The sequence below is a fragment of the Corythoichthys intestinalis genome, chromosome 13 (assembly GCF_030265065.1).
Source record: "Corythoichthys intestinalis isolate RoL2023-P3 chromosome 13, ASM3026506v1, whole genome shotgun sequence".
Taxonomy (NCBI): domain Eukaryota; kingdom Metazoa; phylum Chordata; class Actinopteri; order Syngnathiformes; family Syngnathidae; genus Corythoichthys; species Corythoichthys intestinalis.
Window position 1 is genome coordinate 48,832,754 of NC_080407.1, and position 60,948 is coordinate 48,893,701.

The window sequence follows — 60,948 nt, forward strand, 5'->3', positions numbered from 1 at the left end:
CCGCCGTCTCACCTAAGCTTCATTAGTCTGCCCCGATCACGCATCTCAATAAGGCCTCGCGTGTCGGTTTTCGTGCACGCACCACCTCTGCTCGGATGAAAGCGCGATACACCTCCGGGAAAAATAAATCTCGTATTGTTGACGCTAAGCTCGTGTCAAACACCGAGGCTCCCACGTCAAATAGGCTCCTCCCGTTTCAGCTTTGCATTTCAATGCGGCGCTCGGATGAAGCAGTCATTTCTAATGACAAGAGATACGAGGACATGTACGGTTTTACGAGTTGACGCTTGGGAGCAAGTGAAAGTTTCTAGGGTGCAAGTTTATTCCAGATTTACCGAGGGTCAATCAAAAAAAAAAAACGAGCAGTTTCGCCGCCAGCGAAGTTTAATCCAGGACTAAATGAACAAATCGCTTGGCCTGTGGCACCAAAGTGTGCATGAGCAGATTAGCGAAAAGTCAATGAGGCATTATGTGCTATTAGGCGCCGCAATGTGCTGCGTTTCGCATTGAAACAGTTTAAGAAGTAATTACAAGCGGCCGACAGTTTCACTACCGGTGAGGTGAAATTGAGCTTCCAGTGTTATTTTAACTTACAAGCGAGAACTGTAGATAAAAAAACAGTATGACTGTTTTTAGAAATTTGTTGAAGGTACAAGACTATTGATTAAAGTGCGTATGACACCAAAAACCATGTTTATTTCATATTTCACGTGGTGTTTTATGCCCTGAATGAAATGGACCGCTTGGATGTGTGTGGAAGCGATCGTTTTATACAGTGGGGCGCACCAATTGAAAATATTAGAGAGGCCTGGAATTGTCAACATGGGTAAACCTCAACCATGAGAGACAGAATGTGGAGAAAAACAAAAAACAAAATCACATTGTTTGATTTAAAAAATTTATTTCCAAATTAGAGTGGAAAATAAGTATTTGGTCACCTACAAACAAGCAAGATTTCTGGCTGTCAAAGCGGTCTAACTTCTAACGAGGTCTAACGAGGCTCCTGTTTTAACTCATTATCGGTATAAAAGACACCTGTCCACAACCTCAGTCAGTCACACTCCAAAAGATGTCCAATCTATTTGTACTGGGAGCGGCTAGCAACTGTCGACTGCTAAAAATGAGGGGCTGTCAGTAAAAGTGTGAATAAGTTAACTCACTTTGACGCCGTCAATTTTTTAAACTAAACCTTTTTGTGATCAGAATTACACTCAAACACCTAGGTGAAAAAACCCCAATTGAAGAGGGTCCAACAAAAAAGATGCACTAATGAGCTGTGCAGCCACGCCCTTATTCAAAATCAAAATTAATCGTCTAATTGGGCCAATTTGACCAAAGTCCGTGGCTCTATGAACTGCCTAAGTCCCTGAAGGAATCTCCTTTTATCTCATTTGCTCCCCAAAACGTATAGATACGTTCTATTTTTAATTGTTTCATTCTCCCAAAGACGTACAGTGGGGCAAATAAATATTTAGTCAACCACCAATTGTGCAAGTTCTCCTACTTGAAAAGATTAGAGAGGCCTGTAATTGTCAACATGGGTAAACCTCAACCATGAGAGACAGAATGTGGAAAAAAAAAACAACAGAAAATCGCATTGTTTGATTTTTAAAGAATTTATTTCCAAATTAGAGTGGAAAATAAGTATTTGGTCACCTACAAACAAGCAAGATTTCTGGTTGTCAAAGAGGTCTAACTTCTTCTAACGAGGTCTAACGTGGCTCCACTTGTTACCTGTATTAATGGCACCTGTTTTAACTCATTATCGGTATAAAAGACACCTGTCCACAACCTCAGTCAGTCACACTCCAAACTCCACTATGGCCAAGACCAAAGAGCTGTCGAAGGACACCAGAGACAAAATTGTAGACCTGCACCAGGCTGGGAAGACGGAATCTGCGATAGGTAAAACGCTTGGTGTAAAGAAATCAACTGTGGGAGCAATTATTAGAAAATGGAAGACATTCAAGAACACTGATAATCTCCCTCGATCTGGGGCTTCATACAAGATCTCACCCCGTGGCGTCAAAATGATAAGAACGGTGAGCAAAAATCCCAGAACCACACGGGGGGACCAAGTGAATGACCTACAGAGAGCTAGGACCACAGTAACAAAGGCTACTATCAGTAACACAATGCGCCGCCAGGGACTCAAATCCTGCACTGCCAGACGTGTCCCCCTGCTGAAGAAAGTACACGTCCAGGCCCGTCTGCGGTTCGCTAGAGAGCATTTGGATGATCCAGAAGAAGACTGGGAGAATGTGTTATGGTCAGATGGAAGCAAAACTTTATGGTTAAAACACAGGTTCTTGTGTTTGGAGGAGAAAGAATACTGAATTGCATCCGAAGAACACCATACCCACTGCGAAGCATGGGGGTGGAAACATCATGCTTTTGGGCTGTTTTTCTTCAAAGGGACCAGGACGACTGATCTGTGTAAAGGAAAGAATGAATGGGGCCATGTATCGAGAGATTTTGAGAGAAAATCTCCTTCCATCAGCAAGGGCATTGAAGATGAGACGTGGCTGGGTCTTTCAGCCTGACAATGATCCCAAACACACAGCCAAGGCAACAAAGGAGTGGTTTCTTAAGAAGCATTTCAAGGTCCTGGAGTGGCCTAGCCAGTCTCCAGATCTCAACCCCATAGAAAATCTGTGGAGAGAGTTGAACGTCCGTGTTGCCTAACGACAGCCCCAAAATATCACTGCTCTAGAGGAGCTCTGCAAGGAGGAATGGGCCAAAATACCAGCACCAGTGTGTGAAAAGCTTGTGAAGATTTTCCATCATTATTTTCCACCATAATTTGCAAATAAATTCTTTAGAAATCAAACAATGTGATTTTCTGGGGGAGTTTTCCACATTCTGTCTCTCATGGTTGAGGTTTCCCCATGTTGACAATTACAGGCCTCTCTAATATTTTCAAGTGGGAGAACTTGCACAATTAGTGGTTGACTAAATACTTATTTGCCCCACTGTCTATACTTCTAAACTAAATTACCAATGCGTAAAAAAAAAAACTCAAACAAAAACTTACCTTATGTTGGTTTTAACAAGGAGCAGCTGGATTCAGCCATGTTATATGGGTTATTTCATAATCCCTGTTGCCACTAGAGGGCCGTGTATCCACCCAAATCAAATAAACAATGCAAACACTTTCAAAACAAACCATTACAATGCCACTCTAATTAAACAAAGCAGCAAAATTTGATTCTAATCGAATTACTTGAGTTAATCAATTAATTGTTGCAGCACTAGTATATACAGAAATACTATATGGCTCTTGTGGAATCACATTTTAAAATATGCGGGGTATTTTGGCTCTCTCGGTCAAAAAAATTCTCGACCCCTACTAGAGAAGGTAAGAAAAAGGGCTTGATACAACCCCTAGCAAAAAGTATGGAATGAATCACCAGTCTCGGACGAGCACTCACTCAGACATTTTCTCATGTAGGACAAACTCAGATAAAAAGCATGAAAAAATAATGAATTAGTTCAAAAGTGCATTATTAACATTCCGTTAAAGCGACCCATGGATAGAATGACTTGTAGTTCTTAAAAGATAAATCTTAGTACAAGTTATAGAAATTTTATATCAAAACCCCTCTTAATGTTTTCGTTTTAATAAAATTTGTAACATTTTCAATCAAAAAATAAACTCGTAGCCCGCCATTGATGATGTCGATAATTACTTACACAATGCTCATGGGTGCTGAAGCCTATAAAGTCAGTCGCACCCAAGCGCCAGCAGAGGGCAGCAAAACTCCATAAAACACAATTAACAAGTGGGCATTTACTGTACTGTCATTTAAATCTATCTGAGCGGGGCATGTGCATTAATTGCGTCAAATATTTTAACGTGATTAATCAAAAAAATTAATTACCGCCCGTTAACGCGATAATTTTGACAGCCCTAATATATATATAATATATAATTTTCTAATTGTATTTAACGTTACAGACAAGATGTCTTACATTCATCCAGTCTTTAGTTTTGGCTTAAAGTAGGGCTATCAAATTTATCGCGTAAACGGCGGTAATAAATTTTAAAAAATTAATCACGTTGAAATATTTAATGCAATTAACGCATGCGCTGCACGATCCACTCACGCATTGTTGCGTTCAATCTATAATGGCGCCGTTTTACCTATATATAGAGCTAACAAGCAGCGTAAAATGAGTAGAGAGAATTTTGGAAGTCTTTGGAGCCTCTTTTTAATTGGCTAAAACCTTACAATCCCTCTCTCAATAATTAGAAATATCGTGGGAAGCAATGTGGGGAAGAACGGTAGTGGTTGATCTTTTCCTTGACACCCTATGCTACTTCCCAATGCAGAGAAGATATATCAGTTGATGCCACTACGCACAGTCATGGTTGCACTTCCCATCATGCATTTGGGCAGAACAGTTAAATGGCTACAGTATCATTTACTGAAAGCTCAACAAATACACTAGATGGCAATATTTAGTCACAATATACAAAGTCACATTTATCCTTTAAGAATTACTATTCTTTCTATCTTTCTATCCCTCTCACAGAAGGAATGTTAATAATATAAATGCCATCTTGAGGATTTATTGTCATAATAAACAAATACAGTACTTATGTACTGTATGTTGAATGTATGTATTCGTCCGAGTTTTATTCGTTTTTTTCTTAATGCATTGCCAAAATGTATATGATCGGGAAAAATTATCGGAAATGATTGGAATTGAATCGGGAGCAAAAAAAAAAGCAATCGGATCGGGAAATATCGGGATCAGCAGATACTCAAACTAAAACGATTGGGATCAGATCGGGAGCAAAAAAAAATGATCGGAACAACCCTAATATTTTCAATTGAAGGGAAAAGAAAGCTGTCTAAAAATTCAATATATTGTGCATTTATTGAAGATTTAACCACAGCCATCTCCCCAATGCCTGTGCCTGACACGCAACCCCATATCATCAAGGACTGAGGAAATTTTGATGTCTTCTTCAGGCAGTCATATTTGTAAATCTCACTGGAACAGCACCAAACAAAAGTTCCAGCATCATCTCCTCGTCAGGAGTCAAGAATCTGCATTCGACAAGGTGATGATGCGGGAACTTTTGTTTGGTGCTGTTCCAGTGAGATTTACAAAGATGAAAAAAAAAAAAAAATTACTGACCACCACAATGTTTTCATTCATATCATTCCGTGTTTCTGAATGCTAAAGAGTTGCACTTTTGAGCTAATTCATTATTTTTTCAAGCTTTATATCAGAGTTTGTTCTACATGATAAAATGTCTGAGTGCTCGTCCGAGACTGGGGATTCCGTACTTTTTGCTAGGGGTTGTAGTAAAAGTATCAGAATCGGCAAAAAAATATCGGACATGCCTTTTTTTAATATATATATTTTTTTTAATTAAATCGTTTTCTAATTGTATTTAACGTTACAGACATAATATGTTACACTCATCCAGAGTCTTTAGTTTTGGCTTAAGGTAGGGTGATCAAATTCATCACGATAATGGCGGTATTTAATTTTTAAAAAAATATATCACGTTAACGCAATTAATGCATGCGCTGCATGACCCACTCACACATTGTCGCGCTCAATCTGTCATGGCGCCGTTTTACCTATATAGAGAGCTAAAAGGCAGCCTAAAATGAGTAGAGTGAATTTTGGAAGCCTTAGGAGCCTTTTTTTAATTGGCTAAAGCCTTACAATCCCTCTCCCTACGATTAGAAATATCGTGGGAAGCAATGTGGGGAAGCAAGGTCGTAATTGATCTTTTTCTTAACACCCCTATGTTATTTCCCAACGCAGAGAAGATATATCAATTGGTAGCACTACGCACAGTCATGGTTGCACTTTCCATCATGCATTTGGGCATGGCTACAGTATCATTTACTGAAAGCTCAACAAATACACTAGATGGTAATATTTAATCACTATATACAAAGTCACATTTGTCCTTTAAGAATTACAAGTCTTTCTATCCGTGGATCCCTCTCACAGAAAGAATGTTAATCATGTAAATGCCATCTTGACGATTTATTGTCATAATAAACAAATACAGTACTTAAGTACTGTATGTTGAATATATATATTCGTCCGAGTTTTATTCATTTTTTTCTTAATGCATTGCCAAAATGTATATGATTGGGGAAAATTATCGGGAATGATTGGAATTGAATCGGGAGAAAAAAAAAAACAATCGGATCGGGAAATATCGGGATCGGCAGATACTCAAACTAAAACGATCGGGATCGGATCGGGAGCAAAAAAACATGATCGGAACAACCCTAGTATATACAGTAGTATATTTTACATTTAGTTACCTGGGATATGCTTCAGCACCTCCCCGTGACTCTAGTGACCTTTGACCTCATTACCCCCAAATTTAATGTTTTTCTATTTAATATTAAAATCATATCCTGCAAATTTGATGAGAATTCCTTGATTCGTTCTTTTTTAATTCATTCGTATTAAAAAAAAAAACAAAAAAAAAAAACCTTGAACTTTTACCTCATTCCTCCAGAGTTGAAGTCTTTCAAAGCCATTAACAATTAGACTCATTCTTACTGTGAAATGAGGCAAGTTTATAGCTAGCAGACGTCCAAATCCATTTGAAACTTCATATGGATTGGAAGTCGATCACCGATTTGGACAATTTTCAGGTCTCTCAACAATTGAAAAGCGACATCAGCCTGAGCTCTGCTAGCTTCTTCCGTTGTGATTTTCTAAATGAGCGGCACCACACAATAGATGATATAAATGATCCCAATTTTCTTTTTTTGTATTACCCCCGCACGTTCGCGCCATTCCGCTCCAACGCTAACGCGAGCGTATGAACGCTCGACCGCGCTCATTACGCTCCCTTTAAAGACGACGAGAGAGAACGCCGGCGCTATGCTGTCCGGAGCAATTAGCCCTGCGCGCATTCAATGTCGGCGGCATGCGCGCGTATGAATAAATGAGACGGCTTGTCACATGGAAAAGCCACCTTGTTCATTGCTCATTCCTTTTGAGTTGCCGGCAGCCGGAAGAGAACACGAAGAACACACGCGCTGTATACTGTAACACCTAATTAAAGTTAAAGGCTCGTATTCATGAGGAATTTCAAAAGGCTTCTTTATTGCTTCACATGTACGGGCTTAAAGTGCCTATGACACCATGTTTATTTCATATTTCACACCCTATTTTATGCTCCTGAATGAAATGGACCGCTTGGATATGTGTGAAAGCGATCGTTTTATTTCTTCAATTTTTTGAAACCCGCGCCATGAAAATGAATAACTTCCTGTTTTATGGAGGAATGCAAAGGTGACGTCACCCAGGTCAGCGTCTCACAATACAGCATTGCTTTATAGCATGCAGATGGACTGCGGATTCAGCCGATTTTGCAGATTAATTCATTTATTTTTCGAATCACGCCAGCCAAATGTGCTGCAGAAAATTGTTGCTGCACCAGGGAGAGGCGTGGGAGCCTTTTTGGGTTTCAAAAGGTTCCCATTGACCGCAGGTATTAGCCAAAACAAGCCCTACAACTGTGAGATCATCGGACTTATGAGGGAGTCAACATCGTATTTTGTACTATAAACTACAATTTCTGGAGAAATTACTTTGCTGTGTGGCGATACATATCTTAGCCCCGGCCAGGTTGGTTTGGGGACATTTCGGGGACAATATCAGGTTGATTTGGGGAAATTTCAGGGACATGTCCAGGTCATATCAGGTCATTTGGGGACATTTGGGGGGCGTGTCCTGGTCACATCAGGTAATTTGGGGGGCCTGTCCTAGTCATATCAGGTCATTTGGGGGCGTGTCCTGGTCATATCAGGTCATTTAGGGACATTTGGGGGGCGTGTCCTGGTCATATCAGGTCAGTTGGGGACATTTGGGGGCGTGTCCTGGTCATATCAGGTCATTTGGGGACCTTTGGAGGGCGTGTCATGGTCATATCAAGTCATATTTGGACATTTGGGGGCCGTGTCATGGTCATATCAGGTCATATTTGGACATTTGGGGGCCGTGTCCTGGTCATATCAGGTCATTTGGGGACATTTGGGGGGCGTGTCCTGGTCATATCAGGTCATTTGTGGATATTTGGGGGGCGTGTCCTGGTCATATCAGGTCATTTGGGGACATTTGGGGGGCGTGTCCTGGTCATATCAGGTCATTTGTGGACATTTGGGGGGCGTGTCCTGGTCATATCAGGTCATTTGTGGATATTTGGGGGGCGTGTCCTGGTCATATCAGGTCATTTGGGGACATTTGGGGGGCGTGTCCTGGTCATATCAGGTCATTTGTGGACATTTGGGGGGCGTGTCCTGGTCATATCAGGTCATTTGGGGACCTTTGGGGGTGTGTCCTGGTCATATCAAGTCATTTGGGGAGATCTGGGGGAGTGTCCTGGTCATATCAGGTCATTTGTGGATATTTGGGGGGCGTGTCCTGGTCACATCAGGTCATTTAGGGGGCGTGTCCTTTTCATATCAGGTCATTTGGGGACCTTTGGGGGGCGTGTCCTGGTCATATCAAGTCATTTGGGGACATTTGGGGGTGTGTCCTGGTCATATCAGGTCATTTGAGGACATTTGGGGGGCGTGTCCTGGTCATATCTGGTCATTTGGGGACATTTGGGGGCGTGTACTGGTCATATCTGGTCATTTCCTGTTGATTTGGAGACATTTGTTTTTTTGCCATTGAAAATGAATGGGATATTTGGACGTCCATGGCCGTCAATGGCATCGACTTAGATTTGCGTCAGTGGAATCCAAGTAAATTGGCATCAATAGAATAAACAAACATGGCCGTCAATGGCATTAAATAAAGGAAATGCCATTGAAAATGAACGGGAAATTTGGACATCCATGGCGGTCAATGGCATCGACAGCCATATGCGTCAATGGACTCGAAGAATATTGGCATCAATAGAATTGATATACATGGCTTTCAAGAGCATCTGTCTAAATTGGCTTCAATGCAAAGTAAATGCCATTGGAAATGAATGGGAAATTTGGACGCCCATGAACAATCGTTAACTTTCAAATGCCGTGATTTAAAAAAAAAAAAAGGCTTCTTGCTTTTCCTGTTGCACCGAACCATGACTTGTGTATGACATTACACCCCTCGGATGTCATCGATCGTGTCGCGTATCCTCGCCTGAATCACACATGATGATTTCCTCGCATCCTTCTAGCTCAGTATTCAATACTTATTTCCTCCCCCTTTAAAAGCCTTCCACGTATGTATTCCTCCCTGGATAGCGACTGCATATATATGGATCCAAATGAGGCTAGGGCGGCAGTTGGAGCCTCTTTATGATGTATTAATATTTAGGCTTCTGCCAGCTGAGATAATGATAACTTTGAATTTAGTTTTTGCAAATTAATAAGCGGCAGCTGCAACTCTCGGGATTTGGCGGGAGAGATAAGGAGGGAAATGAGGGAGGACGGCGCCGAATTGAAATGACGGAATCAATCGGGACTGAAGCGTTAATGCAAAATGAAGTCGGAAATTTCATATTGTGTGACAGACAATTGAATGAGAATAATCAAAGGAGATATTTCATGTTGCGCTACGTTGAAAAAACCTTAAAAAGAGGCCTTTTTGAAAAGTTCAAGGGGGCGCCACTGAGCAAAACGTTGCAAAATAATCGAAATTTACACAAAGTGTATGTGCAAATTTATTTTGTGAAAATTTGAGTTTTCGAGCATGTAAAGGCTTCAAATTCTGCTGCCACTAGTTGGCGCTACAGAGTTAAAGCAAATGACCACTACAGGACTCTTCAGGGTAAGACTCTCACCAAGTATGGGAAGTTTGGAGCAGATATCTTGTTTAACTGCTAATTTATGACTCTTCAAAATGCAATCTCGATGCAATTGTTCCAGAACGTAAACATTCTTTTGACCTCATGACCCTTAAAAAATGAACTCTTTTGACACCATTGGCGATGACAGACGTCTGATTATGTTCCCCCTTTTCATCCGTCTGGTGTGAATAATGAATGCATTTGTCACTAGTATATGTCCAATCTGTTTGAAGTGGGAGGTCTGGCGGCGAACGAACGAAGGTTGAATATTTTGCTGTCGTACGCTCTTCGGTGTGTGTCTTTTTTTGGCGTCTGAGATAAGGCAACGTGTCAAAGCGCGCTTCTGCTCTCTCAGCCGAGTGGGAAAATTGACTAGGATTGTGTGTGGCAGTCCTTTCTGGCTGTGGCCCGTGATGCTTAAAGTGCTGCGCTAATTAGTTTTTCTCCATGACACACACACACACTGCTTTTGTGCTGCCTTGCTGTTTGCCATATCCCTTTTCTTACATAATACAAAGTATGCGAGCACCTGCTGTACGCGTCTCTGATTGTAGGCCTGGCTGATAAAGCCGTTCTCTGAAGTAATTTGAGTTTTTTATGCTGCTTTTTTGTCAAAAAGGAAACTAGCGACCAATTATCCAATAGAATGAGAATGAGAAATAGTTATTATTATGTATTTGGGGCTAACAGCACAAATCGGAGGATATGAAAAGATATTTGAAGGTAGCTTTGAATGTAATGCAAATAATAATATTCAACCCCCCCCCCATAACCATTTGACCCACCGACTCGTGCACAAAAGTTATACACAGTATTTGTTGAAAATTCAATGCTTGGCAAAAATTTGCCCATTCATTTCTAATGGGCAAAATTTCCTATTCATTTTCAATGGCATTATTTGCCGTTCATTTCAATAGCACAAAAACTTCCATTCACTCCTATGGGTTTCCAACCCAAGTGACCGGGTATCAACAAGAAGTGACCCCGAAATGGCCCCATATCAACAGGAAGTGACCCAATATGTAAAGGAAGTGAGCCCGAAATGCCCTAAAATTAACAGAAAGTGGCCTAGGAATGCCTCAAAATAACAGTAAGTGGCCCAATATGTACAGGAAGTGGACCTGAAATGCTCCCAAATCAACAGGAAGTAATCCTATATGAGCAGGAAGGCACCCCAAAAACCCCCAAACAAAAAGGAAGTGACCAGAGATGCCTCAAAATCAACAGAAAGTGACCCTGGAATGCCTCCAAATGAATAGGAAGTGACCCCGAAATGGCCTCCAATCAACAGGAAGTGCCCAATATGTACAGGAAGTCCAAAGTGCCTAAAAATCAACATGAAATGACCCGGAAATTACTTCAAATCAACAGAAAGTGACCTTGGAATGCCTTAAAAATCAACAGGAAGTGACCCGAAAAGTTCAGGGAGGGAAACCGAAATGCCCCCGGATGAACAGGTCGTGACCCTGGCATGCCTCAAAATCATTAGGAAGTCACCCAATATGTACAGAAACTGAACCCCGAATGCCCCAAAATCAACAGGAAGTGACCCAAACGTACAGGAAAATAACCCGATCTGCCTAAAAATCAACAGGAAGTGACCCTGGAATACCTCCAAAAGAGTAACCCGAAAATACCCCCATATCAACAGGAAGTGACCCAATATGTACAGGAAGTCTGAGATGCCTAAAAATCAACAGGAAATGACCTCAAATCAACAGGAAGTGGCCCTGGAACGCCTGAAAATCAACAGGAAGTCAACCCGAAATGCCCTCGGATGAACGAGTCGTGACCTAGGCATGCCTCAAAACCAATAGGAAGTCACCAAATATGTACAGAAACTGAACCCCGAATGCCCCAAAATCAACAGGAAGTGACCCGATATCTACAGGAAGTCCGAGATACCTCAAAAAAAATCAAAAGGACACTACCCTGAAATGCTAACTAATCAACAGGATGTGACCCCGAAATGCCATCAAATCAACAGAAGTGACCCTGTACTGCCCTAAAATCAACAGGAAGTGACCAAATAGGTACAGGAAGTGAACCTGAAATCCCTCCAAATCAATAGGAATTGACCCAAAATGTACAGGAACTGAACCCAGAAAGCCTCAAAATCAACAGAAAGTATCCTGGAAAGCCTCAAAATCAACAGGAAGTGACCCAATATCTACAGGAAGTTCGAGATGCCTCAGAATTAACAGGACGTGACCTTGAAACGCTACCAGATCAACAGGAAGTGACCCTGGAACGCCTCAAAGTCAACAGGAAAGCCTCAAATCAACAGGAAGTGACCCAATATCTACAGGAAGTGGCCCTGGAACGCCTCAAAATCAACAGGAATTGAACCTGTAATGCCCCAAAAGATACAGGAAGTGACCCAGAAAGGTCTCAAAATCAACAGGAAGTGACCCAATATCTACAGGAAGTTGCCCTGGAACGCCTCAAAATCAATAGGAAGTGACCCAATATGTGCAGAAACTGAACCCTGAATGCCCCATAATCAACAGGAAGTGATCCGATATCTACAGGAAGTCTGAGATGCCTCAAAATTAACAGGAAGTACCCTTGAAACGCGACCAGATCAACAGGAAGTGACCCTGGAACGCCTCAATATCAACAGGAAGTATCCTGGAAAGCCTCAAAATCAACAGGAAGTGACCCTGGAATGTCTCAAAATCAACAGGAAGTGATACAATATCTACAGGAAGTGGCCCTGGAACGCCTCAAAATCAACAGGAAGTGAACCTGTAATGCCCCAAAAGATACAGGAAGTGACCCAGAAATGCCTCAAAATCAATAGGAAGTGACCCAATATGTACAGAAACTGAACCCCGAATGCCCCAAAATCAACAGGAAGTGACCCGATATCTACGGGAAGTCTGACATGCCTCAAAATTAACAGGAAGTGACAGCGAAATGCTACCAAATCAACAGGAAGTGACCCTGGAACGCCTCAAAATCAACAGGAAGTGACCCAATTGCACAGGAAGTGACCCTGGAATGCCTCAAATTCAACAGAAAGTGAACCTGTAATGCCCCCAAATCAACAGGAAGTGACCCAGAAATGCCCCCAAATCAACAGGAAGTGACCCAAAAACACGGTCCAGCCACGGTCGGCTGGGTTTAACAACACCAAGAGCGCTCGATTTGTTTGCGAGCGCCGTTAAACAGACGTCTCCGGAGAAGACCGATTAGCATAGATTATTTATGGCGAGCTGCTGCTTCTGCCTTTTTTGACTGTTGATTCTCCATCAGCTCCCGCGTTTGGATTTTTAAAGCCTACCCGGGCTCGCTAACAGCACGCGCGCGACGGCGTTTCTACTCGTAAACATCTCCGCGGCACTTTAAAAAGAATTGCGCTCTCGTAAAATGTAGCCGCCTAGAGACAAAGCTACAGGTTGGGGTTATCGCATGTGATTACGGTTTCATTTCATTGGCCGCTATAGCTGTACAATCCATTTCCATTAGGAGGCGCTAGAAACGAGCAACCTTAAGATTCACTTCCTGTTGATTTTCGGTTACTGGGGCATTTCCACGACATTTCCTGTTGATTTTCAGTCACTTCCTTTTCCTTTTGGGGCATTTACGGGTCACTTCCTGTTGATTTTGGGGCATTGATCCTGTTGATTTTGGGTTACTGGGGCATTCCACGTGATTTCCTGGTGATTTTTGGACACTTCCTAGATGTACAATCCATTTCCACTGGGAGGCGTTAGAAACGAGTAACCTTAAGATTCACTTCCCATTGATTTTAGGGCATTTGCGGGTCACTTCCTGTTGATTTTGGGGCATTTAGGGGTTACTTCGTGTTGATTTTGGATTACTGGGGCATTTCACGTCATTTCCTGGATATTTTTGGTCACTTCCTTTTTTCTTTTGGTGCATTTACGTGTCACTTTCTGTTGTTTATGGGTTATTTATCTGTCACTTCCTGTCGATTTTGGGTTACTGGGGCATTTCACGTCATTTCCTGTTGATTTTCGGTCACTTCCTTTTCCTTTCGGGCCATTTACGGGTCACTTCTTGTTGATTTTGGGACATTTACGGGTCACTTCCTGTTGATTTTGGGGCAATTACGGGTGACTTCCTGGAGATTTGGGGGTATTCACAGGTTTCTTCCTGTTGATTTCGGGTTACTGAAGACCTTCCTGTTGATTTTTGGTGACTTCCTTTTCCTTTTGAGGCATTTACAGGTCACTTCCTGTTGATTTGGGGGCATTTACAGATCACTTCCTGTTGATTTTGGGTCACTGGGGCATTTAAAGTCATTTCTTAGTTGATTTTCATGTCACTTCCTGTTGATTTTGGGGCATTTATGGGTCACTTCCTGTTGATTTTGGGGCATTTATGGGTCACTTCCTGCTGATTTTGGGTTACTGAAGAATTTCACGTCATTTCCTGTTGATTTTTGGCCACTTTTCCTTTTGAGGCATTTACGGGTCACTTCCTGCTGATTTAGGGGCGTTTACAGGCCACTTCCTGTTGATTTTGGGTCATTCCAGGGTCACTTCCTGTTGATTTTGGGTTACTGGGGAATTTTCACGTCATTTCCAGTTGATTTTCGGTCACTTCCTTTTCCTTTCGGGGTATTTATGGGTCACTTCCTGTTGATATTGGGTTACTGGGGCATTTCATGTCATTTCCTGCTGATTTTGAGTCACTTCCTTTTCCTTTTGGGGCATTTATGGGTCACTTCCTGTTGATTTCGGGACATTTCCAGGTCACTTCCTGCTGATTTTGGGTAAGTGACTCAAGAATATATGAAATGACGTGAAATGCCCCTAAATGAACTAGCACTGGATGTCACTGACGGCCATAGACGTCCAATCCGCTTGAAGTGGGAGGGTGGCAGCCATCCCACCTACTTTAAGCGGATTGGACGTCTACTCAGTGGTGCGGGAAGTGGGGTGCTGCAGCACCCCTTGGTGTTGGGGAGGGAAAAAAGTATTTTGGAAGATTTTTTTGAGGGGGGGGGTTAAAAATAAATAATTAAATAAAACATTGAAACAATAGAGTAACGATGGGCATGAACGATATTGGTTTATTTTTTACAATTTTTCTATCAATAACATGGTCACCATCGCTTGCTACTGCGTTACGTTGAACAAGGCTACTGGAAAGTTAACTCTTGACAGAGATGGCGTTAACATGGCACAAAAACAAATTAATCATTTTTGTCTTTACAAAAACAACAGAAAATGAAGATGATTATGATGATCATAGTTAGCGTTGAATGACGACATATCAGACGTCTACAGCCGTCAATGAGTTCATTCATACTTAAACCTTAAAGTTCATTTAACAGTATGAAGATTTTTCTTCCATTTGGTTCGAGCTCATCTTGAAAGCAACTATCACAATTTCCACTGACGAATCGAGACCAAAACTCCAAATGGAAAGTGATCGTGCAGCACAATCAAGCAAAGCGCGGCTGACGCTGACCAAACGTTGCAAAAGTGCAAACTCAGGGAAGAACCTCGTGGCGACGTGGACTTTTTACTCTCATTTGCTAATTGAAGAGATAATGTAAATCATCGCCGGTGGAAGAAAATAGCACTTTAAAAATCAATGAGCCGCTCAGGTTTGAATCCCGCACAGAGAGACAGCGAGAACCAAAAGTTGTATTTGCCATGTGGAAAAACGGATTTTTACATGTGGCATTTTTTCTTTTCCATGTGGCATTTTTTTTGCTATGTGGCATTTTTTTCTTTGCCATGTGGCATTTTTTTGTCATGTGGCATTTTTTTGCCATGTGGCAAAATGGATTTTGCCATGTGGTATTTTTTTATCCATGTGGCAAAATGGATTTTGCCATGTGGCATTTTTTTGCCATGTGGAAAACGCATTTTGCCATGTGGCATTTTTTTTTTGCCATGTGGCAAAATGGATTTTGCCATGTGGTATGGTTTTTTTTTTTTTGCCACGTAGCTTTTTTTGCCATGTGGCAAAATGGATTTTACCATGTGGCATTTTTTCTTTTCCATGTGGCATTTTTTTTGCTATGTGGCATTTTTTTCTTTGCCATGTGGCATTTTTTTGTCATGTGGCAATTTTTTTGCCATGTGGCAAAATGGATTTTGCCATGTGGTATTTTTTTATCCATGTGGCAAAATGGATTTTGCAATGTGGTATTTTTTTCCCATGTGGAATTTTTTCTTTGCCATGTGTCAAAATTGATTTTGCCATGTGGCATTGTTTTGCCATGTGGCAAAATGGATTTTACCATGTGGCATTTTTTTGCCGTGTGGCAAAATGGATTTTGCCATGTGGCATTTTTTTGCCATGTGGCAAAATGGATTTTGCCATGTGGTATTTTTTCTTTGCCATGTGGCAAAATGGATTTTGCCATGTGGCATTTTTTTGCCATGTGGAAAACGCATTTTGCCATGTGGCATTTTTTTTTTGCCATGTGGCAAAATGGATTTTGCCATGTGGTATGGTTTTTTTTTTTTTTTGCCACGTAGCTTTTTTTGCCATGTGGCAAAATGGATTTTACCATGTGGCATTTTTTCTTTTCCATGTGGCTTTTTTTTTGCTATGTGGCATTTTTTTCTTTGCCATGTGGCATTTTTTTGTCATGTGGCATTTTTTTGCCATGTGGCAAAATGGATTTTGCCATGTGGTATTTTTTTATCCATGTGGCAAAATGGATTTTGCAATGTGGTATTTTTTTCCCATGTGGAATTTTTTCTTTGCCATGTGTCAAAATTGATTTTGCCATGTGGCATTGTTTTGCCATGTGGCAAAATGGATTTTACCATGTGGCATTTTTTTGCCGTGTGGCAAAATGGATTTTGCCATGTGGCATTGTTTTGCTATGTGGCAAAATGGATTTTGCCACGTGGCATTTTTTTGGTATGTGGCAAAATGGATTTTGCCACGTGGCATTTTTTTGGTATGTGGCAAAATGGATATTGTCACGTGACATTTTTTGGTATGTGGCAACATGGATTTTGCCACGTGTCATTTTTTTGGTATGTGGCAAAATGGCTTTTGCCACGTGGCATTTTTTTGGCATGTGGCATTTTTTCTTTGCCGGGTGGCAAAATTTATTTTGCCATGTGGCAAAACGCATTTTGCCATGTGCCATTTTTTTTGCCATGTGGAAAAATGGATTTGGCTAAGTGTGTTTTTTTTCTTTGTGCTCGTGGCAATTTTTTTTGCCATGTGTCAAAATGGATTTTGCCATGTGGCATTTTTTTGCCATGTGGCAAAATGGATTTTGCCATGTGGCATTTTATTTGCCATGTGGTATTTTTTTTTTCTACACATGGCATTTGTTTGGTATGTGGCAAAATGGATTTTGACACATGGCAAAATGGATTTTGGTTTATGGCTTTTTTTGTGTGTGGGGGGGTTATATGGCATTTTTTTGGGGTATATGGCAGTTTTGCGGGCCATGCACATCCATGCCATTGAAGGCTATGCACGTCCAAATTTTCAATTCATTTTAAATGGCAAAAAACGTGGTTGTGATTTTTGACCATACACTTGACATTAGAGCGCATTGACATTCAACTGGCACCCAAGTAAGGCTATGCCATTGACGGCTATGCACATCCAAATTTTCCATTCATTGCCACATGTCAAAATCCATTTTGCCACATGGCAAAAAAATGCCACATGGCAAAATCCATTTGGCCACATGGCAAAAAAAAGCGCCACATTGCAAAATCCATTTTGCCGCATAGCAAATACCACTTTTGCCTCTCAGCCCTGCTGCCCGCACAAAGAAATAAAAATCTCAAACCGAGCTAAAGGTCAACAACTTTTGTATGTAGTGGTGGAATGTAACAAAGTAAAAGTACGTCATTCATAAGTGTCATCCGGCTAATATGCCACTAACTCCATTTGTCCAGCTCGGATCTTTTACATCCATTCAAAAATGAGATAATTCTGACACTAAATGACATCTGTCATAAGCATTCATTAATGCTCATGTCAGTGTCATAATTATAATGGTCTTATGGCACCACTGTCAAATAAAGTGTTACCAAATTCCATAACTAGCAATTAATGAAACAACTAGAACAGTAACCGAAGAAATAATTAGCATAGAACATGAATTTTGATTGTTATTTACATCTGTAGCGCTGCAATGCATGCTAGCAGGCATGTTGGACGACAACAGTGTTGACAGCAGGTGGCAGCAGAGGTTAACCGTCTCCCCCAAGAGAACAGTGATGGCCAAACTTTAAAGCAAGTACGCGTACTTTTACTTCAGTAATTTTTGGACCTATATACTTAAGTAAAAAAAAGAATACTTAATCCACCACTGGAAGTATGACAATTTAACATTTGGCGCTCTAACAGAAGGTTTTTGCTTCGAGCGGGATTCTCCCGCAGCGCGTGATCCATCTTCAAGTGAAGTTTGGCTTTACACAGATCATCATGACACATCACTTAGATAATTATTTGGGTCTGCGGAAAAAAACAGCAGGAGAGCTCATTCATCTGGATTTTCTTCCTGCGAGACTGCAATCGATGGTTTTTGTCTCGTGCGTAGGAATGGAGGCCAAGCACCAATAGGTGACAATACGTGAGGATTTCAAAGCGGTTTTGGGGCATATAACCATCAAAAATACAAAATTCGCTGGGAATGATCACGTTTTGGTTTCCATTGATGGCGATAGATGTCCAATCTGTTTGTACTGGGAGCGGCTAGCAACTGTCGACTGCTAAAAATGAGGGGCTGTCAGTTAAAGTGTGAATAAGTTAACGCAAACCTCCTTTGACGCCGTCAATTTTTTAAACTAAACCTTTTTGTGATCAGAATTACACTCAAACACCTAGGTGAAAAAAACCCCAATTGAAGAGGGTCCAACAAAAATGATGCACTAATGAGCTGTGCAGCCACGCCCTTATTCAAAATCAAAATTAATCTTCTAATTGGGCCAATTTGACCAAATTCCGTGGCTCTGTAAACTGCCTGAAGGAATCTCCTTTTATCTCATTTGCGCCCCAAAACGTATAGATACGTTCTATTTTCAATTGTTTCATTCTCCCAAAGACGTACAGTAGGGCAAATAAATATTTAGTCAACCACCAATTGTGCAAGTTCTCCTACTTGAAAAGATTAGAGAGGCCTGTAATTGTCAACATGGGTAAACCCCAACCATGAGAGACAGAATGTGGAAAAAAAAAAACGAAAATCGCATTTTTGATTTTTAAAGATTTATTTCCAAATTAGAGTGGAAAATAAGTATTTGGTCACCTACAAACAAGCAAGATTTCTGGCTGTCAAAGAGGTCTAACTTCTTCTAACGAGGTCTCCACTGCACCTGTATTAATGGCACTCATTATCGGTATAAAAGACACCTGTCCACAACCTCAGTCAGTCACACTCCAAACTCCACTATGGCCAAGACCAAAGAGAAGGACACCAGAGACAAAATTGTAGACCTGAACCAGGCTGGGAAGACTGAATCTGCAATAGGTAAAATGCTTCGTGTAAAGAAATCAACTGTGGGAGCAATTATCAGAAAATGGAAGATATACAACACCATACCCACTGTGAAGCATGGGGGCGGAAACATCATGCTTTGTTTTTCTGCAAAAGGACCAGGACGACTGAACTGTGTAGAGGATAGAATGAATGGGAATGAATAAAATGAACGTGTCCCTCAAATGTCCCAGATTCCACTGACGCATATGGAAGTCGATGCCATTGACAGCCATGGACGTCCAAATTTCCCATTCATTTCCAATGGTATTAACATTGCATTGATGTGAATTTAGACAAATGCCATTGACGGCCATGTATGTCAATTCTATTAACGCCAATGTACTTGCATTCCATTCACGTATGTGGATGTCGATGCCGTTGACAGCCATGGACGTCTAAATTCCCCATTCATTTTCAATGGCATTTACCTTGTTTAATGCCATTGACGATCACGTTTGTCGATTCTATTGGTCCCCGAAATGTCCCCAAACCAACCTGGGCGGGGCTAAGATCTTTATCTCCACACAGCAAAGACCAAGAGTACCGTATTGGCCCGGATATAAGAGGGTGTTTTTTGCATTGAAATAAGACTGAAAAAGTGGGGGTTGTCTTGTATTTGCGGTGTAGACATTATACCCATTCAGGACGCTAGATGGCGCCAGATATCATTGAAGCGATGTTCTGTCATGACAGAACTCAGCTACTCTCAAGTTTAAGTTTTTGCAAATTTTTATTGTAATGCTGATAAGTTTCAGCTTACCGTCCACATCCACGAGCAATCCGAGACCCAGGTGTTGGCTATTTTCCCAGCTTTCTTGAGTTGACGTGCTTTTCTTGCAATTTCGGCATTTCAAGTTGTCATTCAAAAAAATCTTCGACCCTTTCAGGTGGCGGCGCTGGTTAAGCAGGGCAGTCTTGGTCTTGTGGCCTGCCAGCTTCATGAGCACCGTCGCCGGTCCTCTCGCCCCAGATGGGAGCAGAAAGCAGTGACGGATGTCCAGCGGTTCCATGTTTATTCCATACTCTTTCAGCTTAGCAACTGCCAGTTGCACCACTGTGTCACCTGGGCTAGGCGTCAGTTAATCCAGAAATGATGAGCTCATTTATGCGTCGGCACTGGTTGAGATCGTCAGCCAAAATTTCCAGCCTCTTGACGCGAACATCTCTCTCCTCGACCGCCTGCTTGAGTTTCTCGTTTTCAGCGCGAATTAACTGGAGCTCTCTGACAATTTCTTGATTCTGGTTTTGAATCAAGCCAGTCAAGGAGACCTCCATCTTCTGTATGGAGGATTTTATTTCATTCAAGTCTCCAGGTTTCAAATTCTTTGGAGCCATACTGGGAGTCGAGCTTGCTGGCCCTGAGCACTTATCGGTTAAGGTAAGAGAGTGCTTCAGGAGCTCAGAGAGTGCGTCTGTACATGGTGAAGGCTGGAGCAAGAATGAGCCTTTGTTATCTCAGACTAATTACAGTTAGACTTCACTTTGATGGTTAATGCAGTTATTGCAATTTTGTTGTTTTATCACAATAAATTGGTTTATTTACATTTCAAAAACCAGAAGCCATTCATTTACAAATGTGATTGAACTTTAGTTTATATATTTAAATGTTCAGATATTAAGATTTGAATGAGGCAAAATAACATGCATTTTCTCTCAAATATGTTTTTATAATGATTTGTTTCAGATGTACTGTAATTATTTTCTGTATAAAAAATAATTTTGGAGTTCAAAAAGTCTTTTTTCAGACTTGAAAAATTATAATCAAGGCCGTCTTATATTCGAGCCAATACAGTAATTTCTCCAGAAATTCCAGTTTCTAGTTAAAATATGAAAACCTATAAATGTTTGGGTGGTTTTAGTGAAAGCAGACACTGTTTTTTCATCTGTGTGATTTTAACAGATCACATTTAATGGTGATTTTATACAGAAATGTTAGAAATTCTAAAAGGTTCAGATACTTTTTCACACCACTGTAGTTGTTTTATAGAATGATTTCCTGAGCCATGTATCGATAATTGTTGTATCGCCACATTTTAAGACCACCGTTAAAGTGAGCCTGAGAAAAAAAGTCCAATCTATTTTGACTGGCAGTTGTGCACACGTGCATACAGTCTCCGTAGCGTAACGCCCGATAATTCCTCATGTAGCTATTTTTAGAAGCCCACTACTCTTCATTGAGCATCCGGCGTAATCAAGGAGGAGCTGTGTGCCTAGAAACCGTGGTGGGAGGATGCTTTTTATAAATTTGAAACTTCAACTAGATTCTTTAACCAAGGGCCCGGTCGCTAATTCCAGCGTAGCGAGCTCAAGCTGTCACGAAGGGCGAGCACGCATCGTTTCAAGGTACCCCGCGCCTCCCTAAGGAGAGATACCTGAGGCGACATCGTCATAGCAACGAGCTGAAGCGCCCAGACTGATCAATTCGGTCCCCTGACGGCTCTCCTGAAAATGTCACGAAAAACAGATTAGACGTCTATTGGCGCTGAAAGAGTTAAAGATCCTGTGTCAAATTTTGTAGCTATTTCGAGGCGCCGGCAGCTCCTTTCATCGCTGCCCAATTAGCACTTTTGTTTGAGCTCCTGCTGTGACCTTTGCTGCTAATTGATTTGCAGAGGAAGAAGCACAACGCTCCAATGTACACATGGACTAAAAACCTCCTTTTGAACGTCTAATGGAAAGATTTCAACACGTACTGTAAGTCAATATTCTACTAGTTACAGTATGTTAGCTGGGGCGCTAACGTAAGCGTGTACAACTCTGATGTCTTGTTATTGAAAGTATGACATACTCCCATTGTGATCATTCAACATACCTCGTTTATTATGACAAAACAGCGAACAGTAAAGGGTTATGGGGAACAGAAGAAAAGAAACAAATAACAACAAGAAATACATTGAACGCCTGCACTAACTATAAATATGTTGGTGCTATTGTCAGCTAGATGTATTTCCAGTTGGGGAGGGGTGTGTGGGAGTCTATAACCTAAGCGCTTGGTACACAAATCAGCTCTGTGATCTAGAAACCAGTAATCGTGTGAATCCCTTGTGAGTGTAAGCCTGTCGGCAACCGACACTATGCTGCCCCATCGGCAATCCCGGCATAGGGGCCCCCACCCGAGCGTGGCCAATCACATCCAGCAGAGCGCGAGCCCCACCATACACGCGACAGCCACGCAGACGAGCGGAGACGCCGCGTGGGCGCCACGGCCCCCACCCAACCAGCCCCCTGGGGGGGGCAGCGCAACCCATCCTACAGCAAAGGAGCCATCGTCACCCCCCCGGGATCCAGGGTGGTCCCCCGGATTCCATCAACCAGCTTTCAGGTATGGGAAGAGGGGACGCACCACATACCCCACGCCTACCCCCGTCCGCCCACTCAGGCCACGAGCCACAGCCTCCAACTGGCACAGCACGCCACAGGACCCCCAACGGCCCACTACACCCAGGGCAGGGTCCCCCGCCGGAGCAGGCGACACCCAGCCGATACACCGACGTCCAGCCACCGACCCATGACAGAGCGCAGGGCGGATACCCAGGCGGAGGAGAGAGGGGAAGGCGGAAGCAGGAAAACACCGAGGAGCCGCCGCGAGATCGGAGCCCCAACTTCCCCCCACTCCCGCGGCCGGCAGCCAGGCAGAGGGGAGACCACGCCCCGGGAGCCATGCCATAGAGAAAAAGTGTGGGACCCACCTACCACCCTATTACTGTGGCTGCCAGGACCCCTGCTGGCAGCCATGACCTAGCACCAGGTGATGGGATTGTGTGGGGAGGGTAGTGCAATGTATGCATTAAAATAGGAGAGCTCAGCTTGGGGCAGTGGTAACGGGTCACTTCCTGTTAATTTTGGGGCATTTATGGGTCACTTCTTGTTGATTTTGGGTTACTGAGGCATTTCATATCATTTCCTATTGATTTTTGGTCACTTCCTTTTGCTTTTTGGGCATTTACAGGTCATTTCCTGTTGATTTGGGGTTACTGGGACATTTCATGTCATTTCCTGTTGATTTTTAGTCACTTCCTGTTGATTTTGGGGCATTTACGGAACACTTCCTGTTGATTTGGGGGCATTTACAGGTCATTTCCTGTTGATTTTGGGGCATTAACAGGTCATTTCCTGTTGATTTTGGGTTACTAGGGCATTTCATGTCATTTCCTGTTGATTTTCAGTCACTTTCTTTTGCTTTTGGGGCATTTACTGAACATTTCCTGTTCATTTTGGGTTACTGAGCCATTTCACGTCATTTCTTGTCGATTTTCGGTCACTTCCTTTTGCGGCATTTATGGGTCACTTCCTGTTGATTTTTCAGTCATTTTATAGGTCATTTGCTGTTTTGGGTTGCTGGGGCATTTCACGTCATTTCCTGTTGATTTTTAGTCACTACCTGTTGATTTTGGGGCATTCAAAGGTCACTTCCTGTTGATTTAGGGGCATTTACAGGTCATTTCCTGTTGCTTTTTTTGGTGACTGGGGCATTTCACATCATTTCCTGTTAATTTTCAGTCACTTCCTGTTGATTTTGGGACATTTACTGGTCACTTCCTGTTGATTTTGGGGCATTTACGGGTCATTTCCTGTAGATTTTTTTTGTTACTAGGGCATTTCACGTTATTTCCTGTTGATTTTCAGTCACTTTCTGTTGATTTTGGGGCATTTACGGGTCATTTCCTGTAGATTTTTTGTTTACTGGGGCATTTCTCGTCATTTCCTGTTGATTTTTAGTCACTTCCTGTTGATTTTTGGGCATTTACGGGTCATTTCCTGTAGATTTTTTGTTAGTTGGGCATTTCATGTTATTTCCTGTTTATTTTTAGTCACTTCTTGTTGATTTTGGGGCATTTACGGGTCATTTTCTGCAGATTTTTTGGTTAGTGGGGCATTTCACGTCATTTCCTTTATTATAGTCACTTCCTGTTGATTTTTTGGGCATTTACGGGTCACTTCCTTTTGCTTTTGGGTGACTGGGGCATTTCACATCATTTCCTGTTGATTTTTGGTCACTACCTGTTGATTTTGGGGCATGTAAAGGTCACTTCCTGTTGATTTTGGGACATTTACGGGTCACCTTCTGTTGATGTTATTGGGGCATTTCCCGCCATTTCCTGTTGATTTTCAGTCACTTCTTGTTGATTTTGGGGCATTTACAGCTCACCTCCAATTGATTTTGGGGCATTTATGGGTCATTTCCTGCTAATTGCGGGTTACCGGGGCTTTTCAAGTCACATTTCTTGTTGTTTTTCGGTCACTTCCTTTACCTTTTAGGGCATTTACAGGTCACTCCCTGTTGATTTTAGGTCACTGGAAAGGAAGTGACGGAAAAATGAAAACTCTTGCTCTTCCTCTGGCCAAGATGCACCTTCCTGACAATGAGATTGTTTGACGTGGACGCTGCCAAACCTCCCACGTGAAATGGACTGGACGTCTCGTAACGTCAATGGCAGCTAAAGCAGTACCTGGATAGTTTTTTTTTTTTTTTTTTTTCAATGTATTGCTATAGTACAGCCAAAAAATGGTATCACTAGTCTCTGTGTTTCACATGCAGTAGTAAAGTGTCAAAGCGAAGGATTGGGCTCTGATCCGCACTCGCTTCCCGCTGATCCCAACTCATTGAGATGTAGTCGCCTTTGTAGCCTTCAGAGATTTAGATGTATTTCTCTTGAGCTTCTACACGAAGGCTTTAAATCTATCCTGTTAGAGGAAGGGAAAATCAAGACTTCCCCATATACGCTTCTAATTTAAGTACAACTTCCCGGCTCCACAGGTGATTCACGGCTGTCAGAATGTGCCTCCAGCACCCCGCATCCTTCCAGGCTAGTTCTTGTCTCTTTTCAAGCAAATGAATGTCAGACTGAAAGGGCTAATTGTGAAGGAGTGGCAGATGGTGCAGTTTTTTTCCCCCCTCTTGCACATTCTGACTTGCTGATGGAGTGAATTTGAAAAGTGAGGCGCTTTTAGCGGATGGCCAGTTTGAGATCTTTTCCTGGCGAAACATCCGTTAGCTTTGGAAAGTGGGCGGAACATCCTGGGACCAGATTCTTTTGGAAGGCTGGCTTCTCATCTGACGAAGATGCCGCGAGAGAACGAGCGATATGAATACGCAGAGGGACGCGACACGCCGTTTATACCAGTCAGAATGCAAAGATAATGAGCTCCCATAGGATGGAGACGCTCGGGCACGGTGACAGATGAGTCTTTATTGGCGCTCTTGTTAGCCTTAGCTTAGCTCGCCAAATTCTGAGGCAGATCATCTGCGTTCTCAAAATAGATAGGCGTCCAATCGTGTGCTTCTTTTCGTGCCTCGGCTGTGAATTTGAAGAAGTTTATGTCTGGTCAGTTACATTTGAAGTGACTTCCACCTTCAATTGGATTGGACATCTATTATAAGCATTCATTCATGCTGATGACAGTGTCATAATTATGATTGTCTTATTACAGTCTTATGGCACCACTATCAAAAAAGTTGCCAAATGCCATATCTAGCAATTAATGAAACAACTAGAACAGTAACTGAAGAAATAATTAGCACAGAACATTAATTTTGATTGTTATTTAGGCTGCAATGCATGCTAGGAAGCATGTTGGACGACAACATTGTTAATAGCAGGTGGAAGCAGAGGTTGACAGTCTCCCCTAAGGGGGCAGCAATGCCCAAATGAAGCTTCATTTGGTCTTATGAGAGTCTTATAGCGCCACTGTCAAACAAAGTGTTAACAAATACCATAACTAGCAATTAATGAAACAACTAGAACAGTAACTGAAGAAATAATTTGCACAGAACAAGAATTTTGATTGTTATTTACATCTGTAGCGCTGCAATGCATGCTTGGAGAACAACAGTGTTGACAGCAGGTGGCAGCAGAGGTTGACTGTCTGTTCCAAGGGAGCAGCGATGGCCAAATGAACCTTCTTGAAGCGATGAAGCTTTGCAGCCAATTGGTTCAAAGCTTAATGGTGTTTAATTTGGTCTTATGGGGCCACTGTCAAATAAAGTGTTAACTAGGGCTGCAGCTATCAATTATTTTAGTAGTCGATTAATCGATTAACTATTGAGTTCGAATAATCGAGTAATCAGATAAGGACCATAAAAATTTTAAATACTTGAGCTGATTCTCAATCGGTATAAAAAAAAAAGAGTGGATCTATGTACGACAAAAGTACAGTTTGCTAACTTACATAGCAAAAGTCCGCTAGCTTATATGCTATAAAATGCTAATTTTTTTTTTTTTTTTACAATGCTCTTAACAAATAGTTCAGACACATATTCCCACAAAAAATGGCTAAATATATCAATAAACTAAATTACGAATGCATTAAAAAAAGCATTAGCTAAAACAAAAACTTATGTTGGTCTTAACTGGGAGCAGATGGATTCAGCCATGTGAAGTGAGGTGGACTAGAGGCCCGTGTATCCACCCAAATCAATAAAACTAAATGCAAGCACTTTCAAAACAAACCATTAAAATGCCACTTTAATTAAACGAATACTCGAAGCAGCCAAATTTGAATCTTTTTTTCTAATCGAATACTTGAGTTAATCGATTAATTGTTGCAGCACTAGTGTTAACAAATACCATATCGAGCAATTAATGAAACAACTAGAACAGTAACTGAAGGAATAATTAGCACAGAACATGAATTTTGATTGTTATTTACATCTGTAGCGCTGCGTGCATGCTAGGAGGCATGGTGGATGAACACAGTGCTGACAGCAGCGATGGCCAAATGAAGCTTCGTGAAGCAACAAAGCTTTGTTGCCAATTGATTCAAAGCTTCATGGGGTTCACTTGGTCTTATGACAGTCTTACAGCGCCACTGTCAAATAAAGTGTCAACAAATACCATAACTAGCAATTCATGAAACAACTAGAACAGCAACTGAAGAAATAATAGGCACAGAACAAGAATTTTGATTGTAATTTACATCTGTAGCACTGCAATGCATGCTAGGAGGCGTGTTGGACGACAACAGTGTTGACAGTAGAGGTTGACTGATTCCCCCAAGCGAGCAGTGATGGCCAAACGAAGCTTCTTGAAGCAATTATGTTTTATAGCCAATTGGTTCAAAGCTTTGTGGGGTTCATTTGGTCTCACGACAGTCTTACAGCGCCACTGTCAAATAAAGTGGCAACAAATACCATAACTAGCAATTCATGAAACAACTAGAACAGTAACTGAAGAAATAAATAGCACAGAAGAAGAATTTTGATTGTAATTTACATCTGTAGCACTGCAATGCAAGCTAGGAGGCATGTTGAATGACAACAGAGTTGACAGTAGCGATGGCCAAATGAAGCTTCTTGAAGCAATGAAGCTTTGAAGCCAATTCAAAGCTTCATGGGGTTCCTTTGGTCTTATGACAGTCTTATGATGCCACTATCAAATTAAGAGTGAATGAAAGAGCAGACCTCAGCCTACTCAGCCAATCTGACCAAAAAGTGGTGTGGAAAGTGGGGTGCTCCAGCACCCCCTGGTGTTGGGGAGGAAACGTGTTTTGGTAGATTACCATTACGGTTTCACTTACTTCCTGACGTACTAAAACGATTAAGAGCAGGAATAAACATTTGCGGTAACTAAAGATGTCCGATCACGTCATTTTCAAAGTATGGGCAAAAAAAATATCGGACATGGCTTTTTTTAATACATATATATATTTTTTTATTAAATTGTTTTCTAATTGTATTTAACGTTACAGACTAAATGTCTTACACTCATCCAGAGTCTTTAGTTTTCGCTTAAAGTAGGGCTATCAAATTTATAGCGTTAACGGCGGTGATTTTTAAAAAATTAAAACGTTAAAATATTTAATGCAATTAGCGCATGCGCTGCACGACCCACTCACGCATTGTTGCATTCAATTTATAATGGCGCCGTTTTACCTATATATAGAGCTAAAAGGCAGCGTAAAATGAGTAGAGTGAATTTTGGCAGCCTTTGGAGCTTTTTTTTAAATTGGCTAAAGCCTTACTATCCCTCTCTCAACAATTAGAAATATCGTGGGAAGCAATGTGGGGATGAAAGGTAGTAATTGATCTTTTTCTTAACACCCTATGTTATTTCCCAACGCAGAGAAGATATATCAATTGGTGCCACTACGCACAGTCATGGTTGCACTTCCCATCATGCATTTGGGCAGAACAGTTAAATGGCTACAGTATCATTTACTGAAAGCTCAACAAATACACTAGATGGCAATATTTAGTCACAATATACAAAGTCACATTTATCCTTTAAGAATTACAAGTCTTTCTATCCGTGGATCCCTCTCACAGAAAGAATGTTAATAATGTAAAGGCCATCTTGAGGATTTATTGTCATAATAAACAAATACAGTACTGTATGTTGAATGTATATATTCGTCCGAGTTTTATTCATTTTTTTTCTTAATGCATTGCCAAAATGTATATGATCGGGAAAAATTATCGGGAATGATTGGAATTGAATCGGGAGCAAAAAAAAAAAAAAGCAGCCGGATCGGGAAATATCGGGATCGGCAGATACTCAAACTAAAAGGATCGGGATCGGATTGGGAGCAAAAAAACATGATCGGAACAACCCTAGCGGTAACCAATCAACTGGAAGAATCTGGTTACCATGGTAACCACGCACAATTGAATACATGACAATGCATTCTCTACTATTGCATCGCTGGGATTCTTGGCAACGTGCCCATATATGGTTTCACGTGGGACTTTATTTTGAAAAACCAGCACACTTCCGCCTTTATTTTGGACGAGCTGACGTCTCCAGTCAGTGCCAGAGCAGAGCGGAGCAGAGCTCGATCGGCAGCGGGATGCGACGGGGTGCACTCCGGCGAACGAGAGGCGAGCGTCCTCCCGTCCCACCGCCACTCTGATGGGCGTTTCGGTCGCGCCATTGTCGCCGTCAACGCTCGGATCCAAGCCAAAGCCGCGACATGAAGCGGATGAATGTGAGCACCGAGATTGAGCTCGAACAACAACAAACATTGCCGGACTGAGCAACTCTTGGAAAAGAGGCGACTTCCCTGCACCTGTTCCCGGCGGAATAAGCACCCTCGGTGGTTATTCGGCTTTGCAAGCATCCGCTCCAGGGTGTGCGCACACGCTCGATGCTTGCCTTGCCCCTGCGTGCCGGTTGTGGCTCGTCTCGTTTCGTTTTTGTCGTGCTTGGCGTCAAAATCCACGCGTGCGTCCAAGGACGTGCACACACGCATTACGCATGCATAGTCGCGGTAGTTGCATCCACATTTCTTCATTTTCACACCCATCTTTTGGTTTGCATGTGATTCTGCCACTTCGTTGCATGTTTGAACTTTGGCTGCCATTGACGGCAATAGACGTCCAATCTATGGACTGCCCCTCCCAGTCCGAAATGGATTGGACGTCTTTCAGCCTCAAAGCGCATTTTTCATATGAATTCTCTTATTCTTTTCCTAACCATAGGCGGAGTTTGACTTCGAGGGCAGGGGGGCACAACATGTTGATGACCCCGAAATGGAGTGTCAGCAATAAAATTAACTTACAATATTTATAAAAATATGTTGAAAATGAGCGTTTTGTTGTTGTTGTTTCCCATCAGTTTTGAAGGGAATTTTAAATCAGGCTGCTTAGGACAGCTATAATTTTCGCCGAGATTGTCATCCATTGAATATTGTACGACCGACAGTTTTCTGTCAAATTTTGCACCCCATCAGAAATTGCAACTTTGTGTTAAAAAGTAAACATGACAAACTTTCTTGAAATAGAGAAATACATACTTTCGTTTGATAATGGACGGACATGTAGAAAGGTTCTCTTCAGACACATCCTGTCATGTTAGCTGCACACAACAACTGCACGCCACTCTCTCACTGTTTACATCTTGGCCGTGTCGTTAACCATTAATTTGCTCTATATTCGGGTTGGACATGTATGTTTACGATGTTGTTTATTTAGCACCTGTGGGCTTATTCACCGCCACCACAGCTTTGGGAGCAATATATTATAAGGGTGCAAAATTTGGCAGAACACCGGTGGTGGCTTTGTTGTACAATTAGCGTCTTTCGTGGTGCAAATTGAAAGTCCACTCACCATTTTGGCGGTGCTCTCTAGCGTTTCTTGGTCCACATTTTAAATCCTTGCTTATTGGTCAGTAGTAGTTGTCGCTTTTGAAAGCTTAGGTTTGAAAAAATTACGGATATCCACCTTGCCTCTTCGGTCCTCAGGTGGTTTTGGCTAAGCAAAACAAATGACCGTCTAAGGTGCTAGTTACGTGATCTGTTCGAAAAATAATTTTGATCGATGATAAAAATATGTTTTTTTGTTCATTTCATTCTTTTTTCTTGTTTAATTGCTTTTACAACTTTTATAAACAAAATTTTACCGTAAAACTGTTAATTTTAAAATCATGTATAGGAAAGTCAACTACATGCAATGACACTCAGCCAACGGGGAGGCCTGCCCTGAAACTCCGCCTATGTTGCTAACTACTAGAACACATACTACTTCGCGTACACTTGAAGTGACAGTGAAGCAGTTTGTTCATTTATGGTTTAAAACGCGTATCATTGCTCAGCCACGCTGGAAGTCGACCCCCATGTGGCCGTCGGGAGCGGGCAGCCGGCAGCCTTGCCCGCGGGAGTCGGCGCTGCGCAAGGCGGCCGTCAGCGGCAACGTCCTGGCCCTGCCGCCCCACCACGTCCCCAGCGGCCGGAGCGTCCGCGTCTTCATCTGTGCCAACCCCGATGGTATGTAAACACGGGCTACGCTAGCTTAATGCTAACGTAAAAACCAAGTCTTTGTGCAAAAACTACTAGTTTAAAACAACTTTTTATATCTAGAAAAATAAGAATCGTGATTGGATATTTAAAAAAATAAAAATAAAAAAATTTTCTTCAGATTGTCCAGCCATAGACTTCATAATGTGTTGATGGGACACGGGGCCGATAAATAGGGGCCTGCATTGTTGGCTGTCAAACCTGACCGAGTGGAATCACAGACAAAGAGCTTTTTTCGTTGAAAATTTTTGTGAATAAATGCTTAAATCTCCAAATTCTTTAAAGATATGACGTATAACAGTCTCGATTCTTGGTTAAAACCACACACAAAAAAAAAAAAAAAACACGTGCAGTTAACATTTATTTTACGTTAATATGTCGAAGTACAATGCTAGTCTGTTAGTGAATGTCGCTAGCGGCCGCCTTATGTAAACAGAGCTTTTCCTGTGAAAATTCTTGTGAATAAATGTTTAAATCCCTGAATTTTTATAGATATGAACGTAAAACAGTCTCGATTCTTGGTTAAAAGCCAAAAAACGGGTGGTTAGCATTTATTTTATGTAAATATGTCAAAGTACAATGCTAGTCTGTTAGTGAATGTAGCTAGTGGCTGCCTTATGTAAACAGAGCTTTTCCAGTGAATTTTTTTGTGAATAAATGCTTAAATCCTCGAATTCTTTTGAGAAATGGATGTAAAACACTCTCGATTCTTGGAAACGTGCAGGTAGCATTTATTTTACGTTAATATTGCGAATTATGAGGCTAGTCAGTAAGGAAATTGGCAGCCTCCAAATGTAAACAAAGCTTTTTCTGTTGACAATTCTTGTGAATAAATGCTGAAATCCCTGAATTCTTTATAGATATGGACTTAAAACAGTCTTAATTCCTGGTTGAAAGAAAAAAAAAAACGCCCAGTTAGCATTTATTTTACGTAAATATGTGGAAGTACAATGCTAGTCTGTTAGTGAATGTAGCTAGCAGCCGCCTTATGTAAACAGAGCTTTTCCGGTGAAAATTCTTGTGAATAAATGCTTGAATCCCCGAATTCTTTATAGATATGGACGCAAAACAGTCTCTATTGTTGGTTAAAAGGAAAAAGACAACGTGCAGTTAGCATTTATTTTACGTAAATATGTCAAAGTACAATGCTAGTCTGTTAGTGAATGTAGCTAGTCGCCGCCTTATGTAAACAGAGCTTTTCTGGTGAACATTCTTGTGAATATGTGCTTAAATCCCTGAATTCTTTATAGATATGGACGTAAACCAGTCTTGATTTTTGGTGAAAAGCAAAAAAAAAAAAAAAAAAGTCCAGTTAGCATTTTTTTACAGGAAGATGTCGAAGTACAATGCTAGTCCGTTAGTGAATGTTGCTAGCGCCCTCCTGATGTTAACAGAACTTTTCCATAGAAAATTCTTGTGAATAAATGATTAAATACCTGAATTCTTTATAGATATGGACGTAAAACAGTCACGATTCTTGGTTAAAACCAAAAAAAAAAAATGCAGTTAGCATTTATTTACGTAAATGTCAAAGTACAATGCTAGTCTGTTAGTGAATGTAGCTAGTGGGCGCCTTATATAAACATAGCTTTTCCGGTGAAATTTTTTGTCAATAAATGCTTAAATCCCCAAATTCTTTTTAGAAATGGATGTAAAACAGTCTCGATTCTTGGTTTAAAGCAAAAAAAAAAAAAAAAAAAAAAAAACGTGCAGGTAGCATTTAGTTTACGTAAATATTGCGAATTATGAGGCTCGTCGGTAAGGAAGTTAGCAGCCGCCAAATGTAAACAAAGAGCTTTTTCAGTTACAAATCTTGTGATTAAATGTTTAAATCCCTGAATTCTTTATAGATATGGACGTACTGTAAAACAGTCACGATTCTTGGTTAAAAGCAAAAAAAAACAACAAAAAACAAAAACGTCCAGTTAGCATTTATTTTACATAAATATGTCAAAGTACAATGCTAGTCCGTTAGTGAATGTAGCTACCGGCCGCCTTATGTAAACAGAGCTTTTCTGGTGAACATTCTTGTGAATAAATGCTTAAATCCCTGAATTCTTTATAGATATGGACGTAAAACAGTCTCTATGCTTGGTTAAAAGCAAAAAAACAAGCAGTTAGCATTTATTTTACATAAATATGTCGAAGTACGATGCCAGTCTGTTAGTCGATGTGGCAGCCGTCATATGCAAACAGAGTTTTTTACGTTGAAAATTCTTGTGAACAAATGCTTAAATCTCTGAATAGAGATATGGATGTAAAACAGTTGTGATTCTTGGTTAAAAGCGAAAAAACGGGCAGTTAGCATTTATTTTACGTAAATATTGCGAATTATGACGCCAGCGGTTAATTTCTGCCATTGTTTTGTTTCACAACGTTTCAAAATGCATGCACGGTACAAAAAATAATGACCTTGAAGCCTCGAACAAATCCCTTCCGAGACAATCCTTCCTGTTTGTATGCGGTACAGCTTTCGTACTTTTTCAACTTAAATCCGGCGTTGGATCGCTGCATGTGTTTGAGTATAACTGCGAAGGCGTGGTGCAGTGTCTGGGGAATGTGTCCTGTCAATATCATTATGAAGTCTATCCACAGGCACTTTAAATGTACCTTAGTTTTGTAAAACACTTATTAGTGTCGTGCTAGATGCTAGCATTTACGTCAATTTGAACGTTTTTGTCGTAACGAAACTCATAAGACTGAAATCTGTCCGCGCGAAAAGCAAACTGGACAAATAAATTAATCATGGAACTAATATTAGAATTTAGGTTATGAATGGGGGTCAGCGCTTCTTGTGTTTCGTCGAGCTGAGACGAACCACCGCTTGTCACATGTCAAGGAAAGCGACCAATTAGAATGCATAAAGTGTGCAAATGAACCCCTCAAGACACGTAAGAATGGAGCTTTCAATTTATCCACAATGTATTTCGTTCTCGACATCTGCCGGCGCAGATGTCAGATGAGCCAGACGAGGGGGAAATCCCCTTCGTTGAACGCTGGTACAATCACCTCAACAGGAGAGCGTACTGTAGCAGATTTGCCCGGGCGTCGGGATAACCTGCAGGACTCTTGAGACGCGGGAACATCTGGCCTTCACGGACGGTTGCTCCACGCCGCCTTCGGCATCCTCCGGGTCATCTGCTATTGATTTGCTCACTGGTTTTGCGTTTGCATCACTGCGGAGGGAGCTTACGCGCTGGAAGGCTGTGGAGCTCTGCGCGCCGGCTGGCCTTTTGGGATGTTAAGGCAACGTGGGCCGAATATCCAGCTAACGATAGATGCTAGACAACGACGTCCAATCCATTCGAAAAGAATAAAATGAGCAGCAACATGGGTGTGTTCTTCATGATGATTGATACATTCTGAACTGCCTCCGTTATGAAATAAAGAAATTAGGAGCTACGGCCAATTTGCCAAAAATATACCCATTTATTTGCAATGGGCAAAATTTTCCACTCATTTCCAATGGCCCTATTCGCCATTGATTTCAATAGCACAAAAACCTCCATTCACTCCGATTGATTTCCAACCCAAGTGACTCAATAGCAACAGGAAGTGACCCCGTAATGCCCTCAAATCAACAGAAAGTGACCCGTAAATGCCCCCAAAAAGAAATGTAAGTGGCCAAAAATCAACAGGAAACTAGAAACAGCAATTTCTGGAGAAATTACAATGGGGCTTTGCTGTGTGGAGATGCAGATCTTCGCCCCGCCCAGGTTGGTTTGGGGACATTTGGGGGACACGTGCTGTTGATATCTGGCCACTTCCTGTTGATTTAATGGACACGTACTGCTGATATCAATTGGGGGACATGTCCTGGTCATATCAGGTAATTTGGGGACATTTCGGGGACATGTCCTGGTCAAATCAGGTCATTTGGGGACATTTCGGGGACATGTCCTGGTCAAATCAGGTCATTTGGGGCATTTGGGGGACATGTCCAGGTCATATCAGGTCATTTGGGGGTATTTGGGGGACATGTTCTGGTCATATCAGGTCATTTTGGGACATTTGAGGGACATGTCCAGGTCATATCAGGTCATTTGGGGACATTTGAGGGACATGCCCTTGTCATCTCAGATCATTTGGGGGTCGTGCCCTGGTCATATCAGGCCATTTGGGGGACATGTCCTGGTCATATCAGGTCATTCGGTGGCATTTGGAGGACATGTCCTGGTCATATCAGGTCATTCGGTGGCATTTGGAGGACATGTCCCGGTCATATCAGGTCATTTGGGAATATTTTGAGGATCATGTCCTGGTCATATGAGGTAATTTGGGGACATTTTGTGGACATGTCCTGGTTATATCACGTCATTTGGGGACATTTGGGGGGCATGTCCTGGTCATATCAGGTCATTTGGGGACATGTCCCGGTCATATCAGGTCATTTGGGGACATGTCCCGGTCATATCAGGTCAATTGGGGACATTATGGTTAACATGTCCTGGTCATATCAGGTCATTTGGGGGACATGTCCTGGTCATATCAGGTCATTTGGGGGCATTTGGGGGACATGTCTTGGTTGTATCAGGTCATGTGGGGACATGTCCTGGTTATATCAGGTCATTTGGGGACGTTTGGGGACATGTCCTGGTTATGTCAGGTCATTTGGGGGAGATGTTCTGGTCATATCATGTAATTTCCTGTTGATTTGGGGACATTTGGGGGACATGTCCTGGTCTTACCAGGTCATTTGGGGGACATGTCCTGCTCATATGAGGTCATTTGGGGGCATTTGGGGGACATGTCCTGGTCATATCAGGTCATTTGGGGGCATTTGGGGGACATGTCCTGGTCATATCAGGTCATTTGGGGGCATTTGGGGGACATGTCCTGGTCATATGAGGTCATTTGGGGACATTATGGGGGACATGTCCTGGTCATATCAGGTCTTTTGGGGGACATGTCGTGGTTATATCAGGTCATTTGGGGACATGTCCTGGTTTTATCAGGTCATTTGGGGGGAGATGTTCTGGTCATATAATGTCATTTCCTGTTGATTTGGGGACATTTGGGGGACATGTCCTGGTCATATCAGGTCATTTGGGGGACATGTCCTGGTCATATCAGGTCATTTGGGGACATGTCCTGCTCATATCAGGTCATTTGGGGACATTTAGGGGACATGTCCTGATCATATCAGGTCATTTGGGGGAGATGTCCTGGTCATATCAGGTCATTTGCTGTTGATTTGGGGACATTTGGGGGACATGTCCTGTTGATATCTGGTCATTTCCAATTGATTTGGGGACTTTTTTTTTTTGCCATTGAAAATGAATAGGAAATTTGTACGTCCATGGCCATCAATGGCATTAAATTACATATGCGTCACTGGAATCCAAATACATTGGCATGAATAGAATCGACATACATGGCCGTCAATGGCATGGACGTACATAGCCCTCATTGTCAATTGTGTATTTGTGCGTCAATGCAATGTGAACGACATTGGAATAAATGAATGGGAAATTTGGACATCTGTGGCCGTCAATGGAATCCAAGTACATTGGCATCAATAGAATAGACATACATAACCGTCAATGGCATGAACTGAGGTAAAAGTCATTAGAAATGAATGGGAAATTCGAACTTTTTTTATCCTCTCGTACGCACTTTAAAATTGTAATTGTACGACTTTATTCTCAAAGGCCTATTTTGTAGTTTTTCCGCTAGGTGGCACCCCTAAAAAGAGCTTGCACATGCATTTTAAAAGCCTACGCCCAATTGACAAAGCCCGTTTTAGTCCTGGATTGAATTCCAAGCACACCCATACATCAGGTGACTATAACTCACCCTCAGACAGTTTAATCTGAAAGCCTTCAAAGAGAAAATGATGAAGATGTTTATGATTCCTCGCACCGTTCCCGCGATGGAAGGAGATGCGCCGCCGCGGCCACTTACTACGCATTATCGCCGCGCTTCAATGTGACATTTCGCCGGCCGGCTGTGGGCAGATGCGCGTCTGGACGCGGCCCCGAGCTTTGCTAAAGATAGGCGGGCGAACGATACGTCAAACTGAATGCAGGTCTTCCTGTCGGCCATGTTTTTGTTTGAACTGTCCGTCCGCGCCCCCTGGGGAGAGACTGGGCTTGTCCGAAAAGATTACAGCGAGCGTTTGGATGGGTGGAAAAGTGGGACACCACCACAAGGCGGTGGGAGATCCTACTAACCTCCCACTTCAAATGGATTGGACATCAACTCGTAATAAACTCATTGGCGGGAGGGTGCCAACACTAATAGAGAAGCCATTGTAAATGATGTACTCGCGAAACAACAGGTTGCTACAAAAATCTTCCATGAGAATAGCGTCTGCTTTAGCTCAATGGCTGCCATTGGCGGCGCTAGACATTTCATTTTGACTGGATTGGACACATAACGCAATAAAGTCTTTTGTGGGCATTTACAGGTACAGTGGGCTAAATAAGTATTTAGTCAACCACTAATTGTGCAAGTTCTCCCACTTGAAAATATTTGAGAGAACTGTAATTGTTAAAACCGCAACCATGAGAGACAGAATGTGGAAAAACAAACAGAAAATCACATTGTTTGATTTTTAGAGAATTTATTATCAAAGTTCATCTCAGTACTTTGTTATGTACCCTCTGTTGGCAATAACGGAGGCCAAACGTTTTCTGTCACTCTTCACAAGCAAAATCTCTCGATACATGGCCCCATTCATTCTTTCCTTTACACAGATCAGTCGTCCTGGTCCCTTTGCAGAAAAACAGCCCCAAAGCATGATGTTTCTACCCCCATGCTTCACAGTGGGTATGGTGTTCTTCGGATGCAATTCAGTATTATTTCTCCTCCAAACACGAGAACCTGTGTTTCTACCAAAAAGTTCTATTTTGGTTTCATCTGACCATAACACATTCTTCCAGTCCTCTTCTGGATCATCCAAATGCTCTCTAGCGAACCGCAGACGGGCCTGGACGTGTACTGTCTTCAGCAGGGGGACACGTCTGGCAGTGCAGGATTTGAGTCCCTGGCGGCACATACTGTGGTCCCAGCTCTCTGTAGGTCATTCACTAGGTCCACCCGTGTGGCTGTGGGATTTTTGCTCACCGTTCTTGTTATCATTTTGACGCCACGGGCTGAGATCTTGCATGGAGCCCGAGATCGAGGGAGATTGTCAGTGGTCTTGTATGTCTTCCATTTTCTAATAATTGCTCCCACAGTTGATTTCTTTACACCAAGCGTTTTACCTATCGCAGATTCAGTCTTCCCAGCCTGGTGCAGGTCTACAATTTTGTCTCTGGTGTCCTTTGACAGCTCTTTTGTCTCGGCCGTAGTGGAGTTTGGAGTGTGACTGGCTGAGGGTTGTGGACAGGTGTCTTTTATACCGATAATGATTTAAAACAAGTGCCATTAATACAGGTAACAAGTGGAACCTCGTTAGACCTTGCTTGACCTCAATAGAAGAAGTTAGACCCCTTTGACAGCCAGAAATCTTGCTTGTTTGTTGGTGACCAAATACTTATTTTCCACTCTAATTTGGAAATTAATTCTTTAAAAATAAAACAATGTGATTTTCAGTTTTTTTTCTCCATATTCTGTCTCTCATGGTTGGGGTTTACCCTTGTTGGCAATTACAGGCATCTCTAATATTTTCAAGTGGGAGAACTTGCACAATTAGTGGTTGATTAAATACTTATTTGCCCCAGTGTGTGTGTATGTATGTATATATATGTATATTTATATTTATTTTAGGGCTGTCAAACGATTAAAATTTTTAATCGAGTTAATTACAGCTTAAAAATTAATTAATCGTAATTAATCGCAATTAATCGCAATTCAAACCATCTCTAAAATATGCCATATTTTTATGTAAATTATTGTTGGAATGGAAAGATAAGACACACGACGGATATATACATACAACATACAACTGTACATCAGTACTGTATTTGTTTATCCTAACAATAAATCCACAAATGGCATTATTAACATTCTTTCTGTTGAAGTGATTCACGGATAGAAAGACTTGTAGTTCTTAAACGATAAATGTTATAGTTACAAGTTATAGTAATTTTATATTAAAATCCCTCTTCATGTTTTCGTTTTAATAAAATTTGTAAAATTTTCAATCAAAAGTAGTTAATATAATAATAAGAAATATAAAAATAACAATAATCAAAATAGAGTGAAAAGTTTTATGTGTATTTTGCATCGCTATTTTGATATGGAATGCCATTTCATTTTGCATTGTTGTTTAACTGTGTGTCAGAATAGGGCCTCATTACTATAGACTGAAGTGCTTTTCGTTTTGTGAACATTATTTTTTTTTTTGAGAGATAGGAATATTATTTTTGTTGTGCTTTCACTAAACGATACCTATGTTTGTTGTGAAGGAGTTGCCGAAGCTTATGCCAATAAACGGCACGGTCCAAAGAACGCCTGTGTCCACTCGCCTTTACTGTAAAACATGTACTGTATCTGTACATATCTTACCCAAAATACAACAAGAGACACATAATTGCCACTAAAAGAAAGAAAACTTACCGAAATATGTGTGGAGCACAAATAGCAATTTGCATTGCATTGTGAATACAGCGTAAACGTCTCACAATTACTAATTTTCCCACGTTTAGAAGAAATAACATGAGTATGGAACGGCGCTGCCCCCAAGCGGCCGGTGGCATTCGATTCACTCTTAATGTCCATAAACGGCCACATTGTAGTCTTTTTGAGGCAATATGCGAGCGGGTCATTCATTGCATGCGTTAATTGCGTCAAATATTTTAACGTGATTAATTTAAAAAATTAATTAACGCCCGTTAGCGCGGTAATTTTGACAGCCCTAATATAAATATGTATATTATATATTTTTTTAAAAAGAGGCTCCATGTACAACAAAAGAACAATTGGCTAACTTACATAGCAAAAGTCCGCTAGCTTCAATGCTATGAAATGCTAACGCTTTTTTACAATGCTCTTAACAAATGGCTCAGACACATATTCCCACAAAAAATGGCTAAATATACCTTTAAACTAAATTCGGAATGCATTCAAAAAAATCATGAGCTCAAACGCTTATGTTGGTCTTAACCGGGAGCAGACAGATTCAACCATGTCAAATGAGGTCAACTAGAGGGCCGTGTATCCAGCCAAATCAATAATATCAATGCCACTTTAACTAAACGAATACTCTTAGCAGCAAAATTTAATTTGAATCTTTATTTTTCTAATTTAATACTCGAGTTAATCAATTAATCGTTGCAACACTAATTCGAAACCAGAGCATTCGCAGTCATTCTGTCTGATTTTCGGGGCATTTACAGGTCACTTGCTGTTCATTTACAGGTCATTTCCTGTTGAGTTTGAGTCACTGCCTATTCATTTTGGTGATTCCTAGGTCACTTCCTGTTCTGGAACTCAAGATAAACAGGACGTGACCATAAAATACCCCAAAATCAAGTGGAAGTAACTGAAACTCAACAGGCAAATGACCTTAAATGGCCCAAAATTGCGTCATTGCCTGCCATTGGCTGCCACTGATGGTCATAGACGTTCAATTCGTTTGACGTGGGAGGGATGGCAGCGAATGAACGAATGTTCATTCGCTGCCACCCTCCCACTTCAAATGGATTGGACGTCTACAAGTGATAAACTCATTCCAATTCACAGCAGAAGCAACTCTGGACTGGTCGCCGGTCACAATTAAGCGTTCTCGTCTCAGTTTTTTGTTTTTTTCAGACACGGAAGCAGAGAGGAATGCACTGAAAGAACACGTTTACCCCAAACTACGGGATTTCTGCAGGGAGAACTACGGCATTGAATTCCAGGTTAGTCGCGGCGATTTGCCATCACGTTCAGGTCGAGGAGCCCGTCAGTTTTGCATGCGAAGTCATCGGAACCTTAAAGGACCCCCGGCGCCGTACGCGTTTAAAGCGGACAGAAGGCCAGCTGAGATAAGGCGCCTGGCGACGAAGGCTGCCACGCGGATAAAGCGGAATGACGTGAGGGCTTTTCCCTGTTGTCATCGCCCGAGAGCCGGCATCGTCCTCTCTCTCTCTCGTTTTCTCGCTCGCCCTGGCCGTCGAGCGCATTTGCATTGCAAATCGACATCGGCATGCACAGAAAGATTACTATCAGTGTTTGTTCGACAAATCCGGGAGAGCCCTCGAGTCAGCCAGAGATTTGGCTTTCAGATACCGTGATTTGCGCGTGACTTCCGCTCACGTTCATTCTCATAATATGCCAGGACTGCAATTCCGATATTTAGCTCTTCAGGACATTTTGAAGGGCATCAAATTCTCCACCTAACACCCCAGGACAATGAAAACGTCCGTTTTCCTTGGCGTGTCGATTTCACGTTTGAACGCAAGAAAAGTATGGGTGGAAATTCCACGCATTAATTACTGACTAAAGATTTAACGAGTTTGCGTCCGATCCGATCGTTTTAGTTGGAGTATTTCCCGATCCGATTGCTTTTTTTTGCTCCCGTTTCAATTCCAATCATTCCCGATAATTTTTCCCGATCATAAACATTTTGGAAATGCATTAAGAAAAAAATGAATAAAACTCGGACGAATATATACATTCAACATGCTGTACATAAGTACTGTATTTGTTTATTATGGCAATAAATCCTCAAGATGGCATTTACATTATTAACATTCTTTCTGTGAGAGGGATCCACGGATAGAAAGACTTGTGACTTTGTATTTTGTGACTAAATATTGCCATCTAGTGTATTTGTTGAGCTTTCAGTCAATGATACTGTAGCCATGCCCAAATGCATGATGGGAATCTGAACCATGACTGTGCGTAGTGCTAACAGTTTATATATCTTCTCTGCGTTGGGAAATAATTTAAGGTGTTAAGAGAAAGATCAATTGCTACCTTGCTTCCCCACATTGCTTCCCATGATATTTCTAATCGTAGGGAGAGGGATTGTCAGGCTTTAGCCGATTAAGAAAGGCTCCAAAGGCTGCCAAAATTCACTCTACTCATTTTACGCTGCCTTTTATCTCTCTATATAGGTAAAACGGCGCCATTACAGATTGAGCGCGACAATGCGTGAGTGGGTCGTGCAACGCATGCATTAATTGCGTTAAATATTTTAACGTGATACATTTTTAAAAAAAATTAATTACCGCCGTTATCAGGATAAATTTGATAACCCTACCTTAAGCCTAAACTAAAGACTCTGGATGAGTGTAACATGTCTGTAACGTTAAATACGATTAGAAAACGCTTTAATTGAAATATATATATATATTAAAAAAAGGCATGGCTGATATTTTTTTGCCGATTCCGATACTTTGAAAATGATGTGATCGGACCCGATCGATCGGGACGTCTCTAGCTCAGACACATAATATATACATACACAAATACAGTACATATACTGTATAATATATGCATACATACAGTACAGTATATACACATTAAGCACGTATGTAAAATACATATATGTATATATTATATACAGTATATATATGCATGCAGACATATACAGTATATAAACAGTAAATACATACAGTATGCATACACATATATACTGTACAAATGTATAGACATATATTACTAATACTACATATGTATATAATACATTATATACTGTATATAATATATTATATACTGTATATAACATACCGTATATTCAGTATGTATACACATATTTTATAAACACAGTATATTTATATATACGCATACAAATTAGTGCTGCAACGATTAATCGATTAACTCGATTATTCGGTTAGAAAAAAAAGATTCAAATTAAATTTTGTTGATTCGAGTATTAGTTTGATTATTGTGATTATTTTGAAAGTGTTTGCATTCAGTTGTATTGATTTTAGTGGATACACTGCCCGCGAGTCTGCCTCATTTTACATTGGTGAATCCAGCTGCTCCATGTTAAGACCAACATAAGTTAAGTTTTTGTTTGAGCTAATGTTTTTTTTAATGCATTCATAATTTAGTTTATCAGTATATTTAGGTGTTTTTTGTGCGAATATGTGCCTGAACCATTTGTTAAGAGGATTGTAAAAAAAAAAAAAAAAAAAAAAAGTTAGCGTTTTATAGCATTTAACCTAGCGGACTTTTTTCTATGTAAGTTAGCCAATTGTTCTTTTGTTAAACATAGATCCTTATTTAATTATTTTTTATAGCGTTTTAGGCTTAGTTCAGGTATTTTAATTTTTCATGTTTCTTATCCGATTACTCGACAAATTAGTTCATCGATTAATCGACTACTGAAATAATCGATAGCTGCAGCCCTAATACAAATAAATACAAATTTAGTAAATACATCTATACAGTATGTATACACACATTTAGCTATACATATACAGACACACACACACACACATATATATATATAGCTATACACAAACGATTAAAATTTTTAATCGAGTTAATCAGCTTAAAAATTATTTAATCGTAATTAATCGAAATTCAAACCATCTCTAAAATATGCCATATTTTTCTGTAAATTATTGGAATGGAAAGATAAGACAAGACGGACATAAACAAATATACTGTACATAAGTACTGTATTTGTTTATTATAACAATAAATCCACAAGATGGCATTACAATTATTAACATTCTTTCTGTGAAAGGGATCCACGGATAGAAAGACTTGTAATTCTTAAAAGATAAATGTGAGTTTTTATATTGTGACTAAATATTGCCATCTAGCGTATTTGTTGACCAAACCGAAATGTTTGAATAGAGTTTGACCAAAGTCTGAGTATTATTTTGCATAGCTATTTTGATTGGGAATGCCAGTTCTCTTTGCAGCGAGCGCTTTTTCTTTTTGTGAACATTATTTTGTTTGAGAAATAGGAATATTATTTTTGTTGGGCTTTCAGTAAATTATACTATTGCGACTTAACTGTCCTGCCCAAATGCTTGATGGGAAGTTGGGCAACCATGACTGTCAGTGGTGGCTGCAAATAGTATATCTTCTCTGCCTTATGTTCAAAACAGGGTGTTAGGAAAAAGATAATCTCCTGTCATTCTTCCCAAAGTCGTTCGCCAAAATAGTTATAATTATTGTGGAAGAGATGCCAAAGCTTCTGCTAATAAATAGCGCCGCCTCAATGAATGCCTGTGTCTACTCCACTCGCTTGTCTCTGCCTCTTAGCTCTCAATATACATAAAACGGCGCCATTGTAGTCTGTTTGCGGCAATGCGTGACTGGATCGTTCCGCGCATGCGTTAAACGTGTTTAATATTTTAACGTGATTAATTTAAAAAATTAATTACCGCCCGTTAACGCAATGAATTTGACAACCCTAATATATACACACACCTATATACATACAGTATATACAGTATGTATACATATACTGTACACATATAAACATGCAGTATATTTATAATAGATACATACAAATAGATATACACACAATTAGTACATATATATATATACATACTAGTATATATACGCATATATATTTATACAGTTTGTATACACATATATACTGTACAAATACATATAGACATATGTATAGATATACGCATACATCCACATATATACAGTACATACAGTATACATACACATACACTTTTTTTAACTACATAGACTACGGCTGAAGCTATCGATTATTTAAGTAATTGATTAATCAACGAATTAGTTTGAATAATTGCAAAATCGGATTAGGAACATGTCATGCGTTGCAGAATATATTTTAGAAAATGTAAAACATTCAAAAGAGCATTATATGCGAATACAAAAGAAAATTCCCGAGTTTTTTTTTTGCAATGCAGAATTGCACTTTCATTTAACAAGAGCAATAAATACATTTAAAAATAAATGAAAATACGTGATCTTAGAATCAAACAATATGAAATAAATAAATGAGGATCTATGTACAACCAAAGAATAGTTGGCTAACTTGCAAAGCAAATGTCCGCTATCTTGAATGCTGTAAAATGCTAACATTTTATTTACAATGCTCTTAACAAATCGTTCAAACACATATTCCCACAAAAAAACTAAATTAGGAATGCATAAACAATCACAAACTTATGTTGGTCTTAACAGGGAGCAGCTGGATTGTGTCATATTCACTGTTGTCACAATTACTCGAGTTAGTCGATTAATCATTGCTACACATACAGTCTATAACTAACTATTGACCAAAAAAACAACATATTGCTATATGTGGTTAATCGATTACAAAGCTTCTAGTTTAATTCGATTAATTTTTTTAATCGAGTCCCACCCCTGTAGAAAACATGTTCATCAGGAAAGGGCGCCGTAAATTCACACGTGTCACTCAGTATGACACATTCGGGAGCCGTGGCGACAGTGGGATAATGCACATCGCAAGAGTTCCTAGCGTGCGTGACGTACGTACTTCAGAATGTGCGGCCACGTGCCCGTCTGGTGATTCAGCTCGCTGTCATGATGCATGAGCGTGAAATGATTTATGCAGAAGAGCGCTACCCCCACCCCGTATTTCCCCCTCCTCGCCCGTGCCACGTGACACATAGGCACCTCGGTAGAAACGGGTTTACTAGAGCTGGATTATGAATCATTGTCGCATGCTAGCAGCGGGGGGTCAAATTGCTCGCCATTTTTTTGCCTTGATTTCATATTCGTGTGTCGCGGCGACAACGCGTGTACACGCAATTGGCCATCCGCGGTCTCTTTCCGCCGGCGCGCGCTGACACACATATGCTCGGCTGATGAAATCCGAGTCTCGGCGCTCCTTCGACACTTGACTCATTTTCCTCCCAGAATCAGAAAAGGGATGGAGCGGGATCAGGGAGGGGACGTCCAACCATCATTTTGCTGTCAATTGAGTTTATCGCTAATGTCCAATCGCGTGGCTCTTAAAAACTGAATTATAACTAAAATGAGTTAACAAAAAATGGGTTCCCCTCTGCCTGGGCTGCTGGCGGCGGGATTGGGGGGAAACCCTAGCCCTGCCCGAGGCTTGGATGGCCGTTGGGGGTCCCGTGGCGTGCCGGTTCGGGGGCTGGGGCGGTGGGCGTGGGGTTGGTGGTGCGTCCCCTCTTCCCATCCCATAGGGCCGGTTGATGGGGGCGCGGGTGGTCTGGGGGGGAGCACCCTGGATCCCGGGGGGGTGACGATGGCCACCTTTGCTGGGCTGCGGGAGGAGTGATGGGCTGTGCTGCCACCCAAAAAACCCGCCCTCCCTGGGCTGGCTGGGCCAGCCATACACCAAAAGCCATTTTGCCATGTACCCCACAAAAGATGTCATATGCCAAAAGCCATTTTACCATATTCAAAAAATGCCATACATGAAAAGCCATTTTGCCATATACCAAAAAATGCCATATCACAAAAGCCATTTCGCCATACCCCCAAAAAATGCCATGTACCAAAAAAGCCACATCCCAAAATCCATATTGCCATTTATATATAAAAAAATAAAAATAAAAAAGCCACATATAAAAATCAATTTGGCCATTAAAAAAAAAGCCACATACCAAAAAATGCGATTCACGAAATTTTTTTCCCATATACCAAAAAAAAAAAAGCCAAATACAAAAATCCATTTAGCCATATACCAAAAAAACATCCCAAAATCCATTTGGCTATATACAGAAAAAAAGACGTACCAAAAGCCATTTTGCCATACACAAAAATAAAAACACATACCAAAAAAATGCCATACACGAAAAGCCATTTTGCCATATATAAAAAAAATGCCACATACCAAAAAATGCCATATGCCAAAAGCCATTTTGCCCTATACAAAAAAAAAGCCACATACCAAAAAAAAAAACAACAACAACAAAAAAAGCCACACACGAAAAGCCATTTTGCCGTACACAAAAAACCCCACATACCAAAAAATGCCATACACGAAAAGCCATTTTTCTATATACAAAAAAAAAGCCAAATACCAAAATCTATTTTGCCATATAGCAAAAAAATACCACACTGTACTAAAAAATGCCATATGCCAAAAGCCATTTTGCCCTGTACCAAAAAAAAATGTCATACATAAAAAGCCATTTTGCCATGTATAAAAAAATGCCATATGCCAAAAGCCATTGCGCCATGTACCAAAAAAGTCACATCCCAAAATCCATTTTGCCATATACCAAAAAGAAAACACATCCCAAAATCCATTTTGCCATATACCAAAAAGAAAACACATCCCAAAATCCATTTTGCCAAATACCAAAAAGAAAACACATCCCAAAATCCATTTTGCCAAACAGAAAAACCCACATACCAAAAAAAAAAATGCCATACACGAAAAGCCATTTTTTCCATATATTAAAAAAAGCCAAACACCAAAATCCATTTTGCCATATACCAAAAAATGCCATACACGAAAAGCCATTTTTTCCATATACTAAAAAAAAGCCAAACACCAAAATCCATTTTGCCATATACCAAAAAAATGCCATATGCCAAAAGCCATTTTGCCATGTATCAAAAAAAATGCCACATACCAAAAAAAAAAAAAAAAAATGCCATACACCAAAAGCCATTTTGCCATACCCCATAAAAAAGCCAAATACCCAAATCCATTTTGACATATCCCAAAAAATGGCATACACAAAAATCCATTTTGCCGTATACCAAAAAAATGCAATATGCCAAAAGCCATTTTGACATATTCCAAAAAAAATGGCACATACCAAAAATGCCATACACAAAAATCCTTTTTGCCATATACCAAAAAAATGCAATATGCCAAAAGCCATTTTGCCAAACACCAAATACCACTTTTCGTTTGGCCACGGTACATTTTCCCTGCATTTGACATTCGTTTTTAGCCACGCTGCAGCACCGTGTCAGGTGTGTGTTAGCTAAGATGTTATCGGAGATCGAAGATTTTATTTTTAGGCGCCATCGCCCAGCCCCAATTTTTTTTCTCCCCTTCATCTACAGGACAGGATTTCACAGCCTCCATCGTTCTCTTTCCTTCATGCCAATTTACCAATCCTGCTCTCCCACTCCTGCCCGAAACTATATGCTCGCTTACGTAAGAGCTGAAGCAGCTTCTGCTAAGCGGCTTTCTGACGCCCTTGGAAGACGTTTGCCTGCGGCAGGTCAAATGCAGGAAGTCTCCCCCCCCCCCCCCCCTCCACATACATTTATTGAATGTTAGACTATTAAACATCAGGATAATACCCGTGAAGCCCAAGAAGAAAGGGCATGAAATCAGGCGAGAGGCGGAAATCCCCGTCAGCGCGAAAAAACTTTCAGGCAAAAAAATGTCACCAACTTCAAGATATCATAAGCTCCTTATTCGTGGTAAAATACAACGCTCGTATTACTTAAGCAGATGTACTGAATATGCAAGAAAAATACAGGAATCTCTTGTTAGCGCCCATAGATATCATGTAAATTAGTAGCAAATCCAGCTGCTCCCTGTTAAGACCAACATAAGATAATGTTTTTTTATGCATTCGTAATTTAGTGTATAGGTATATTTAGATGTTTTTCGGGGGAACATGTGTTTAAACAATTTGTTAAGAGCATTGTAAATAAAATGTTAGCATTTTATAGCATTTAAGCTAATGTAATTGTCAGGTTTTTATGAGGTAAAGGGTTAAAAATATTCTATGTCGGGGGAAAAAAAGTAACAAAACTGTTTTAAATGTCTTTTTCACTCCCGCAATTTGTGCTGTCAGCCCCCAGTTACAAAGTAATACGTTTTTTTGCTAGATTTCCTATTTGGCATAAACATTAACTCCAATTATGTTTTGAATCATAGGTAGCAAAAAATAAAAGCCGGACACAAAAATGGATTCATCATCCAAGAATATTCTCTAAGCCTCATTCGTCCACCTTTCCATTCCTTCACCCGGTAATGAAGAGCAACGATCACAGCGCCGATTGAATCTCTTCGCCTCTCTCGCACGCTTAACGAATAGATACGACTATTAATTTAGCTCCAGATTACAACGCGGCCTGACCGTCACCTGCTAAAACCCGGCGGACACCAGTCATAAACTCGCTCCATTTCCTCCCTCGGCTGCCACTCGTCGGCACGGGGTCCGTGGCGGGGATCAGATAAGTGACAGTGATACGCCGTGACTGATAGTGCTTCCTCCAAATTGATCTATAATCTGCCCGGAGCCCTGCTTCGTTCACAGGGAGTCATCAACCCATTTCATTTTTGTTTTTTTGGGGTGGGCTCAGGTAGTGGACCTCTACTGGGGTGTGGACCCAGAAGAATGGGACAGTCCGGAGCTTCAGCGGCTCAGGATGAAGCTCCTGGAGGAATGTCTGAAGACATCGGCGGGGCCGTGCTTCGTTGTGAGTATTCACCAGATAGTAGTTGCATTGCAAGCTCATTATGGCTAACACTGACCATAGACTTTATAATGATATTGACGGGACATGGGTCCGATAAATAGGGGCCTGCATTGTTGCCGTGGCCGTCAAAGCTGATCAAGTGGAATCACAGACAAAGAGCTTTTTTCGTTGAAAATCCTTGTGAATAAATGTAGGCCTGAACGATATTGGAAAAAACTAAAAAGTAAAAAAAAAAAATTTTCGGCGGGGCAAACGAGACTGTGGCGGCCCGCCACAGTCTCGTTCATTGGTGGGAAACACTGAAATATGTTGAAGTACAATGCTAGTCTGTCAGTCATTGTGGCAGACGCCTAACGTAAACAGAGCTTTTCCAGTGAAAATTCTTGTGAAAAAAATGCTTAAATCCCTGGATTCTTTATAGATATGGACATAAAACAGTCTTGATTCTTGGTTAAAAGCAAAAAAACAAGACAAAAAAAAAAGTGCAGTTAGCAATTATTTTACGTAAATATGTCGAAGTACAATGAGAGTCTGTCAGTCATTGTGGCAGCCGCCTAACGTAAACCGAGCTTTTCCGGTGAAAATTCTTGTGAATAACTGCTTAAATCCCAGAATTCTTGATAGATATGGACGTAAAACAATCTCGATTCTTGGTTAAAAGCAGAAAAAAAAAACATGCAGTTAGCATTTATTTTACGTAAATATGTCGAAGTACGATGCTAGTCTGTTAGTCAATGTAGTGTAGCGACCGCCATATGTTAACAGAGCTTTTTCCGTTGAAAATTATTGTGAATAAATGCTTAAATCCCTGTATTCCTTATAGATATGGACGTAAAACAGTCTTGATTCTTGGTGAAAAGCAAAAAAAATGTGCAGTCAACATTTATTTTACGTAAATGTTGGGAACTATGATGCTAGTCAGTAAGCAAATTAGCGGCCGCCATATCAAAGACAAGGAGCTTTTTCCGTTGAAAAGTCTTGTGAATAAATGCTTAAATCCCTGAATTCTTTATTGATATGAACGTAAGACAGCCTAGATTCTTGGTTAAAAGCAAAAAAAAAAAAAACAACAAAAAAAAACGTGCAGTTAGCATTTATTTTACATAAATACGTTGAAGAATAATGCTAGTCTGTCAGTCAATGTAGTGGCTTTCTCAACCCAAGACTGGAGCCGGAAATCACTCAGTTTCATGGCGCGGGATTCAAAAAAACTAAATAAAATACAGCAATCGCTTCCACACACATCCAAGGGGTCCAGGAGCATAAAATACCGCGGAAAATATGAAATAAACATGCTTTTTGCTGTCATAGGCACTTTAAATGCTGAAATCACCAACATCACTGAAAGCTGGAAATGACGCGTACAAATGAGTCACGTGAATGCAGCTGCAATTTCAGGTCGGGGAAAGGGCTAAAAGATGACAGGTAGAGTAATGGATGCTGAATTATTCAAATTGAACAGATCTTTTTGCGGAGGTTGAAATTGAGGTGAGGGATCACTAGAAGTGAGGCATTATGGGTAGGACGAGGACGCCATGGCGCAATCTCATGCAGATTTCCTTGATCGGAACACCTTAACCCCTGAGCATAAACACATACTCTTATTCATCCGATACTTCAGTTCCTGCTGCTACAATCATGTACAGAATCGATAAATCTGTTTTTACGAGGCGCATCAAGCGCCCTCCGCGCACGTGACACACCTGGACAAGGGGGGCTTTTGTCTAATCTGTCAATAAAGATGGTTTCCATGGTAATAGCAGGGGTTGGCATGGTGATGGAAAGCATGACAATGAGCCACAACTCTTTTCTTCTTTGGCCTCCTCTTCTTTTCCCCTCTTCAGCTCTCCGACGGTCTCAAATTCCCTCGTGTAAAAAAAAAAAAAAAAAACTCAATAAACGCCTCAAGGACGCGTCTCAGCTTCGCTGCTTCCACTTCTGCTTTTTCTCCCATCTGCCAGTGAAAGAGGATAGTCGGGATAAAGTAACCTTGATTTTTTTTCATCTTTCCACTTTCCCCCCTATTATGTTAGCGTGATGTAAGGCTAAGACGATCGCCCGGTCCGGGAGGTTTGGCTATTCAGTGTCCTCCCTTTTCTTCTGTCCTTCAGGGTTTAGTGGGAGAAAAGTACGGCAGCATCCGAGTGCCGGGGGAAGTGGAATCGGCAGAGTTTGAGATGATCTTGGATGCTGCGGTGGAGGCCGGCCTGGACACACACATCTTGGACGAGTGGTACTGCAGGGATGAAAACTCTGTGCCGCCCGCATACTACCTCAAACCCAAAGCCCAAATGCTCAAGAACTACCAGAACTCGGTGAGGGACTGTGGAAGATACAGTGTATCACAAAAGTGAGTACACCCCTCGCATTTCTGCAGATATCTGGGGACAACACTGACAAAATGACACTTTGACACAATGAAAAGTAGTCTATGTGCAGCTTTTATAATAGAGTTAATATATTTTCCCCTCAAACTAACTCAAAATATAGCCTTTAATATTTAAACCCCTGGCCACAAAAGCAAGTACACCCCTTAGAAACTTCATCCCAAAATGTCCAAATTGAGTACTGCTTGTCATTTTCCCTCCAAAATGTCATGTGACTTTTTTTTTTTTTTTTAGATAAAGAGCTATTATAAATATACATGAGAAAATAAGACATTTCATCTAATATTGAACCATTTTCAGTCAATCAATGTCTTTATTTTCGATGTACATTGTTGAAAACAGTCAACAATTGCATCTCAGATGTACTCTCGGATCATAGAAGCACTGCCTCGCATCAAAGTCATCCACCTTAGGTGCGCTATTTTAGGGAAGGGCAATTTTATTTTTGAAAATGATTTTTTTCTTTGATTGAAAATAGTTTATTTGATTGAAGCAATTTTTTCTGGGATTAAATGATTTAGACACAAATGTCTTACCCATATAATGGCACAAACAAAACAAAAAAAAGATTGCTTCAATCAAAGAAAACAATTTAATTGAAAAATTCGAATTGAAAATTTTGAGTCTCAAATATTTTATTGCATTCAAAAACTTTTTTTTTCTATGATTGAATTTTTTTTATTTTTGACTGAAGTGAGTTTTCTTTTGAAAAAAATTTTTGGGATTAAATAATAAAGGCCCAAATGCAAAACTAAATTACTTCAATCAAAAAAAAAAAAAAAACGACTTCAATCAAAAGCAAAAAAATCAGTCAAAGAAAAATAGTTTTCAAATGCATTTTTTTGAGTTTCTAATTTATTTCTGCATTCAAACACATTTTTTTTGATTGAAGTGACTTTTTTTAATTGAAAATATATATTTTGATTGAAGCGACTTTTTTTTTTTTTTTTTTTGATTGATTGAAGCAATTTTTTTGTTGAATCAACTTTTTTTGATTGAACAATAAAGACACAAATCTACCTCCATAGAAACCTAGCCCTCCGCTGGGGTAACGTTACGTGAGTGAGTGACAGCGAGCGACATCCTATTTATTAGTGTTGAGAATTTACTGCTTTAAGATGGCGGCTATTTACTAATGCCGCCCAGTCTGTCATTTTACATCTAGTTCTACATAGATATGATATCTATTAGACGCATCAGACGCTACCTGCTACTACCGTAGCATCATGCGGGCGTAGTTTTTAGCAACGTCGGAGTAGTTTGTAGCGGCTGTCTGCTGTGGTTAGGTTTTTTTTTTTTTTTTTAATTGCTTCTTCCTCTACGCACGTAACAGCATTGCATTGTCCCGCATTAAAAATAGTCCGGGCATAACGTGATGCTTAGAGCTGGCAAAATTAAACGATTCCTCGAGGTGAATAAAATTACTCGGACCAGTTTTTAAACTCGAGTTACTCGAGCTGCTCGAGTATTCGTTTCAGCTCTAGACTCTTTAGTGTGACTAGGTCCAGGTGTGCATAGGGAGCAGCTGTGTACAAATTTGTAGTGCAGCTCTCACACTCTCTCACACTGGTCACTGAAAGTTCCATCATGGCACCACATGGCAAAGACCTCTCTGAGGATCTTAAAAGACGTATTGTTGGGTTACATCAAGATTGCCAACACCCTGAAACTGAGCTGCAGCACAGTGGCTAAGATCATCCAGCTTTTTAAAAGAGCAGGGTCCACTCAGAACAGGCCTCGGGTTGGTCGTCCAAAGAAGCTGAGCGCAGGTGCTGAGCGTCACATCCAAATGCTTTCTTTTAAAGATCGTTGTCGGAGTGCTGTCAGCATTGCTGCAGCGATTCAAGAGGTGGTGCGCGGGGGGGTTCAGCCAATTAGTGCTCAGACCATACGCCGTACTCTACATCAAATTGGTGTGCATGGCTGTCACCTTAGGAGGAAGCCTCTTCTGAAGACGGTGCACTAGAAAGCCCGCAAACAGTTTGCTGAAGACATGTCAACAAAGCACATGGATTAATGGAACCGTGTCCGATGTTCTGATGAGACGAAGATTAATTTGTTTGGTTCCGATGGTCTCAAGCATGTGTGGCGGTGACCAAAGATAAGTGTTTCATGCGTACAGTCAAGCATGGTGGTGGGAATGTCATGGTCTGGGGCTGCATGGGTGCTGCAGGTGTTGGAGAGTTACATTCTATTGAAGGAAACATGAACTCCAACATGTACTGTGAAATACTGCAGCGGAGCATGATCCCCTCCCTCCAGAAACTAGGTCGCAGGGCAGTGTTCCAGCATGACAATGACCCCAAACACACCTCCAAGATGACCACTGCTTTACTGAAGAGGCTGAGGGTAAAGATGGTGGACTGGCCAAGCATGTCTCCAGACTTGTACCCAATAGAACATCTTTGGGGGATCCTCAAGCGGAAGGTGGAGGTACGCAAAGTCTCAAATATCTGGCAGCTCCGCAACGTAGTCATGGAGGAGTGGAAGAGCATTCCAGTGGAAACTGAAGGGAAAAGGTACCCTTCTCGCACACACCATATAAATGTTTGCATTAGTCTAACACATTCATCTAACTATAGTTTAGGCAGACTTCACTCCATGCCCTTGGACACAGTAAAGTGAATCACCTTATCGGGACTCATGATGGGGGAAAAAAAATGGTACCGTTTCTCGTAGGCACCATCTAACTGTTTGCATTACTCTAACACACGTAATACAATCAATCAGGGAATAGTATCATTTCTCATATGTACTGTAGAATTGTGTGTACTACTCTAAAACACCTAAATAAATAGCACACCATAGTTTAATGAAAAGAAGCAGAATAGATACACAACGCCATCTTATCACAGAAGCCCAACGTGTGCGTCACGAGCAAGATTGACGCACCAACTATCGCAATCAGTTCTCCTGGCCACTCCAAGGACAAAGAGCAGGGCGCTCTATCCTAAAACAAGTAGCGTCTCAACCAGCCAGGATGACAAAGTTGATAGCGGGCGCTTGGGACGTCAACACCAGCGTCGGACGCTGTGGCAACCACGTCCCAGCCACGAAGAAGGACGCATGAACCTAACCGCCCAAAACCGGCCACAAAGGGATGATCCCAAAACAACACCCAGACACACCTTCGGCTCGGCCCACTCCACCGTAGCCTTCAAAAACACTGGATTCCTTCACAACCTGTGAAGCTCTGGTCAACTCCATGCCCAGGAGAGTAAAGGCAGTTCTGGATAATAGTGGTGGCCACACAAAATATTGACAGTTGACATGTTGTATGTTAATATTGACAAGTTTCACTTAGGGGTGTACTCACTTTTGTTGCCAGGGGTTTACATATTAATGGTTATTAGTTAGTTATTTTGAGGGGAAAATAAATGAACTCTATTGTATAAGCTGCACACAGACTACTTTTCATTGTGTCATAGTGTCATTTTGTCAGTGTTGTCCCATGAAAAGATATACTTAAATATCTGCAGAAATGCGAGGGGTGTACTCACTTTTGTGATACACTGTAAATGCCTAACGCATCGAGTCTTTCTGTCCTGATCGCGTTTGTCGTCCAACTTAGATGGAGTCCAGCAGCGCCGCCAAAACCACGCACGACAAGGCCTGGAGGAAAGTGTCGGAGGAGATCAAGCGGATTTTCCGAACGGCGGTTCTGCAGCTGCAAGAAAAGGGGACAATGCCGAGTACTCAGGCCAAGAAATTCCTTTGCTCTGGTTAGTTTCAGGTCCATTTTTACTCTTAAAGCAACACATTTTCAGATTATCTTCTGAAGAACTCAGACGTCCATTGAGGGGATATTGAGCGCTATTCTCAAGCGACATTTTAAATCTACTAATATTACAGCTTTCCACCTGCGTCATATTATTTTCTTCTCATTTCAGCCCTGGAAGACGAGTTGGACTTTGCCCTCGGAAAACAAACTCCTGCCTTTCTCAGGAAATGCGTTTGCTACATTCGAAAGATTTCGAATTTCGATCGCTTCGCAAAACTCCCAGAGATGACCCGCTACATGGACATTGTGACCAGCGGCGACCGCGTCATGCGCAACCAGGAAGCCTACGAGCGCCTACTAAAGGTTCGGGATGAGTTCATACCAACGGTGGTGGCCGCGTCCAACCTGCGTGTTTACTCCTCGGTCACGCACTGCGACATGAAGCTCGGTTACTCCCAGGAAGTGGAGAGCCATTACGTGGAGGGACTGTGTAAGCAGTTCTACGAGGACATGGTGGATATAATTCAGGCCACAGTCCAGCAGAACTTTGACACAGAGACTGATCCGTTGTATGATGAGATCTTGCAGCACCTCTCACTCTGTAAAGCCTACTCGGCATTGCACGAGTACAAGACCGAATCATTGGATTACGTGCAGGAGTACCTTCTACCATCTAAGGGTAGTAGGATGAGTCCACTTGTAGTACAGGGCGGACCCTGTACGGGGAAGACATTGCTGCTTGCCGAAGTAGCCAAACAGGTGAGACCCTTTTGGTATCTTTTCAATGGAATACGAGGTTCAAGTGAATCTTAAACGCTGTCTTTCAGGCCTACACGTGGCTGCAGAAAGAGATGGGTCCAGAAACAGATCCCGTGGTCATTGTCCGTTTCATCGGGTCTACTCAGCCCTCGGCGGACTTGCGCACCCTTCTCCAGAGCATCTGTGAACAGATTGCAATAAACTACCGCTGCTTGATTCACTTTTTGCCTAACAAGATCCAGGAGATGAGGGAGCTCCTACTCAACCTCCTAGGAGAATCTTCCTTTCACAGGCCTTTGGTCATCATCCTGGATGCCCTGGAGCAACTGTCGGAGGCCGATGACGCTCGCAAGCTGTGGTGGCTACCCATACAACTCCCTCGGACGGTCCGCGTTGTAGTCTCAACCTTGCCTAATAAACACGGGATCCTGCAGAAACTTCGACACGCCATTCACGACGAGTACTATTACGTGGAGTTAATGCAAAGGGACCGCAAGGTCTGCAGTCAGACATTAAAGCAGCAGTTACTTGGAGTGAAGAGAAAGGTCACCTCGGGCCAACAAATCTATGTCAACGAGGCTCTGGCTAAGTGTACATTGCCAATGTTTGTGAACCTAATCTACAGAGAGGTAGTACACTGGAGGTCTCACAAAGATGTGGATGAAAAATCCTTGTGCTCCACAGTACATGAAAGCATTGAACAGTTATTCTACTCCGTAGAGAACAAGCTAGGCCAACGATTTGTCTTTAGAGCATTAGGGTATATCACCATGGCCAAAGCAGGTTTAACTGAGGTTGAGCTGGAGGACATTCTTTCCCTTGATAACATAGTTCTCGGGGACGTGATCGTGGTTTCTTACTTAAAAAACCCCTTAAGGATTTCTTGCGACTTGGTAGCAAGGCTTAAAGAAGAACTAGAGGGCTATCTAGTGGAACGTCAGGTACGCAACGTCACCCTGATGGTCTGGGCTAACAGACATCTGCATCTCATTGCTCAGAAGCTGTACCTGAGCAACGAGGAAGACGTCCATCAAATGCACAGCCTTCTTGCAGAGTACTTTCTGGGAGCGTGGTCGGGCGGCAGAAAGAAAATCTTTACCTACGACAACAATCATTTCACGTCCCAAAATATATCCCACCACAAAAATCCCCACCACCCGCAGCCCCACGAGAAAACATCATCTGACAAGTACTCATACGACAGACAAACACCCGAGCAGCCTTGGGTTTTTCAGTGCAACCTCTTAGAGCCTGATATTTTCTTCGTCAACCACAGGAAGATGACGGAGCTAGTTTACCACCTCACCAGAAGCGGCCGTACCGACGACCTCATGTTCGGCGTCATTATGAATTTCAGCTGGCTGTACACAATGATCAAGATCGGACAGTTTGACAAGGCTTTAAATGATATTGACTTGGCTTACAGCTACACCCAAGAAAAAGAACTCAAGTTTCTATCCGCTACCCTCCGTAGCATCAAGGTCAAAGTCTTAAAAAACCCAGCGTCACTTTCTGCAGAACTGCAGCAGAGGCTTTTGCCGGTTGTCACCTCCCTACCCAAGCTTCGACATCTCCTCCTGGAGTGTGACAAGGACGGTCCCAAGTACTGCTCCATCGTGCCTCTCCACTCTTCAATGGATGTGACTTACAGTCCGGAAAGACTTCCTTTGAGCTCAAGTTACATGCATATTGTGGAGATCTTGCCCACTCTCGCACCAAACATAGTCCTCGTAGCTCTCGAGGACGGATCTGTCAGCACGTGGGACGTCGAGAGCAGACAACTGCTTCGGCAGATCGACACGGCTAGATCTGTTGTGCTGGGAATCAGGTTAACCGCCGATGAGAAATATTTAGTTGTGGCCACGACTAAAAACACGCTCCTTATTTACGATAACCACAAATCCTGCCTTTTATCAGAAGTGGAAATCAAGGGGTCCAAACATGGTGGCATTGCCGGCGGCGTGGCCTTTATCAACGGCTTTACTTTGTCGACTCACCACGCGTTAGCTTGGCTTGAGGCTAGTAAAGAGGTCAATGTCATTGACTTGCTTTATGGCTGGCCTCTCTATCAGTTCCATTGCTGGTACGAGGTGACTTGTGTCCAGTGCTCGCCAGATGGAATGTATGCCTTCTGTGGACAGTACCTCAACACCGCAACCATCTTTCATCTAGGAAACGGCGACAAGCTGGCCACGGTTACCTCCGAGTTTTCCGGGGGGTTCGTCAAGTCAATTCTCGTCTTGGACACCATCAACCAAATGGTGATGATTGACAATGAAGGGAGTCTGTCAGTTTGGAACACCAAAGAAATCACCAACCCACGTCTGATGGAGGATTACGACTGCAGAGGAGATGACAGCGAAGTGGTGAGCATCGAGTTGTCCCAAGACCAGCGCTCGATTCTACTCTGCAAGGCCAGGAGTATCGAGGTCCTCGATACAAAAGTATGGAAAATGGTGGAGAAGTTTAAAGCCAAACGTAGCGAACGTTTCGTAGCAGCTGTGCTTTCCAAGAACGGACAAAGTATCGTAGCCTCGATGGAGAACACCTCTTCCATCTTTGTGTGGCGGAGGGACAGCGGGCAATGTATGGCAAGCCTGATCGAGATCTCGGGGGCCATCGTCAAACTCATCAAATCGGTCCACCATAACCTTCTCCTCTCTGTTGCCAGCAGTGGAGTGCTGTCAGTTTGGGACATTGACATCATCACCGCCATGTCCAATATAGACAAAACGGGCAAGAAGATCCAGACGTTGCAGTTGTCCGGCAGAGAGGATTACGTGTTCACCATGGACGGTTCGGAAGCAGTCCACAAGTGGAACTTCAGCACTGGATTTATCGAAACGGTCTTCAAGCACGAAGGCGTAGTAGAGAACTGCGTGCTAACCTCTTCAGGGGATCTCATGGTAACTTCTGATGACAAGTGCAGTCAGTACATTTGGCAAACCAACTCCGGGGAGAACATTTTTCGCATCAACGGACAGAGAATATCCCAGCTTCTAATCACCCACAACGACCAGTTTGTCGTTTCTCTCTGTGAGCAAAACGCCTCGAGAGTTTGGAGACTCGCGACAGGGCACAAAGTTTGCAACATCTTGGTCACCCTCCAGAACGCGCTGATCACCACAGCCAACACATTTCTTGTAGGCACCTCCAAAAACAAGCTTCTGGCCGTCAGCTTGTGGTCGGGCAGCGTATCCAAGAAGTTCGTGTGCGACGACGGCATCGCCATTGTTAACTTTAAACTCATTCCCGACTGCCCCGACTGCGTGGTCTTCATCACATCCACGGAGACTGTCTTCATCTGGAGCGTGGCCGACGAAGCCGTTTGCAGGCGCGTGCAGCTGCCCGCCAACTTCCTGAAGAACCTGGAGGACTTCCAGATCTCACCCAACGGGAAGCAAGGAATCGTGTCCAAAGGTGATGAGAACATTAACGTGCTGGACCTTCACAGCGGCAAGATGAGGCTGGTCCACGCCGCCGGTATAATCTGGCGTCAGAAATTATCACGGGACGGCCGCTACCTGGTGTACGTCTGCTTCCGTAACTGCGACGAGGACGACGACGCCGGCGTGGTGTCCAACCTGATCGTGATGCGACTCGCCGACGGGAAGAGCATCGGAACCTGCTCCTTGTACAAGACCCCCACTTTTCTTTCGCTCTCGCAGAGAGCTCTGAACATCATCATCGGCTTCGAGGACGGCAGCATCGGCACGTACACCGTGGTGGACCGTGTGGACGCCGCGCTCAAGATCAAAATCGCCACGTCCAACAGCCGGCAGATTGTTAACAACGCTTCCCAGAAGGTCCGTCCCAAGTGCGGCAATCATTCCTTCAAGACCATCGCCGACTGCATTTGGAGGGAATCCACCGAGGTTTTCTCCAGGGACAGTCCGATCAATGTGTCCGACTCCGGTGAAGGTGAGTCTACTACTCCCACGAAAAAATCCGAGCTGCTGCAGTGAAGACGTGTGACATGGTTTCCCACCTCTGGAGGGTTGTACTGTAGTAGACTTGTTTACAGCCACGTGATTCAGCTGCAAATGTCAGGCGTCTGACTATCTATCCTATCTAGTTGTACTCTTTTAGTTGCGGTTTCGCATTCAGACGCTCGGACTAAATAACACAAGACGGAAACAAATTCTACGATTTTGCCATTATGTGTCCTTTTAGCGTTTGAAGAACAACTTACTTAAATGTGCTGATGACAGAAAATTGTCAAAGCCATTCCAGTCATCTCGCTATTTCTATTCGTCATATTTGCAATGTGTACATCACCGGTGTCAAACCCGCGGGCCGGGGGCTAAATCCGGCCCCCTACGTTATTTCGCCCGGCCCGCGAAAATCAGTCACGCGCATCAATGTCATTTTTTTTCTAGCTCAAATAAATTTTTTCTAGTCCTTGATTAAATATCGAGGACTCTAGAAATGTTTATTTTTTTAAAACAACAATTAAAATAAATTAACTGAAAAAAAAATATATATAATAATAATAATAATAGTGAGCATTTAGATTTTTTTTATTAAAAAAATAGTGTTTTTAAAATTAATACATTAAAATTGAAGAATAAAAAAATTACATAAAAATAAAAATAGTATAATAAATACGTACCGATTTTTAATTAGAAAACAAAATGACTAAAAAAAATAGTTCATTAAATAATGAAAAAATTAGAAATGATCGCTAAATTAAGAATACGGTTTCCCCTTTGTTTAGTTATTAAATGCGTAAATAATCAACAAAATATTTGCGATTAACTCTTTCAGTGCCATTGACAATATTTTCAATAACAATTAAAATTATTTTTTATTCAAAAAATAGTTTTTTCTTTCCGTTTTTTTAATAAATAAATTAATACTAAATAGATTTAAATTTACTACATAAGAAATTAAGAAAATGTATCCCAATTTT

General features: G+C 41.6%; 1 protein-coding gene across 3 annotated transcripts; it reads left to right on the forward strand.

Moving 5' to 3' along the window:
- The first annotated feature begins 28,983 nt into the window (after positions 1 to 28,983).
- On the forward strand, positions 28,984 to 60,463 carry LOC130928446 (NACHT and WD repeat domain-containing protein 2). 3 transcript variants are annotated; one of them, XM_057855049.1, is made up of 8 exons: positions 28,984 to 29,153; positions 30,758 to 30,929; positions 40,659 to 40,747; positions 49,053 to 49,169; positions 51,281 to 51,484; positions 55,128 to 55,278; positions 55,447 to 56,036; positions 56,105 to 60,463. In XM_057855049.1, exons 1-8 carry the CDS (start codon positions 29,139 to 29,141, stop codon positions 59,999 to 60,001), a joined length of 5,235 nt encoding a protein of 1,744 aa, XP_057711032.1. In that variant the 5' UTR covers positions 28,984 to 29,138; the 3' UTR covers positions 60,002 to 60,463. The 3 variants fall into 3 exon arrangements, with proteins under 3 accessions (XP_057711032.1, XP_057711033.1, XP_057711031.1); XM_057855050.1 differs by having other exon boundaries at positions 28,990 to 29,295; XM_057855048.1 differs by having other exon boundaries at positions 28,990 to 30,929.
- Positions 60,464 to 60,948: the final 485 nt, after the last annotated feature.

What these genes read in the sequence shown, in the direction of transcription:
- LOC130928446 (XM_057855048.1), top strand. Translation starts at nt 30,659, where the DNA reads ATGTTGCTAACTACTAGAACACATACTACTTCGCGTACACTTGAAGTG. An exon ending in CGGCGGGGCCGTGCTTCGTT is followed by an intron (nt 49,170 to 51,280) that starts GTGAGTATTCAC and finishes TCTGTCCTTCAG; the next exon opens with GGTTTAGTGGGAGAAAAGTA. An exon ending in CAAGAAATTCCTTTGCTCTG is followed by an intron (nt 55,279 to 55,446) that starts GTTAGTTTCAGG and finishes TTCTCATTTCAG; the next exon opens with CCCTGGAAGACGAGTTGGAC.